At 37.4% G+C, this 60,948-nt stretch overlaps 1 protein-coding gene across 1 annotated transcript; it reads right to left on the reverse strand.

The window, feature by feature from the left end:
* Nucleotides 1-20,685: 20,685 nt before the first annotated feature.
* Nucleotides 20,686-37,982, reverse strand: LOC128019642 (alsin). Its single transcript, XM_052605734.1, has 33 exons — nucleotides 37,657-37,982; nucleotides 37,343-37,470; nucleotides 34,923-36,284; nucleotides 33,722-33,896; nucleotides 33,518-33,614; nucleotides 32,945-33,022; nucleotides 32,645-32,833; nucleotides 31,653-31,824; nucleotides 31,354-31,543; nucleotides 31,202-31,267; nucleotides 30,947-31,109; nucleotides 30,727-30,858; nucleotides 29,527-29,655; nucleotides 29,384-29,407; nucleotides 27,465-27,535; nucleotides 26,938-27,004; nucleotides 26,656-26,855; nucleotides 26,372-26,437; nucleotides 25,740-25,838; nucleotides 25,438-25,605; nucleotides 25,247-25,358; nucleotides 25,036-25,113; nucleotides 24,788-24,915; nucleotides 24,528-24,692; nucleotides 24,192-24,309; nucleotides 23,137-23,294; nucleotides 22,850-22,966; nucleotides 22,377-22,553; nucleotides 21,846-21,891; nucleotides 21,691-21,752; nucleotides 21,455-21,604; nucleotides 21,238-21,334; nucleotides 20,686-20,913 (listed from the first exon to the last, which is right to left on the reverse strand). Exons 1-33 carry the CDS (start codon nucleotides 37,677-37,679, stop codon nucleotides 20,875-20,877), a joined length of 5,046 nt encoding a protein of 1,681 aa, XP_052461694.1. The 5' UTR covers nucleotides 37,680-37,982; the 3' UTR covers nucleotides 20,686-20,874.
* Nucleotides 37,983-60,948: the final 22,966 nt, after the last annotated feature.

Raw genomic sequence — 60,948 nt, forward strand, 5'->3', positions numbered from 1 at the left:
CTTTCTCTCTGGAGTGTTACAAGCTATTGGTGCAAAAAGAAGATCTGTAAAGTTGCAAAGACTACATTCTGAAATCCAAAGAGATATTCTTTATCAAAGTTAAGACTCTGCCACGCCTCCCTAAAACGGCTTGTTTAAACACGCCCCCACATGTCTACAACACTGTGTAAAATTTGCGTAATGCTGCCCAAAATTTCACTCAAAGAAAGAAGGCGTGGTTTAGTGTTAGTGTTGAAGCAGCCGTGTCAGGGAGATGCTGCGTGTATCTAGGTGAGAGAGAAAGCACTTTATTTGGCCTTCTGAATGTAGATGCATTTAGGAATCTTTAAGATTACTTACAACAGAACAGCAACTAATTTTAAGGATGACCATTTCGTGAACCCAAAAGAGGTCATTCTGACTTTGCTACGACAATCTGGAAATAGTCTGTACATTTATTTTGAAAGAAGAAGCTCACGATTATGGAAAGAGGAATTATATTTCCAATGAGTGCTTGCGGTGTTCAGCCAATCACAATGCACTGGGTCAGTTGGCCAATCAGAGCAGACTGCGCTTGTTGGAAGGAGGGACTTTGTAGAAAACAACTCATTTGAGAGAGGCGGAGCATAGGGAAAATTCAATCATATACAGTATTTGAAAAATAATGTTTTTTTTTGCACATTAAAGCATGTCAACATATTTTATTACACCAAATACACAATATAATGATATTTTAAAAAATCATGACCCAAATGACCCTTTAAATAAGACTCAAACATCTGATTTCAGTAGGTTTTAAAACCTGTTATTACGTAACCTCTTACCATAGATCAGAAAAATATTTAATGCCATATACCCTTTAGATGATATTGTACTGTAGTCCTACAAGGGACAATTTAGTGGGATTACAGATAAGCTGTTCACTAACATATCTGAAATTGCAGTGCTATTTATAATGTGATTCTCACCAGAGGCTGTTTATTCTTCACAAGGCAAACTATCCTCATGGCCTCCTCATTTTCAGGGAGTTTATCAGGAAGCTACGGCAGCACTGGACCGTAGTCCCTCTGGGCCACAGAATCATGAGCAGAGAGCAAAGCCTAGGGAGAAATACATAATTAATGGTAATAAAACAAATAAAACAAGACTGATTTAACTTTTATTTACATACATGTACCACAATTAAACTAGCAAATTAGACTCTTACCTGCACATGAAGGCATTTCAGTAAAATATAAAGCTCTTGTGCCTCAGAGGAAGGAGCATCCAGTCCTCGCACACTGGCCATAATCTGTAGGAGAGTAGAAGACAGACAATAAAAAAAAAGAATAGAAACTGATAGGATTACTTCAACCTTTACTCAACCTCAAGTATGACTTTAGAAGACTTGGACTATACTTAAAATAAATTATACACTGTAAAACCAAATGAGTTAATGTAACATTGAAACATGAAACATTGCATTAAATGAAATAAATTAACGGAACTTATAACTATTGTTTTTTAAATGCTTTAAATGGTTTTGTGTATCCACAAAAATAGAGCTCTCTTAATATTATATAAAAATAAAAATACTTTCTACTTAGCGCAAGCACACATCAATGTGACCATCACTCTTATGTAATGAGTAGTCAATGCTTTTTAAATAAAGCAACATACTTTAGCTAAACCTGTAACTATGTCCATTTGGAAGAACTGGATTTTCAAGTCATAGCTGTTGTTGTTATTACTACTACTATTACTACAAATATGTGTACTTATTGGATTTTTATGTTTTTATATATTATTCTAAGTCCTTAGGTGTGTTGGGTCGGGTGAGGGAAAGGGAGAGTTAGTAGTTGTCAAAAATGTTTTCTTTCCTTTATTACAATGTTTTTTGTATACTTTACCAAAATAATAAAAACAAAGAATTATAATATATATATTTATAATGTATACACAGATTGTTAAAGGAGACTAAATGTTAAAATTAACTGTTATATTAAGCAAGGTATGCTGGGAAAATGAAATTTGTTGAGTCAGTTCCAGCTTAATATAATCAGTGAGTTCATGTAACTTTATTCTATTAAATACAGTTTTATAGTATAGTATTTAAGTAACATGAACATGTTTCAATGATTATATTATATTATATTATATGGCATGAGAGTTTCATTAGATTGATGACTGATCTCTGTGGAAAAGCCCTTCAAAGCAAAGTCAGTAATAAAGTCCACTGACTGACGTCCTGAGACAGTCTTGAGGAATAAGGCAGGTATGGGCTTGGGGCATCTCGACTGTGCTGCACCAGACACTCATATACCTGCAGGAAATAACAAATCCTTTACGTGCAAGACAAAACCAAACTTTTTTCACACTCAGTGTCCAGTGACCTGCCCCTGGGATAATGTCAAAACTAGATAGTCAATGGTGTAAGTATTGAATGAACATGTCTTAGCCTGAGAAGAGAGTAAAGCCAAGGAGCACTGAGGAGACTGTCCAGAAGATCAGCACCATTAGTCTCTCTGTCTATGGAGAGTCTCACTTCCTCAATTACTTCTGCCAAGATCTGAGCCAAACCTACACATGTGAAAGAGAACATGACTCAAATTACTGTATTTGATTTGCTGCTATACCATTGTGCATGTCAAGGCACAACATCACTGTTCTATGTACAGTATTTGTAAATACACACCATTGTCATCTTGTCCAGGTTGTGTCACTGGCTCCTCCTCCATTGATTGTTGCATGATAAACTTCTCTATTCAGATCACTGCAGTCCTATATATATATTTTTTGAACACACCCCTTTCAACTAATTGCCCAATTGCACAGCCTTAAGAGCGTGCATATCATGAATGCTGGGTCTCATTTGTTTTCTGAGAATCTACTGAACCTACTGGTAACTTGTTTGCCACGTAGCAATAAAAAAATATACGAAAAACCTTGATTATTCTGGTTAGTCACATTGTACTGCTATTATTTTGAACAATACTGTATATATACTGTATAATAGCTTTAACTGGTCATTTTGACTCTGTATTCATAACATCTTCAAGTGCCTGGAAACTGGAAAATTACCCATGTATAAAAATATTAGAAAAGGAATAATAACCTTAAGAGAAGGAAGCAGAATTATAAAATAATGTTGGAATAAATAATTCACCTGCTATAAAACAAATCAATGTAAAAAAAAAAAAAAAAAAAAAATAAGACCATAATTTGCATTTCTGCTGCATAATTATAAATCATGAATTATGAGTGCAAAACTACCGGGAATGTTACACATTTAGCTGATTACTTGTTTTAAAGAACAAATTGTAATAGTTTGAACTTGTCATTCATTATTCCTAACACTTTAAAAATTACAAATCTTTCACATATTTAAAAATATATATTTATTTATTTGTATTTAAGACAAAAAATGTTAGAATGAAAAATAAAAAAGCTCAAAAACAAACCTAGTTACTTTATAACCTTGAACCTTGAGATATAAACAATATGATGGTCAGCCAGTGTCATTTATCACAAAGATCATCTACATCTACAAAATTAATACATGTCAGATTGAAGTAATCTGAAAATTGTGCAATTCATTTTAAGAATGAAATTGCACATCGATTGTGATCTCTGAACTCCGTTATGAAAGCAGGTCATGTGAAGATTAGATCACGATGCCGCACTTACCTCCTTCCGCGTCCTCCTCCAAACCACACGGATGCTTCTTCATCCTACGTTTAGACCAGGTAGCTGTAGAGCATCTTGTTAGCTGAGCTTTATATTAAGGTGATATGCTTCTAGGCTGCCAACATGCATGTGATTTTACTATAAAATGTCTCCGATTGTAATCCTTTTCTATCAATACAAGTCTAACTTTAATATTGCTCTCTTCTGAAAAAGTCGTCTTGTCTGAATTAGGAGAGAAATACGCACAAATCAAGAACTGTTTAGAAGCAAAAACAATCAAAAACAATTCTAACCAAATATGTTGGTGTATTGTGAAGACAACAGGGGATGGACTTTTTCCACTGAATGAAGAGTTATTATGGACTTACAGTATATTTTGGTGAGAAGTGATGACGTCATAGTAATAAATTTGTTTCTTATGAGCAAACAGAATTTCAATTCAAAAAATGTTAGTTGATGGACTGAAGTAATGTGGATTACATTCTGGACTATTGTGATGTTTTTATAATTTGTTTCTACACTCATTCTGAGGGCACCCATTCACTGCAGTGGATCCAGTTGTAAGCATGTACTGCTAATTTTCTTCAAATCTCCTAAAAGTCAGATTCTAGAAATTCTCATCTAGATTTCGGATGGCCCGAGGATGAGTAAATATTCAGCTAATTTTCATTTTTGGGTAAACTATCGGTTTAAATGTAATAATATCAGGACACATTGCTGATGGTCACAGGTAACTTGACCAATGAATGTATCCACATTACTTGACCAATGCTAATGGTCTTAAATTGAACCTCATTATTTCTATTATCTATATTATTATCAATTCATAACTATATAAGAAAGGTGACAGAGAAGAAAAACACAACATAAATATTATCTGACAGGTATGTAATGTTTATTGAAGTAGTGAAAGCAGTATGCTAGAAAATGGTTTACAAAAACAGTTCAATCACTCCTTTTTTCATGACTTCATCTCTACAAATCGTTGTCAAACTGTGTTTGACTAATTCATTTTCCAGGTGATGGTAACATTTACAGAAGATCAACAATGAGAGTACAGGTAGTTTATCAAAACCAGTAACCTTCTGAAAATTAAAAAGTCAAATAAAATTTGCTATTGTATTTACCAGAAAAAGTGCTGTTGTCTTTATGATCTTCATAAGCAATACTTTAGTAATCAGTCTAGCCAATGACAATGATCTGCGGATAATGGCACCAGCTAATAATTGGCTGGTTTTCAACACTTGGCAATTTTATGATTTTCAAAGGTTTTAGTATTTTGCACAAACTACAGTGTAAAGTTATTGTTTGTTTCATTTCTTATCAGTAAGTCACATACTCTATATAGCATTAGATCTATATAGCATTAGATTTTGGCCATCAGTAATTAAAAACCCACATCTGCCATTCAGATCTCATAACAAGCCTGTGTGACATCAGCAAAACTCTTTCAGTGCACGTTCAAATGTATAAAAGATGCATTCAGAGAAACACACACACACAGATACAGTACTTTTTCACAAGTTCTTGATCGGTTTGATATAAATGAAATAAGTTCATTCATTAATAAAGGCATTCGTGGAACAAGCAAAATGTAAAGGTTATCACTAGTTTTGCATTGCAATTATTATTCCTTTATTGCACAGTGTTGAATGCCACATTTTCAGTCAACGGCAAAAATACATAAAAAAATAGTCTTTAGTCTTCAGTCTATTATTTAAAAAAAAATCTTAAATTCACTCTGGTACAGTCTAGTAAGACTAGATGATATAATTACAACTAAATCAAATTTCAAATAGTAAAAAGCTTCATGTCAGCGTTCTGTCATGCTGAAATGGAAACCTCATATTCTCTCAGAATTTCCATGGAGTTATAATCAGATGGATTATACAGTTACTTTATAAAACACATCATGATATATTATCTGACTTCAATTAGGAACTAAATTATTTGTTCGCCATTGCAAGTCACATTTACACGAAGGGGGTTCAAAAACACCATTAAGTCACAAATCCCTACTTGCAGTTTATAATACCTACATTGAAAGTCTTCAATGTATTTAAAAACACTGCAACTCCGCGTAATGTGCAAAACGACAACAAATCCAGTAACCCAATAAAAAGCTACTTATTACTAGGGATGCAGCTATAGGATTTTTTAAGCACTGATTACAAGTTAATAGTAGCGATACTATAAACTTTCAGTAGGGTGACAGTAACTCTTTTCAAAGCTTTTGCAGTAACAAGCTACATTATCTAAAAACTCGCCGCTGCTTTATAACAGTGCAAATTAACTAAATAATAATACATGCTCTTCTTGAATGCCATCTCTCTCTCTTAAGTTCCTTAAGAAGGATCATTTATATACTTTACAACCGTCCAAGAGTTTGGGATCAGTAAGATGTTTTGAAAGAAATTAAACAATTTTATTCAGCAAGGATGCATTGAAGGGACAGTTCACCTTCAGTTTCTGGTCCATAGATATATACAAATGAAAGTCAATGGGGACCAGCAACTGAAGGTGAACTATCCCTTTAAATTGATTAAGTGACAGTAAAAATGTCAACAATATGTGCAAAAGATTTATATTTTTAAATAAATGCTGATCTTTTGAACTTTCTATTCACTAAATCTCCAGAAAAAAATTATGATTTCCACAAAAATATTAAGAAGCACATTTGCTTTCAGCAATGATCATAAGAAATGCAAATCAATATATTAGAGTGATTTCTGATGGATCATGTGACACTGAAGAGTAGAGTAATGCTGCTGAAAATTCAGCATTGCATAACAGAAATAAATAACAGAAAAATATTTTAAACTGAAATAAAATTGCATTTAATTAATACTTGATTAAAATGTAAATTAATTAAAAATGTTTTATGTATTTTGATCAAACACATGCTGCCTTGGTACACATACAGTCTTGTTCAAAATAATAGCAGTACAATGTGACTAACCAGAATAATCAAGGTTTTTAGTATATTTGTTATTGCTACGTGGCAAACAAGTTACCAGTAGGTTCAGTAGATTCTCAGAAAACAAACAAGACCCAGCATTCATGATATGCACGCTCTTAAGGCTGTGCAATTGGGCAATTAGTTGAAAGGGATGTGTTCAAAAAAATAGCAGTGTCGACCTTTGACTGTACAAACTCAAAACTATTTTGTACAAACATTTTTTTTCTGGGATTTAGCAATCATGTGAATCACTAAACTAATATTTAGTTGTATGACCACAGTTTTTTAAAACTGCTTGACATCTGTGTGGCATGGAGTCAACCAACTTGTGGCACCTCTCAGCTGTTATTCCACTCCATGATTCTTTAACAACATTCCACAATTCATTCACATTTCTTGGTTTTGCTTCAGAAACAGCATTTTTGATATCACCCCACAAGTTCTCAATTGGATTAAGGTCTGGAGATTGGGCTGGCCACTCCATAACATTAATTTTGTTGGTTTGGAACCAAGACTTTGCCGTTTACTAGTGTGTTTTGGGTCATTGTCTTGTTGAAACAACCATTTCAAGGGCATGTCCTCTTCAGCATAGGGCAACATGACCTCTTCAAGTATTTTAACATATGCAAACTGATCCATGATCCCTGGTATGCGATAAATAGGCCCAACACCATAGTAGGAGAAACATGCCCATATCATGATGCTTGCACCTCCATGCTTCACTGTCTTCACCTTGTACTGTGGCTTGAATTCAGAGTTTGGGGGTCGTCTCACAAACTGCCTGTGGCCCTTGGACCCAAAAAGAACAATTTTACTCTCATCAGTCCACAAAATGTTCCTCCATTTCTCTTTAGGCCAGTTGATGTGTTCTTTGGCAAATTGTAACCTCTTCTGCACATGCCTTTTTTTTAACAGAGGGACTTTGCGGGGGATTCTTGAAAATAGATTAGCTTCACACAGACGTCTTCTAACTGTCACAGTACTTACAGGTAACTCCAGACTGTCTTTGATCATCCTGGAGGTGATCATTGGCTGAGCCTTTGCCATTCTGGTTATTCTTCTATCCATTTTGATGGTTGTCTTCCGCTTTCTTCCACGTCTCTCTGGTTTTGCTCTCCATTTTAAGGCATTGGAGATCATTTTAGCTGAACAGCCTATCATTTTTTGCACCTCTTTATAGGTTTTCCCCTCTCTAATCAACTTTTTAATCAAAGTACGCTGTTCTTCTGAACAATGTCTTGAACAACCCATTTTCCTCAGCTTTCAAATGCATGTTCAAGTGTTGGCTTCATCCTTAAATAGGGGCCACCTGATTCACACCTGTTTCTTCACAAAATTGATGACCTCAGTGATTGAATGCCACACTGCTATTTTTTTGAACACACCCCTTTCAACTAATTCAACTAATTGCCCAATTGCACAGCCTTAAGAGCGTGCATATCATGAATGCTGGGTCTCATTTGTTTTCTGAGAATCTACTGAACCTACTGGTAACTTGTTTGCCACGTAGCAATAAAAAAATATACGAAAAACCTTGATTATTCTGGTTAGTCACATTGTACTGCTATTATTTTGAACAAGACTGTAAGATACTTCTTTCAAATCTTACTGACCTCAAATGTTTCAACAGAAGTTTATGTATGATAGCAAAATATTTTAAATACTTCTGTTTATCGCTGTTGCTTATAAAATAAGCATTGTTTAAGTTTATTAGTTCTATATAGAGTAAATATATTTGTTCAAGTTACTGTAAATCTGAGATCTGATTATTTTTAAATCAGAATATGATAATTACTTTAAGTATAAATATATAAGCCTGAGACAGAATTATACAGAATATAATATATAGCAATATGTCAGTTATTACTGAAACTGAAAGTAATAACCTTGTGTCACCCATTGAGTGCTTATTCTTACATAAAACAGAAAACGTTTATTTTCTGTCCAGCTAATATGGGTTGTAACAGATATGCAGGTCAGCGATTCATGGGTTAAATTCTGTTTTATAAATTCAGACTGTTGGTACTAAATGCCAGCCTGGCTGGACTTAAACTATTTACGATGCCCATGCGAGCTTCAAAGAAGAAACGAAAACCCCCAACCCAAATTCTTCCAACACTGGAGACAAAGGAACTTTTCGTATAAGTTCCTTACTTTCATTTTATTATTAATATGTATTTTAATTATGTTTATGGATTGCATAAAATGGTTAATCCTTGTTATGTGAAGAGTATAAGTTGCAAGCTTATACTTTAGGAAATGTCTCTCCTCACTTTAACCTTCTCAAAGAAAGCCATGTTTCTGCAACCCCCACTTTTGCAGGTCGTAAAGTTTACGACCACACTGGAGAGGAGAGAAGCCAAATCTTCTCCCCAATGCATTCTATGGAATGAATTTGTTACCTGTTAGTTTTTATGCTGTATAAATGTATTACGTATTCCCTTTTGGTACATTTAGATGTTTCCCAACATCTGCAGTGTTATCATGTGTTAAACAAATCTTTAAATGTGTAATTCGATCTAAAAATTAGATCTTTGGTCATATATATATTATGTCTAGTCTTGTTCTAATCGTCATGCTTTGACAGACCCATTTATCTAGAGCAAAGTAATGAAAAATGTATTTAATCTGGAATAATGAACTTGCTTTAATATTCCTGATGAAATCGGACAGGCCCTAAATCATCAGGGGTTTGTCTCAACCGAGACAAAGGAACTTTCCCTCCGCTTCAGATCGCGGACATTCATTGGATGCTCCCTCGAAAATGGGCGTGAACTATTTCAAGCTATAAGAATTGACCAAACAAGGTCCACCCTCTCTTCGCGCTCTTCTTGCTCTTCTTTCTCTTCTCCGTTCTCGGACACGCTGCTCTCCAACGTTGCTTCCGCGCGGCCGTAGGCCGCGCTCATAGCGCGAACCCCCTCAGCACAGGGGCTGAGAGAAAAAGCCATTTTAATGGCTCCTTTGGAAGCTTTCGTTTCGTTCGTTTTCTTTTCTTTTCTTTACTAAGTTTATTAAACTATTCGCCTCTCCACGCAAGGAAGACGAATTCTGGAACAATGTTTGTTGAACCTTTCAAATACCGCGCGAGGACAGAACAAAGGACCACGTGCTCCACGCTCACGCCAAGCGCAGCGTGCACGCGCGTCACATGGCCTCCGTTTCATGGCACATGGCTGTTTCAACGCGCAAAGCTCACAAGCTCGACGCCGATCTCACGCCACACTCACATGGGACACTTCTGCAAGTATCACTTTCTCTATGGAGATTTAAATGCTGGTTTAAAGTGTTGTTATGATCTGATTTGTTGTTGGCTTCTAAAAGTTACTGACTATGATTTTCATACCTGAGCTCCTTATGTGATCCCATTCTATTTTCTCTCTCTCTCTCTCTCTCTCTCTCTCTCTCTCTCTCTCTCTCTCTCTCTCTCTCTTTTATTTGGATTCGTTATGTATTGTATAAAGCTTACTGTTTGTATTGTCGTACGCATATTTACTCTGTGTGATTTGTAGTTTGATGTATTACTAGTTTAATTATTAAAAAAACATATACTGACGATTGGCCTGGACTCCACCCCACTCACATTACGAGTCACTGAAATGTTTTGGTCTTTAGCTACAAGCTCTAAATTTAGAAACTAAATTTATCATAAGGATAGGATAATATTTTCAGGGCCAGAGAATACTTTTCCTTGAATTATAAGGCGTGATAACTTTATTGAAAATTGATAGGTCTATAGTGGTGTGCTGGACATACCACGGTTTTGATCTGCAATAATTTACAGTAAGAGATATCACAATAATTGATATGAAGAATGTAATATTGACATATTAATGAGTAAATTACAGTGCCCTGTGATTAGTATTGGTATTGGCAATTGAGCTATTTTTCATAATCAATAAAATTAAATGTAACTGTCATCTGAGATATATATTAATCAAATTCTTGATTAATTATTCAAATTCCCTATATATCATTTGAGTTAATTACTATGTAAAACTCATTGTTGTTACATATTTTGGTGGAGGAACGCGGCTATTTCAAACTTCGTTTTGTGAGCAATCAATCTGTGTATATGGTTTTTAATAATTTCTGCACGTGCGCTATGAAATTATGTAACGTTACTTGTGAGATAAGTCGCAAGACGCGAACTCACTCCTAACTGACTGAGGCAAAAAGCTGGTCAGTAAGCACCTAGGTATTTATAGAAACTTAACAGTATAGTCACTGTTAATTTTAATGAACGTAATCTGCAGTATAATGTTAAAAGTATCCTGTTAAGAAAGACCAAAATCTTTTTACAGTGAGAACATTTTAATATGAATAATTAAAAGATGAAGAAATCTTTTATTAGTTGCAACATGTAAATCTGAACATGAGCGATGTTCCTCTGATTCAGTAAAAAGGCCTTGTTATTAAATATCGTTATTGAATTCATGGTAAACCACATGATATTCAAAAAAATAAACGATAAAAACTCCTGGTCTAGAATTGGCTTAGCTACCCGATTTTAAACCTAAAACATTTAAATCATAAGTGCTATTTTGATAAATGTCTATTGGAGTCAACAGTTGGAAAATTCCTGTTTTTGTTACATTTGTGTTTCGGAAGTGAACGGATCCTTCCTTCAACCTATGTTAATATAGCACCTCAGAGATTAAAACTTTCTGTTTGTTACTTGTGATTTTTGATGCAGAAAATCAGCCTGACAAATGATCAGATAAATTCTAAGTCCTATTGAAATTGTAATTCCTCTATCTAAACACTAGAGGGAACGTGTGGGTTAGAAATGTCAGGGTACACCCTGCTTTCTGATTCCAGCTTGCATGAGTGCAAAGCTGCCAACCTGTGGCCATTTCAGATAATGCACTCTGATTGCTAATTTATAATCCCCTGTGATGTATATTTGAATTGGATGTCTGAATTCTCGATAATTATTTGCATTTACAGCTTTGCTCGTGCGAATATTATTACAGTGAGACAAAAGAATGTTCCCTGCCTTGGACTGTTTACATTTACTTTGAGTTTGGTTCAAACATGATTTGAATTAAAATGTAATTGTTAATAGTGGAAATCTAGATGTGTCAGGTCAACCACTGATTGACCCACTTAGAAGGTAAGCCATCTAGTGGCAGTCTCCTGTTAAATCCACTAACATACCTCTGTCTTTTCCATTCTGTTTGAATTGCATGTCCAATTTTACCCTCTTTGATTAATCTCACACTGTTTGATTAATTTCATGATCATTAATGATAACTTACAAGCTATCAATGGTTATTATAGGATATTATTCAGATTTTCCTTTTTAATTCATACATGCTTATTTTAAATTTTGATTTAAACCAGTTTTGAATTTTTAATTTGAATTAAGTTTTCTGCTCAGCAGGTTAAAGACAGAGAAGCAGTACTTCCCCCCCTTGTGGTGAAAACCAGCTACTCCTTCCCCCTTGTTTCATTACTGTCTTTTAATTTGATGTTTATTATTTTTCTTCTCTCTTTTGACTTAGGTTATTTTGATAATTACCATTATTATAATAATTCCTTTGTTTGTTTTATTTGGTAAAGCTGTTACCTCTCCTCTCTACATATATAGTTACTCAATTGATGTTAAACAAACCAAACCTTAATTAACTTTAAGTTTCCTTTGTTCATCCTTTGTGTATTTGATTGTAGAACTCCCTTGGTGATTGGACAGTCATCTCAGGTTTCCAGTGAGCAAGGCTGCCCGACCGGTGTTACCGATACTGGCTGCGAGTGATACTCGGTTCCTCTTGTCTCAAGAGACATCAGCAATTTTGGCACTCCAAAGGTTGTGCTAAAAGTCACAAGCCGTTCGAGACGGCGCCACGCCAGAGTAACGGAGGACCAGGGACACTGCGGTTCAGTGTTTGGGGAGCACCGGGGAGGTTGACCAAGCCACTGGTTCCCACCTGAATGACTTCAATTCAACCAGGTGAACCAAAAGTGATAAAACCTATCCACTTATTATAAGCCACAGAATATTAGATATTCCCCCGGATATATTTTAAGTGTTTTGACCCTTTTGCTTCTTTAAGCCACACCATATTTCTAGGTTTCCTACCCAGATAGCCCACTCACCTGCTGGCCCTATCTTAAAAACCTAGCAGTAGGCTTAGGCCTCCTCATTCTCACTAACACACTGTGTTTCTATTGTTTGTATCTCATTTCAAGTGTTGTGCTTCACTTTGATCTTTTTCTACCCTCTGTTCTGTTGTGATTTGTTTCTTTCATTTCACATAGAGACAGTAACCTGGGAGCCACCAACGAAGTTAAATAGTAGAGCGACAACCAGCAGCCGGTGTCATCACACGACCCGCTAGGCTACTGCCTGTCAAATCTCCATTTCAGGTCCTTCGTTGACCCAAGTTAATTGGCTACTTAACTGTCTGACTGTTTGCATCAGTCAGCCCCAAAATTCTCATAAACGGCACAGCCCGTATGAATATAGCTCGTTAAACGTAGAACGAACTTGCATTGGTCTTTTTGTGTGTGTGTGCTGTGCTTCTCTCGCCGACAGAGAATCAGGATGTTCCAGGCATCCAGTCCAGCAGTCCACGGGGGCAACCTCTCGACATGGTTGAAAGCAGTGACGACCCCCTTCCTGCCCAAGGATGCCATTAACCTGCAGCACCCAGAGCAACTAGACACCGAGCTAGATGAACTGATGGCACGCGATCCAAACCAAAGCGACTACTACAGAGAACTCGCCAGGATCTTCGGAAGCCTAGTTCCCATTCTCGTCGCCCAGGCACCGCTCGGTGAACGGAGCAACATCGCGGAGGAGGCCTGGAAGGACCAGGCCCCAACCCAGAGTCATCGTGATCAGCTTCTCCTCGAGACCCAGAACCAGCACAAGAAAGAGGACGACACAGATCCAGAGCTACAGAAAGGAGTTGAAAGACTTCACAATGCCCTGCAAGATCTTCGCCTCGACACGGATCAAAGAGAACAGCTGGAGAGAGAAGCCAGAAAAGACCTCACAAAAAAAAAAAACTCCAGCAAGGTGACGCTCTCCTAAAAAGAGCAGAGACTGAATTGAAAGAAAGAGACTATAAAACCTGGGCCTGCAAAACACACTTGCAAGCGGCCCGAGCTAAATTCAACAAGCTCCAAGATGAACTTGACACTGTTCACACAGAACTGAGACAATCTCACAGATTACAGAGTGGCTGGATCGGAGAAACGCACACCACAAAATTTCTCCCGGGCCGCCACTCCAACCCTTTCAGCCAAGAACCCAGAGCTGGAAAAGGGGGTGTAGTCTCCCTTCTGAGGAAATCACCAGCCAGCTTACAAGAACATCTGTCAACAACGGAGGGAAGAGAACCCTTCCAGAGAACGCATGTCACCAAACCCTGCACTGATCACAGAGAACTTCACAAGCTAGCCAGAAGCATCTCTACATTCATTCCAGATCCTGCAGGAGGACATGATGTTCATGCTTCTTTACAAGCCATTGACTTTCATTTGCAAACTGTCGCCAACGTGACAGATGTGAACACATTGTACCTGTTAAAAATCACGTCCAGCCGTGATGTGCATTGCTTTCTGGATCGTCAACCAGAGACTGTCAAAGCGTACTACCAGCAACTGCTACAGACTTTGATTCTCAAATTCTCTGATCCAAACTCAGACCATGGGCTCCTTATTGCTATGGACCTCAAACAGGGCCGATTTGAAAACCCACAGACTTTCTGTAGTCAGCTACGAAACACCTACTTCGGAGCATGCAACGAACCAGGTATGGAACAGGATTTCAACTTAAAAACTCTGTTCCTCCCAAACCTACATGCCAGTTGGAGTTTTCATCTCAGAGTCCCAGCGTGTCCCCGTAACAGGACTACACAAGAGTTACGGAACTTAGCCCACAAAGCTTGCACCAAGCAAAAGACTATTTGTGAAAAGACTGTGAAAAACCCCAACGTCTCTGTCTCTGAGCACTGCTTGGAGTTAACCCTAGATGGCGCTCTACAACACCACAGTCACAGACATCTTTACAGAGAGTCAATACCATTCCAAGCCAGCAGAGGGCAACACAGTGCAGCCACGTCTGAGACAGCAGAGATCCTGAGGGTGCTGAAAGATCTTCTTCACATGAATACTCGCAAGGAAGATGAGCCAAGCACCCAGAACACTGCCCGAGCTCCACAGTCAACAGCTACAGCTAACTGAACGAGACAGCACAGGTCCTCACACCAGGTACCACAAACACAAGGTACCAGAAAATGCTGTTTTGACTACCTGCCTTCGCAGCGAGCTACACAAGACCGGTCCTCATCACCCACCGATCGTCCCACCTGCCCTAATGCCAACATTCCTGGGCAGCCCTGTCAAAAAGGGGGTGGGTCAAAAAGGAGTCAACAGGGAAGACCTGATCGACACAGGATTAAACCTGACGGTGATCTCATCTTACCTTTTCAAAAGACTCCAATTTGAAGCTAAGAGACAAGATCGAACTCTTACACCTCAAACTTATGAACTGAATGTACAGGTGTACAGACAGGATGACATCCAGTTTGAACAGGTTGTTTCCATTCACCTGACATTCGTTCCGATGAGTCTAATACATCCCATGTATGTCCCACCAATGAACACTCATACATTGCTCATCGACAAAGACCTGCTAGAACACTTTGACCCTTTTCTGAACTTCAAACAGCTAAAAGACTTTGCTCAAGTGCGAGAACCTCTTTCTCTCCAGCCACACAGGTTGCTAGAGCCAGACTGTCAGGTCGCAGAGGTCACGGGAACTCCCACAGAGCCAGACGGTCAGGTCACAGAGGTCACGGGAACCCCAGCAGCCAGCCATGAGTACAACGCCCTAACAACAGGCCCAAGTTCAAGCCTCTGTACCTTAGTCAACAAACAGGGTACGGTGGTACCAGCTTACACCAAAGGGGTCGCTGTTCGGCTCAACCTGCAAGGTGGTCAAACCTTACACCACACGCTGGGTTTCTTCCAATCCTCACCTGAATGTGTGGAACTCGGACTCACACTTGCAAACAAGCATGTCAAACACCAACACCTGTTCCAGCAATGTGATAACATCACAAAAACACACAATGTGATCGTGTACTGGAAGAAGGTAAAAGGACACTCAAAGTTACCAAGTCTAGACGAGGACTTTAAAGATCACACTGACACCCTTGCCAAAACTGGCACACTAAACAACATTCTGTGGTCACTCCCAACCCACCCACCCACATTCAAGGTTGAAGTGATTACACACAGCACAAGAACTTTACTAGCTAAACTGCCTACCTCAGAATCGCTTACGCAGGCTCCGTTGTCTACACAGACCAACATAGCGGACATGCGGGCTTCTGAAACCTTGATAATGACTTTGTTTTACCACCTCTCAGACCCCTCCATCCACCCTGGCAACCAGTCTACAGTCACTGACAACCAAAGCCCCAGACCACTGCATGATACACAAACCATGCTGCGTGCACAGAACAATATTGTGGGTTGTGCACCGTCTGACATCACAATGCCAGGGCGTGTAATGCCACGGAGCAAAAGGGGGATAAGGCCAATATATTTCCATGACGCAGCATGTGCTGCACCACGCAGCACCAGAGCCACTGACAAAACACTGAAGCAAGCGTCATGCCAGCAGCAAGATGTGGCAAAACATGGGCGAGGGCGAGCTAAACCCAGTCGCCGCCCACGAAGCAAAGAGACTGTCCTGTCCAACCAAAGACAGGCCTTGTTTGTTTCTTTCTCCCCTTTCTCTCTCTCTCTCCCTATTATCTGTACCAGGATGCTGCTGTGGTTTGCCGTGCCGTGCTGTCAGCCAAAGAGAGGACAGCTGCCACCGAGAAAACCGCTGAGACTCCTGACTACCGATGACAGGGCACACTACCCCAGCACGGTAACCGAATACAGCTGTACAAGGTTCCGATGGAGAGAGGACTCCCTCACTCACACTGAGGCCGATGTCAAACACCTGTTCAGCCAATATGAGAAAGTGACGGTTACACAAATGGAGTTAGGTGGACACCACCACCGCTCCAAACAGTTCCCGGGAGCTTTGCTTAGAGCCGCTGCTGCCGCCAGAATGTTTAACATTGTTATGTCCAGTGTCAATGCGGCGAACCAGACTGTAAACTCCTTGAAACCACTGTTTACTGTCTTCCAGAAGAACTTTACCCAGACTCAGCTGTTTACAGCATTAACAACAGCCATGCTGTGGGAGGTTAGCTCCTCCAATGACAGCCTAACCACGAGTAAAACCCCACCGTACATGATATCTTTAAGCCTTGTGTTAACTGTGCTGTCTTACGCCATCACCATGCCAGCTGACCTGCTACAAATACACCTGGCCAACTCTCTGGATAGCGCCTTCCTACGGCACGTAAACCCCAAACAGAGAGAAGTGAACGTGCTCCTGAACCAACTCATCAGCGAGTCAAACCAAGTCTACAGACCTAAAGACATTGTCAGTGTCAGGATGTGGAAGAGCAACACCCACACCAAAACACACATCCCAAATGTGGTGGCCTACCACGACAGCAACACACAGCTGTACCTGGCCCCAAACATGCACATGTGTACTTTAACCAAAGACATTCATTATCTCTGCCTTAGCAAACCCTTCCTCAGACACAACTCTGAAGGAATCTGCGAGCTGCAACCCTGGGTCAGCGATACGCGCTGCCCTGCTGAAGCCAAGCCTCGTACACAAGTCACAGAAACGCAAGCAGAGATTGTGGGTAACAGATGGCTCGTCAACACTCCTGTGCGCTCAGCTATGCTGACCTACGACCAGCATGACACCGCCACCCGTGCCAACCTGCTGGACCAAGTACTGAAAGGTACCACCCAACACATTGACATTACTCCTGTCGATACAGCCCTCCAAGCACTGTCTCGACAGCCCATTCTGAACCAGTCATCTGCGGTCCTAGCCTGGACTGCTGCCGACACTGCACGGTGCATCTCCACCGTCATTGGTCCCGCCCTGACTCTTGGCGTAACCTTCATCCTATACAGGGTACTCAACGAGATGCAAACCTCTACAGCCAAACTCACGACAACTGTGGCTGGAGGTCCCCGATGGAATCCCCGGAAAGGGGGTGCCAAGTCAAAGACAACACCGAACCTCATCAAGGGGAGTCCTCAGCTTCAGGAACCACCTGCCATCATGACCCACCTGCTACATGACCATCACGATTCACCTTTCATCTGCCCATCCTGATGATTGCCGTCCGATGATGTCCACACAGGGACTTCATCTGACGAAAGGGGGAGATGTAACAGATATGCAGGTCAGCGATTCATGGGTTAAATTCTGTTTTATAAATTCAGACTGTTGGTACTAAATGCCAGCCTGGCTGGACTTAAACTATTTACGATGCCCATGCGAGCTTCAAAGAAGAAACGAAAACCCCCAACCCAAATTCTTCCAACACTGGAGACAAAGGAACTTACGAAGTTCCTTACTTTCATTTTATTATTAATATGTATTTTAATTATGTTTATGGATTGCATAAAATGGTTAATCCTTGTTATGTGAAGAGTATAAGTTGCAAGCTTATACTTTAGGAAATGTCTCTCCTCACTTTAACCTTCTCAAAGAAAGCCATGTTTCTGCAACCCCCACTTTTGCAGGTCGTAAAGTTTACGACCACACTGGAGAGGAGAGAAGCCAAATCTTCTCCCCAATGCATTCTATGGAATGAATTTGTTACCTGTTAGTTTTTATGCTGTATAAATGTATTACGTATTCCCTTTTGGTACATTTAGATGTTTCCCAACATCTGCAGTGTTATCATGTGTTAAACAAATCTTTAAATGTGTAATTCGATCTAAAAATTAGATCTTTGGTCATATATATATTATGTCTAGTCTTGTTCTAATCGTCATGCTTTGACAGACCCATTTATCTAGAGCAAAGTAATGAAAAATGTATTTAATCTGGAATAATGAACTTGCTTTAATATTCCTGATGAAATCGGACAGGCCCTAAATCATCAGGGGTTTGTCTCAACCGAGACAAAGGAACTTTCCCTCCGCTTCAGATCGCGGACATTCATTGGATGCTCCCTCGAAAATGGGCGTGAACTATTTCAAGCTATAAGAATTGACCAAACAAGGTCCACCCTCTCTTCGCGCTCTTCTTGCTCTTCTTTCTCTTCTCCGTTCTCGGACACGCTGCTCTCCAACGTTGCTTCCGCGCGGCCGTAGGCCGCGCTCATAGCGCGAACCCCCTCAGCACAGGGGCTGAGAGAAAAAGCCATTTTAATGGCTCCTTTGGAAGCTTTCGTTTCGTTCGTTTTCTTTTCTTTTCTTTACTAAGTTTATTAAACTATTCGCCTCTCCACGCAAGGAAGACGAATTCTGGAACAATGTTTGTTGAACCTTTCAAATACCGCGCGAGGACAGAACAAAGGACCACGTGCTCCACGCTCACGCCAAGCGCAGCGTGCACGCGCGTCACATGGCCTCCGTTTCATGGCACATGGCTGTTTCAACGCGCAAAGCTCACAAGCTCGACGCCGATCTCACGCCACACTCACATGGGACACTTCTGCAAGTATCACTTTCTCTATGGAGATTTAAATGCTGGTTTAAAGTGTTGTTATGATCTGATTTGTTGTTGGCTTCTAAAAGTTACTGACTATGATTTTCATACCTGAGCTCCTTATGTGATCCCATTCTATTTTCTCTCTCTCTCTCTCTCTCTCTCTCTCTCTCTCTCTCTCTCTCTCTCTCTCTCTCTCTCTCTTTTATTTGGATTCGTTATGTATTGTATAAAGCTTACTGTTTGTATTGTCGTACGCATATTTACTCTGTGTGATTTGTAGTTTGATGTATTACTAGTTTAATTATTAAAAAAACATATACTGACGATTGGCCTGGACTCCACCCCACTCACATTACGAGTCACTGAAATGTTTTGGTCTTTAGCTACAAGCTCTAAATTTAGAAACTAAATTTATCATAAGGATAGGATAATATTTTCAGGGCCAGAGAATACTTTTCCTTGAATTATAAGGCGTGATAACTTTATTGAAAATTGATAGGTCTATAGTGGTGTGCTGGACATACCACGGTTTTGATCTGCAATAATTTACAGTAAGAGATATCACAATAATTGATATGAAGAATGTAATATTGACATATTAATGAGTAAATTACAGTGCCCTGTGATTAGTATTGGTATTGGCAATTGAGCTATTTTTCATAATCAATAAAATTAAATGTAACTGTCATCTGAGATATATATTAATCAAATTCTTGATTAATTATTCAAATTCCCTATATATCATTTGAGTTAATTACTATGTAAAACTCATTGTTGTTACAGGGTGTTGAAATGTACATGTTTCTTCAAGGGGTAACTGTACTGGCAGTCAGATGGTGGTGATGTGAGAGTCTCAATAGTAGTAATCTCTGTAAAAGAGTGCTTAAAGGGTTAGTTCGCCCAAAAATGAAAATTATGTCATTAATAACTCACCCTTATGCTGTTCCAAACATGTAAGACCTCCTTTTATCTTCAGAACACAGTTTAAGATATTTTAGATTTAGTCCGAGAGCTCTCAGTCCCTCCATTGAAGCTGTGTGTACGGTATACTGTCCATGTCCAGAAAGGTAATTAAAACATCTTCAAAGTAGTCAATGTGAACTTAGAGGGAAGTGTCAGCCACATTTAAAAAGTGAACAGCTTAAGTCATTTGTGGATTAATGCGTATTAGAGATGCGAACCGTTTAAAACGATTCAGTTCGATTTGGTGAACTGAATGATTCGTTCGTGAACGGGATATCCAGACTGTTTTGATTTGAACTCTCTCTCACACAGACACGGAAGAGAAGACAATGCTGAATTAAAGTCGTCGTTTTTGCTATTTTTGGACCAAAATGTATTTTCGATGCTTCAAAAAATTCCAACAGACCCTCTGTTGTCACATGGACTATTTTGAAGATGTTTTTCTTACCTTTCTGGACATGGACAGTGTACCGTACACACAGCTTCAATGGAGGGACTGAGAGCTCTCGGACTAAATCTAATATATATCTTAAACTGTGTTCCGAAGATGAACAGAGGTCTAACATGTTTGGAACAGCATATGGGGGAGTTATTAATGACATAATTTTCATTTTTGAGCGAACTAAACCTTTAAGGGAGATGAGCGGAAAGTGAGCTTATTTTTGAGACCTGAAATATATGAGCACATCTTGACTTGACCTGTAATCCAAGTCTCTTTAAATGAGCTGTGGCTGCTCCACTCACAAACAAACCCCTCCTATGTTGTCTTCTCAAGCTGAATCTGGTTGTAGCAGGCCTAAGGGCAGAGAAAGAGATTCAAGTAAAACGTGGAAGAGAATGAAACGGGACCAGTGCCTGCATGTGATGATGAGATTACCCTTAAAATTCATTCAAATTCTTAAAGGCTTTAGCTTTACAAATAAAACTTTTGGTTCATAAAACAAGCCCACTATATTTAAAGGGGTCATGTCATAAGTATTAAGCTATATGAAGTGATCAAACTAAGAATTTGTCAAGACTTTTAAATGAACAAGGTAAAATTGATATTTTAATGCCAACTTTATGATTTTGAAAGTATAATAATGGTACTTGTCCCTGAAGCTGTGTGAAAACAACTCACTTTGAGAGTTGTTAACATGAATCCAAGGTGTCCCAGCTGTAGACTGCCGTCTGTAAGGTCCTCAATCAGACTCACTTCAGAGCCCAGGTTTCTGATCCTACACATTCACAAGCGACAGGTTCTTTACATGGCCAGACAAACTGCACATACATTTATGTTTCAACTGAGAACGTCATTGCAATGAGGTCTACATGCAGTGAAAGGTTTAGAAAAGTACCGTGCGCGGAGCACCACATAGAGGAAGATTGGAAAGAGGTCATCCATGCACCACAGAAACTCTTTCCCAAGCAGAGCCTGCACATCCTGAGTGACCTCCTCAAAGGTCAGCTGAATCACTTGCAACTTGTCTGAGGGAGTGAACGCTGTGCTGTAGAAGCAGAGAAAAATAAAAAGATTGCTACTGAAATCTTATTGTTGTTGTCTTCTGCCTTTGTTACACATGACTATCTTCACCTGATCTGTTGCAGGGTTTCAACAGCAGTGGCAAAGCAGGCGTCTTTAGTACTAGGCAAGACCTGTCCATTAAATTCAAATGAACCAATAAAGTTATATATTTTCACAGCAGTGTCATTACTGATTATTTTCTTAGAAATGACAGAAAGCTTCACCTGCTTTTTCTCTCCCAGTACAGAGATAGAAACTGGCCAGAACTTTCTGGAAAACAAAAAGGCATTCGACTGAAAACTGTAAAAGCCACCGTCCATATTATAATATGTTATAACCACACTTTTTTAATTTAGAAGGCATTACGCATGCATTATAATGAAGGATACTCTTTTAAATCCCCATTTAAAAACACCGCATTATAAATACAGTCTTGTGTAGACTGACTACTGCGAATCGTGAGAGTGAATTGAATACTACTAATGCATTTTTGCAATGCCTTCTAATTAATTAACAATATTTAGCTTTCCAGATATAATTTGCCTTCATTTTTCATAATACATCCATTGTTTATCAACCAAACTTCTTCTGATCATATTTTCATGACATGTTCCATTTGAAAATTGTGTTTGTGCTATACATTTAACATAAATGCCTGTTTATGTTACGCGTCTAAATACTTTTTAGTGTCAGTATAATTGTATCATCAACATCGTTATAGAATAATATTTCATACTGTTACTTGTGTCACTTACTCTTGTACTGCAAGGAAGGCTAGAAGAGCAAGATCAGGCTGTTTGTTGAGTCTTAAAACACAGTTCCAGTACACCTCCTCCTCTCTCTCTTTCTCTAGTGTGTAGAGGGTGAAGAGAGGAGGGTAAAGCCTCGGCATCAACACCGGCAGGAGAAGACTTGAGCTGCTCACTAAACAACTGCAGCACAAACAACACAAGACTTTCAGAATGTAACTATATCTCTTTGTATATATCCATCAAATGTAATACTTTTATTCTGCAAGGATCCATTAAAATGATCGAAAGTGAAGACATGCACAATGTTACTAAATATTTCTATTGCAAATCAATGCTGTTCTTTTGGACTTTTTCTCTTAGATCTGAAACATACAAATAGATGATAGGTAGATAGATCAATATAAGTAACTGCAACTTAAAAGAGCAAAAGTCAGAAATAACAAAACAGTGTTTCAGTCATAGTGATGCTGTCTCACCCCTGCTGTGGAGTTTCTGAGTGTGTACTGCTGTTAAGAGAGTCTGTGCCCTCGTCTGAAGAACTGGAGGAATCCAAAATAAAACCTCCGTCCTCAGGGAGACCAGGAAACAGAAACCTGCCGCAAATATTTGTAACCCAAATATTAGAAAAAAAAAAAAAAAAAAGCTTCACAATGAGTAAAATGCTTCCTATCAGCTTTGAAAAATGCTCTGCTGGCTTTTAAAGCACTATGGTTTCTAGTAACTCATACTGAGACAATCACAGAAAGAACTGAACTAGGACTACCTGACTATTTGAAATATGCGTGTTAGGTATGACTGGATCTCCTCCACTGCCTGCTGTAGGAGGCGTCTGTTGGAGCCCACACCAACATAGGTCATCCTGTACACAGTCACAAGGGTCTCCAGCAGCCAGCCCAGTGGGTGAAGAGAGGTATCACAAGCCTAAAGAGAGTCGATACACCCCCGCCCCCCCAAAAAAGTTGCAAGACATTTAAAAAAAAAGTATGAATCTACACTACTATTCAAAAGCTTTTTTTTCTTTTTTCTTTTTTTAGAAATTAATACTTATTTATTCAGCAAGGATTCATAAATAGATCAAAAGTGAAAATAAAGACATTTATAATGCTACAAAAGATTTAAAATATATTAATTTATTATTACAATAAGTAAATAACTACTACTACTACTACTAATAATAATATATTTTTTAATATACGGTTTTCACAAAAATATTAAGCAGCACAATTGTTTTGACATTGATAATAATAACAGATGCTTCTTGAGCAGCAAATCAACATATTAGAATGATTTTTGAAAGATCTGAAGACTGGAGTAATGGCTGCTGAAAATACATATTTCCCATTATAGGAATAAATTACATTAAACAATTTTATAATGATTAAGAATTACTTTAACTTGCAAAATATCCCAGAATTACGTACTATGGTTACATAATGTAAGAAATTACTAAACCAAATTTTACAACATCTAAATCAAGACAAAAAACTATTTTAAAGAGGCACTTTATGGATGTCGCATATTAGTGGATCATGTCCACCTGTGGTCACTGTGCTAAGACACCTGTGATATATATATATATATATATATATGTATGAAGTCAGATATCTTTAATAGTTTGTTCAAAGTCCTTGCAAAAATGGCTCAGAAGAGTAGATCAAGTCTGAAAAAACTCTATAAACGGGTGTTTGCAGATGACCCTTGTTTTGATTTTTTCTTTATTTTTTTTTATATGATTAAGTTACATTCTTTATTGTGACCCAAGTGTCCAAATGTTTTTTTTGAGGCATCTGTACAGCTGTGCGGACTTGGAAGTCTCACCTTCATGAGATACCGCCGGATGTTGTTGTAGGAGTCTGCAGTAACAGGGCTCACATGTTGAGGAATCACCTCAAGACTCTCCAGCATCTTAGTCTGAGATCGGCTCAGCTCCTCTGCACTATAGACAAACATACGCCACTTATGATTTCTTCACGCACTATTCACATACATTCACGTCTTTTGTGTACCAAAGTTCAAGTTTTGTAAACTATTGAATTAGTATTCGTTTATTTTTCACTTTAACTATATGTTGCAGAGTATAAAGCATTTTGTATGTTACAAGCCTAATGTGATCACACCTTTATTGTTCATTCTTGTGTGTGTGTGTGTACATACCGATCTCTCTGTTGTCTGCGTCTGGCAGTGAGGGCAATGGCGATGTTCTCCCAGGCTTTCTCATACACTCCTTCACCAGGAGTTTCACAGCCTAATCTGCTCCAGCACTCATCAAACACTGCCTTCCACTTGTCTTCTGCAGGCACTGCGTGTTGACCAGCCAAACTACACACAGACATATAGAGTAAAAACACAGATTAAAAAATACTTAGAAATATACAGCAGGCCAAACCATTATTCATGAATCATGACACACTTACGGAATCTTTCTTTCTCTCCTCAGAGCTTCAAAGGGTTTTGTAAATGTTCCAGCCACTCTCAGACCGTCTCCCCAGTGACCGTCAAAGACCCCCTCCAAAGAGTCACCATTAGGCATGAACAGAACACCCTTCACATCCATAAAACCACAGGACATTCAAATACACAGAAGCATTAAGGTGCACAAATCACAAATAAGGTTTCTACAAATTTACTGTGACTGGAAACGATCACAATATTTCAAAGACACCTTTCCGCACAGAGTCCAGTCTTCTGAAAACTCGCCCTCAAAGACAGTGTCATCATCACAGAGAAGAGTCCCATTGCCCTATATCAGACAAAAGTCATCGGAAGTTGCTCAAATAATAGTACACACTGTATCTACTGCCTAAACAGCTAAAGAAGTGTATATACTGTATAACATAAGCAAATTACAGGCACATAATAACATCTCAACTGACCATCATCTTGTTATTAATGAAGTTTCCTTCATAATACAATCCAAACTGAGTAATAACGACTCCGTCTCCATGACGCTGATCATCGAGCCACATTCCCATGTATTTCTCTCCTCTGGGAGATAAGAAATAAATGAGTTGTTTAAGCAGGAGGATGTTTAAAATCTCAAATTTGGTAACTGTGATGTACATACCTGCTGAAGTCATCGCACACCCCATAGCCCGTTCTCTTCCCTTGAACCCACTGGCCCACAAACACACTACTGGAGGAAGGAGAGGCCAACTTTCCACTGCGTAACATGCCGTGACCGTGACGCATGTTGTCCCTGAATGAGCCCTCGTATACCTCACCTGAAGCATACCTGCAAAGACACAACACACAGGCCATGGGTAAGGTACTAGAAGACAATTCTACCAATTAAAGGAGTTCAGGGTACCCCATTAACTGATAATGTTTCAAAGAGCTTTTTTATACACACATTTACATAACTATTACCAAAATGTGCCGACGCCATGTATTTTCCCCTCCTTCCAGTGACCTTGGTAACGCTCAAACTTGTTGAAGGTCGTGTTGAGCATCATAAAATCTCCAAACCTACAAAGAGAAGAGAAATGGCGAGAATAAAAACATAAATAGTATATTTGGGGTGGATAAGATCTGTAATGTTTATGAAAAAAGTCCCTTACAGTATGTTCATCAAGGCTGCATTTATTTGAACAAAATACAGTGAACAGAAATTTGGAGAAATATTATAAAAAAGTTTTTTGTTTAAACCGTTTAAAATTGTTAAAAAGTTATTTATTCCTGTGGTATCAGTATCAGTGGTGTCATTACTCTAATCTTCAGTGTCATTCTAATGTGTTAATTCGGTGCTCAGAGACATTTTTTTTTGTATTACCAATGTTGAAAACAGTTGTGCTGCTTAATATTTTTGTGAAAACTACCTTTTTTTCAGGATACTTCAATGAAGAGAAAGATCAAACTAACAGTATTTATTCAAGACAGAAATCTTTATAAATATTATAAATGCCTTTATCTGAGACAATTTAATACATTCTTGTTGAAATAAAAATTGGTAGTGTATATAACAAAGAGTCTGCAAGCAGAGGCATGTTCATCTTACTGACCCATCCTCCAACCCGTTCTTGAATGTGCCACAGTAAACTGTCCCATCTGGCCACTTCAGGCTCCCTCTGTTTAAAGAAAGGACAACCGAACAACATTAATTCAACAAGCACCAGTGGATTCAAAGAAAATGATTTTGGCATGTTAGGCAGTACTACTGCTGGTGTTCCCGGAAACATAAAGGCATGACAGCCCTGCTTGTGTGATTGAGAGAAATATTTGAAAGAATGTTTTGTATTGTATAAAGTGTGTGAAAACAAATGGGCCATTATGGGCATGTACTCACTTGCCATGAAGCTTGCCTGACAGCCAACGGCCCTCATACGTAGCATCTTTGAGTCGACCCTCTTTGCTGAAAGTGTAGGTGGAAGTACGTGACACAGAAGTTTGACCTTTCTGGCTGCTTCTAGACAAACACGTCCTCCCATTCAGGCCTACAGTAAGCACGTCCTCAATGGCCTGGTTAATGGCTTTTAACCACTTCCCCTACCAGAAAGCCAGTGGGCGGCAGAATTAATGCAGAGCAGAAAAACATCTCAATCAAACTCTGACTGCATCAGTGCATTACCTTTTCCAAAGGGGACACTGCCAGAACAACAAAGCTATCTTCAGGTGTGGTCACTTTAAGGCCATGTCTAGTAATGACAGTCATAGATTAAACTGGGGCAGAAGCTTAATTTGTTGGTTTATGGCAGGGTTGGGCCACTTCGGTCCTGGAGGGCCACTTCCCTGCAGAGTTCAGCTCCAACCCTAATCAAACACACCTAAAAATGCTAATCTATGTATTCAAAATCACTAGGAGGCTACAAGCAGGTGTGTTTGATTAGGGTTGGAGCTGAACTCTGCTAGACAGTAGCCCTTCATGACCGAAGTTGCCCAACCCTGGTTTATACGGATTTATTTTTTTATTTTTTTATTTTTTGGTATAGTCACAACAGTGTCCTTAAAGCTTCCATACAGCAAGTGCAAGACCATTTCAGACCATTTAACAATTAATGAAATGTCATGTGCTAAACTAAACATTACTAAAATGTACTAAAGCGGCAGGAAACTGAATGAACGATAACAAAATGTTGAGATACTGAGATAACTTACTGGCCCACATTTAGATCTGAGATGGGCTCCACCCACAGTGTAGCAAGTGGATAAATGTAATGAGATGAGAACTGCAGAAACAGAGAGAATTTAATAAGTTAACCACTCTCTCATCTACAGTACATTAAGAAGGGAAATGAATAAAACAGGTTTGCCTGAAAGAAAAAAAAAACACATTAGCCATATTAAACACTGTCAGTACCTCGAGGAGCTTCACGCACACCCATGTACAGTACCTACATAAGAAATATTATATGCTCTCTTGAAAAAGGGAATCCACATCCAACAGCCAAACATATTACTACAACTGAGGCATAAATCAGTTAAAAAGATCCATTTTATTTTATGGAAATAAAAAGTATGTAATGAAATAGTATGATATGATGTGATATGATATGGTATATGATGTGCTATGACATGATATGATAGTATAGGTGAAATAGTGCCCCTCTGAGGTGTGTGATCAGTCAGACATTGTGAAAACTGATATTAAAAGCTTGTGTAGACAAGGGAGGAATTTTAAACTTTTAAATGTTATCGTCATTTTCAAACTGGTAAAATAGACCAAGAAGAAACAGACCAACCAAGCATTCAGAGAAAACAGCAGAGCATACCCAGTTCAAGTTTCAAAAACCACAAAGCAATATGAGGCAATATGCCAGCAGTCTTTAAAAGAAGCACGCACACACACACACACACACACACACACACACACACACACACACACACACACACACACATTGGGGTTTTGTGTTTTAGGCTGACTCTCCAAAAACAAAATGATTTTCACACGGTACAAATGCTATATTTTCTATCCAATAACCCTACCCCTAAACCTAACACTTACAGAAAACGTGCACTTTTTTTGTTTTTCAAAAACAAAACATTCTTTAGTATGAATTTATTTTCGTAACCACAACATAAAAAATTGCAGGTTCTACTGTGGAGACATTTGGTATATACCTGGACCACACACTCACAGACTTTATATGGAGTTTATATGGAGCTTCAGTGTTAAAAATGAGAAGCCAGTTGTTTAAAACCGGTTGTCCTAACTATTTTGATTCCATTTCTGGTGTTTTAAAGGTGTAAAGATAGTATCATTAGTAAATGTACCATTATAGTATTTATTAACATTTAAACTAGCTTATATCTTTATGTTTTAATTTTTCATTCTAACTTTTAATATGATCTTTTGTCTTTTTAATATATATATATATATATATATATATATATATATATATATATATATATTTCTATATACAGGAGCTTTATATTTATATTAGTTTTAGAAAATATTTTCTAAATATATTTAATAGATTAGAATTATAATATATTATATATATTTAGATTATTTAGATTACATTATTTCAGTTACCTGCCAAAACATTTCAATTTTTTTTCCATCTAACATTTGCATTTTGTTTAAGCTTTACTTCAATTAAACGCATGATAACAATGCTAGCTAATAATGAGAGGGAGAATGTGCTGCAAATGACACAAGCTAGACTTGAACTCATGTTGGCACACTATCTGCCAGGCCCTATCTTCTACACACTAATCGGTTTTAAACAAGTTTAAAGTTGGGCACAAAATATGTAGTACATAAAGATTCCACACTAAAGCAAGGTTTTCATTCATCTTTGTTGCCCACTCTTTCCTTAAACCTGATTACAACATAGCATGAATCTACATACATCATTCCTCAGCTGAATAATGAACTTCAGTTAGCCCGAAAATAAAGAAACCCCCCAAAAAAAACACTGCAAAAGAAGCCAGCTGATAATTCAGAAGGGAGAAACAAAAGGCCTTAGCTTGGAAAACTTCCATCGGACAACCATTTTTGTTTTTTCAATGTCTCAAGTCTTAAATTACACAATGATTATGTGAAGGAAGGAACTGAAACACACAATACTCACAAGCTTCTTTGAGGGAATAGTGCCCTGAATGAATGAAAACAATAAAAAAAGAACATGAATGAAAAAAAAATAATAATAAATTAAAAAAAAATGGTGTAATGAAAGTAACAGGGTGGTAAAATTTTGTGCTAAAATGAATGAACCTGTGCATGAACCAGCACATCATTGAAGAGGATGAACCAGCTTGCAGAGAATCTCCCAGCGTTCTGTAACACCAGAGCTTTATTACTGCTCTCACAAACCAGACGACGAGACGGCTTACGCAGGGATTCCTGAGAAAGAGAAGATCACATATAGAGAACTCCACACATGAAGACACATATCATGTACACATGCATCTGTTCGGCCACAAACAGATTTCCACATTAACCATACAGAAATGTATCTGAAACTTGTGGTCATATCTGACACTGTTTGGTCTTGCAGCATGCTGACCAATTCAACTTCATTAAAGGAAGTAGTAACTAGGTCGACTTAACCACATTATATTATATAAAATATATTATATATATATATATATATATATATATATATATATATATATATATATATATATATATATATATATATATATATATATATATACACACACACACTGTACAGTAACAATTGCTGCTGTCAGGGTGGGAAATTAATACCAGCCAAACCAAATTATTTTGCAATTATTTTGTGTCAACCACTACAGCAGGCAAACATTTCTTATTAATATTATTTGTTAATTAAAACAATTCTCAGATTGACCCAGAAACTGTTGCTTAGTAAAGAGAACATATGTGGTATAAATGAAAAGTCAATCTGATTTACTTCTAGTTTGAATATTGATAGATTGTTAGTGCTCAAATGTACAGTACAATGCAAGTACTCTTCACACTCACTCGCTCACTCGTGAGAGTGTTTTCACACTTGCTATATTTCTCTGAGCGTTTAAACTGTGTTTAATTTATGTGAAACATCAGTGGTCAAAACTTCATATGCTTTGTGTGTTTGCTCAATTTCATTCACAGAAGAATTCTTTTAATGGTTCTTGAGCAGCAAATGATCATGTGACACTCAAGACTGGACTAATGGCTGCTGAAAATTTAGCTTTGGAAATACAGGAACAACTTTTACAATACATTCAAATTAAAAATAAAAACATAAAAAATATTGCCAACCCAAATCTTCTGAAGAGTAATGACCATATTCTTTGATTTATATGTTGCTATACAACAAAAGCAATGCAAGCTATGGGAAGCTGTACATTGACCTGTCAGACAGGTACCATCATCAGAAGCCAGGACTGCAACTATGTATCTGCTTTTGAATTAATTAACAGCAACAAAATGTTATATTCTGCACCATACCGAATTCTTTCCTTTGAAGTTCTTCCAGAAACTGAAAGTGGCCTCAGCATCTCTTCTCTGCTTGCTGACAAGGCGAGCTAAATCTTCATATTTGGAGCAGCCATTCTGAATCCATTCATATTCCTCAGTGCTCTGAGACACAATAAAAGAATGTGTCATGTATATTTAAGCCACTTGAACTCCTTTAAAGAGCGTAATGAGAATCACATCGTTTTCTTACCACTTCAAAGCAGTGGGCTAGTTTCAGAAGTAATCTGTTATACCCATGCAGGTGCTGCAAAGGCATATAAAACAAGTTGACTAACAGATCATAGTGTGATGTGCTCTTCTCCTTGGACTCTAGCAGAGTCTGTATCAGCTCCAGTTTCTTCCCAAAGCATTCTCTGAAGAAACAGATCATGCATGAGCAAATGTATTATTTGCATATATTATTATGATGCCAATAGATACTATATTAATGATTATGACAACGCACTGTGAGGGTTTCAGCAATGACTGGAATCCTCCCATAACAAGAAAGTTTCCTACTGGCTCGCAGTACCTGAGGATAAACATCATCTCTGGTGTCATCACAGAGAATGTAAAATATAAACGATGCTATTCTATTTGAGTTTGCATAGTACTTACTCTTTATATGTGTCCATGAATATGTCTGTGCTCTTGATCAAGACCAGTGTTTTGATCACTTTGCCTCGCTGCAGGAAGTTGGTGAGGGATACTGAGTGCTGTCCCGTCAGATGGCAAAGCTTGCTGAAACTACCAGCCATCTCTTGAAACAGCAACATGGAGGACGGACCCAGAGACAAGGCCAGACCCGCTACATTATGGCAGAGCAGATGCAGTCAATATTCAATTATATAACCCAATAACAATCTATTATCCAAACAATCCAAAATGTGCAACGAGTAAATCAATCTGTTACATACCACGCGCTAACAGGGGGCTCAGGATTTGGCTCTTCACCTTACTGAGGGTGCAGTAGAATTTCCTCTCCGCCGAAGCGAGTTCATGGATTGTAGCTATGAAACCCATTGCGTTCTGATCAGCCAAGGCCAAACAATTCAGTCCTCCTCCAAACACTTTGCTCACATAGCCAATCTAAACCAAGGACACAGCCAATTAATAGCAAATTTCTGCTTTACATAAAAAAAAAAACACATCACAATTATGTTTTATATTTTAAGTTTTCTTTTTAATTTGTACATTAATTTACAGTAATTTTATGCTTTTGTCATTTTTTATTTGATTTAGGGTTAAAAATTACTTTTTATAATATTTTTTATTTTGATTTAATTTAGCAATTTTTGGTTTTTCCACGTTTCTAATTTTCGTTTAGTTTAAGGTTTTCATCTATTATTTCTATTTTCTTTCAGATTTACTGACAAAAATAAATCTATAAGTTATATAAGTTTATACAGTTTATAATATTTACAGTTACAGTTTATAATACTCCGTTTATTTTTTAGATATCTTTTGGAATGTCTATTTTGCCATTATTTTGATTATTAAAGTTTCCCCCTTTTTCTTTGTTACTAATTTTGTGGTATGTACTGTAGTGATGTACTCGGTGTACAAAAATCTTCAGTAAGGTAGAATGGCATCAGCTAATTTATGAGTTTATTATGTAAAATTAATAAATGTGGATGTTATTTTACAAAACGGCTTACATGTTAAGAAGGAGTTACACCACACTCACGATCACCAAGGTGCCAGACAAACAAGCCTGAAAATCTCAAAAAATGAACTGTATATGCCCTGAGGATGGTCGTTTGACCGAAAGCTTGGTGATTAAGTTTGCTTAAAGGATTTCAAGTGTGCAGACAGTTTATTTTTTGTTCTTTTTTGAGACAAAACGGCTTACACACAGTAAAAAATAACTGTATCAACAGAATAAGCTTTCATAACCGTCTGTACGAACATTGATGCAGAAAGGCAGAAGGGTGGGCGTCTGGGTGCAGGTCCCGGAGAGGTGATGAGCACTGACAGTGTTCTCCAGCACCTGCTCTCCGCTGTAGTACAGTATGGGCTGATAACAGTCTCCATCAGCCAGCAGCAAAGTGTGCGTTTGTCCTGCTGCCACGTCCCACACACGGATACCCTCAGAAATCTAACGTCACACAAGAGCACATTCATTTTTATCTGAGGAACTGCATTTATTAAAAGGGAAGGTCTGCAGAAACGGTGATTGCATATCATAAAAATATTAAAGGAGGTATACCATGGTGAGATTGGGAACTGTGCTGGGAGCATTCATACGACCCAACTGTCCAAATGTGTCACTTCCCCAGGAATAAACCTGTGACAGACAAGAAATACACATTTATTGTTAATGAGAAAGAGGGGACAGAAGAGACAGACCATTTAGGGATCCAGATTTATAATAACAATGAATGTAATAATAAAAAAGTATATAAATAAAACTAATATAACACTGGTTTAAACAGTGACCTAACATGAGCTACAAGGTGTTCAATCAACCTCATTGTCCAACCGAAGGTTTTTATAAAGCAAAAAAAAAACATTTAAATGCAATAACACAGTTTCTGATGAGAAAACAATATATTAAAATTAAAGAAATGAGACCCAGGCTGCAGTGCCATCATTTGCAAGGCTTTACTAGATAATTAGTAATTTCCTCATAGATATACAGTCTTGTACTTTGAGTCTTTTTTATACTCATGTATATTTTTGCTATAAATCAGTTCGGGCCTATAAGTCTAAACTGAAGAATTGTACAGTCACTGTTGCAGCCTATAATCAAATGGAGAAATATTTTGAAGTCCCTCTCTACCTGACATTGAGCCGTCAGTGCCAAGGAGTGATTTGCTCCAGCAGTGATCTTGACAACTTCCTTTTTACTTAAGCTTTTGATGCAGAGAGGCTGTAACCTGTAAGGGTAAAACCAAAATATTTTTTTCCAGTCATGCACAGAGGTCAAGGACATGAACAGTTAAACAGACAACACACTTATTTGTTTATGAGGGCTCTACTGTACCTGGGCAAACAGTCTCCATGACCCAGCTGACCTTCCTGGCCACTCCCCCAACTCCACACCTCAGTGTAGAGAGAAGGAAGGAGATCTCTGGATTCTGAGGTAGAAGTACAGGTAGTAGTCAGGGCACCCACTGCTGCTCTTAAATGGTTGATTCGATGACAGCCAGAAGGTGACACTGAAATTCAACAGCATATTAAAAATGTTCCTCATGCATATGACCAAATAAGTCAAATTTCTACAACTGTGGTTTTTAAAGGGATAGTTCACTCCAAAAGGACAATTCTGTAATCATCTACTCACTCGATGTTGTTTTCAAAGTTCAAACCTAAAGATATTTTGAAGAAGTTATGATGACCTTTAAATTCCATCGTACAGACAAAAAACACTTCTCAAAATATCACGTTCCACAGAAAAAAAACAAGTAATTCAGGTTTTGAACAACAAGATATGAGTAAATGATGACAGAATTGTACATTTTGGGTTAACTATCAGTAAACGGGTCTTGCTGTCCAACAAGACATCAATTAAGATCAATAAGACCATTATGGATGCAATATCATACAAAAGAAAAGCTTTCAGTAACCAATGCCATTGTAGAAATACCCTGTGTGCAGACATCCATGTTTCATTTCTTCTGCGAGCAAAAGTATTTTGCATGAAATGGGGTTACTAAGATAAATTAGTAATACCAAGATAAAGTAAGTAGTATTTGGCAGGTCATGCTTTACTATGTTCTTACCATGACTCAACAACGTGGATGGCAACTAAAGCAAGCTGATGAAAAACAATTGCTGCATTGCTACTGAAACATTTACATTCATCTTTACAATTTTATTGCAAAATAATGTTGTTGTTTTTTTGGCATGTTGTGCATTTCTACAAAGTTATTTTGCAGGTTCTGCTAATGTCTCACCAATAAATTGATATCCAGCTGGATAACATAGATAAGGTTTTTCCAAAAACTGCAAAAAATGACTGTAATAATAATGACTTATAATTTACAGCTCGTTGCAAATATTATTTTTTTGTAAAAAAAAAATAAATAAATAATAATAAAATAATAATAAAATAAAAACTTCACTAAAGATACTTAATATTAGCTGGGCAACTAAAAATCTAAACTACAAAAAAAAAAAAAAAAAACTTCTTGTTGAGCCCTGAATGTTATAGAATGTTATTTATCATTTTAGGTTCACAATACCTGGAGAGAAGCCATGTGAAGACCCTCTGTGATTATGTGCTTCAGTGTCCTCTAAAATGATGTCTGTCAGACTGGTGCTCTTCTTGCCTTGAAGAGGATCTGCTGGACAGAGGTCCATTCCAGTGGGCTCCCCTCCTTCCTCACAGGCCTCAAATAAACATCCATTGCTAATCACAAGGTCACTGATGCAAATGCCTCCATCCACACTTGAGTGCTGTGAAGAATCGTCAGAGGTGGACTCCAGTGTTGATTTCAAATGGAGCGAGTGTTTCCGGTCTATGATAGTATCTGATGCACAGCGTTGTCTGCCAGAAGCTGTGATACTATCAGTTCTACTCAGTGCTGGTGAAGAGGGACGTAGTGTAAGCTCATCTCTTTGCTCTGATTGGAAAGGACATGTAAGTGATGTCTGACGGCTCAGAGGATGGGAACCTGCCGAAGTGGTGGCCTCGGGTTGCTCAGCGAGGGTCTGGTCTGAAATTCTTTTGAGGTAGTCTGTAAGAGCTTGCTCATCAGGGTAGGGAGTGTTTTTGGTTCGTCGTAGACGTGGATGTCCAGTCTCAGTTAAAGCAGGATCTGGCTGAGCCTCCTGACTTGTTGCATTTTTCTGAGATCCGACTGAAGAACATGGGTCTTCGCAGATGTTCTTCGAGGACAAAGGGGCTACTTCGAAGTGGGGCGAGGAGCTTTTGCTTTGTGGTGTCTGAGCTGGAGAACTCGGTCCTGACCGACGACCTTCTTTATAATCATTCAGTTCCACTCCAAGTGGGCAGTAATGCTCATCAGAGATAATAACATGGTCATCCTTGTCAATCATGGTGTAAAGGCTCTGCTTACACTGCCCACATCTATCCTGAGCTTGCTGACTGTCCTCTGGGGGAGAAAGAATCTGAACCAGAGCCAGGCTGTGGAACCCACCACAAGCGATCTGAACCACATATCTTCCCACAAGATGCTCCACCTTCTGGGGTTTCCATACCGGGAATACACTGGTGACTAGTCCCAGCTGGCAGCCGCTACCCCAGGCCCACACCTCATGCTTCCTTGACAGGGCCAGAGTGTGCTGTGCTCCACAGGCCACATTCAGGACTCGGACCAGTTGCGGAGGATGGGTCTCGCCATCCACCACACTAACGGGAGTGGGACTGGGTACCTGGTCCATTCCAGAGATGCCACACTGGCCATGAGAGTTCTCCCCCCACATGTGGATGAGGCCATCCTCTGTTACAGCAGAACAGTGATAGCTGCCCGCTGACACAGAGATCACACGCTGACCGTTCAGGACACTTTCTATAACAGGGCCAGCAGGCTGAGATTCGACTCGTTTCCACGGCTGCTCGCCAAAACTATACACATGCCCATCTGAGAGAAGAACGTATTAACATGTGACAATTACATCCAAGAGATCATTTTATGAAAGTTTATAGAAAAGCATTAATTGTAACCATACAACATACATTTTTTTAAGGTGGGTGCCAAAAAATGTTAATCACTGTCCACATGTACATGACTATTTGGTGTTCAGTAGACCAAGTTCTATATTTGCAAACAGTGATGACATTTTTATATTTATATTCCAGAATTCTGACTTTTTTTAATCGAAAATCGGAAATTATCTCTCACAACTCTCTCTTGCTTTTTTTTATTTTTATTTTTTATAAATCAACTTGTCATTCTCTCTTTTTTTCCCATCAGCTCAGAATCAACAGTTTCCCACACTTCTGGCATTTTTCCCCCCTCAGAACTGACTAACTCACAATTGTAGAGATATAAAGTCTGAACTAGGAGCTATAAACTTGCATTTGTGAGAGAGAAAAAACAAAGTCCGAACTGTTTGAAAATAGGTAAATGTTATAGGTTTAAATAGCTATTTCATATTGTAACTGTAAGCTAACAGAATATGCCCCCTATGAACTGCATATGTAAATATTATGTAGATCTACTGTTTAAATCTAATTTACGCTTTAAAAGTCGGGTAACCATAGCAGGTGTCATCCATGGTCTGTTGTTTAAATGTCTGCGTTTAGCTTCAAATTGAGTCTTTGACAACAGTATTCTATAAAAATTATTTGCATTCAGATTCTGACATCCAAAGGCACAACAATAACTGTGACATCTGCTCCAAATTGGTCTATAACTGGTGAGGAAGTAAGGTAGAAGTAGGATTTATACTATTTCTCAACAACAACAAAAAATAAATAAGTAATAAATAAATAAGTCCTGAAGAAGAAAAAAACAACCATTCAAAGAGTCAGATAGAGGGTCTAAATCAGCCATGGTTATGTAAAATATTCCCGATTTGTCACTGAAAAAAAAATAAGTATAGACAAATCTAAATGGATTTTAGAGGAATAAATGCAGCTGTAAGCGAGTCGTTTCCTCTTCATTTCCAGCTTACTTCACTTGTCAAGAGATCTTACCTGTCAGCAGAAGTCCATGTGAAGTCCCCAGTGCAGCATGAAGCACTGGCCTGGACAGCAGCAGTCTCTCCGGGGTCACCCTGCAGGAATAGCCCTGCCATCTGTAGAGCACACCTTTCTCTCCAGAGCTGGAACAAACAAATTCGTTTTGAACGTGCATGAACAACAGATGCAAAGAGCTGGGTAAACATACTTCAAAAGTAATTTAGCGTTCAACTGGACGGGAAAATAGCATTCCGGGTTGTAACGAGACGAGAGGGAATAAATAATAACACAGTACACAGTAACACGTTATAACAGAAATAAGCACACACCTGCTCTGTTCCTCCATCAGCATAATTTACTCCATTTTAGACGGTGTGACTCCAGCACCTCAATGGCATCCAGGAGTTATCTAAACGCACTTCACAAGCGAAAGTGACTGACATACGCACTCACACTCAAGCACTCACGAGATGTTCTTATCGAAATTCAGCTCGTCACACGCTGAAACCGCACAAGAGCGGATTTACTAAACTTGTCAAACGGTTTTTAGTTAAACGTGACATCCTGCAGTAGCTCACGGAAGAACGGTGCTCCTCTTTGATATATATGATACGCTCGCGACTCAACTTGTCATAAGGATCACTCTGAAGTTTGTTGTGGGAACTACGGGAAGCGCGGAGGGTCAAAATAGCCTCATTGTGCAGATCTACATAAAGCGGTTGTTTTGTAACGCTATTAATAACAGTTCTGTAACTTTGGTAATGTATATAATCAGGAAACTGTGAAAAATAATGTAATAATCAGCAACAAACTAGTAACTTGCTAATCATGCTAGAAACATGCTAGCAACATTCTAGTAACTTGCTAATCATACCAACAATGTTAATCATGTTACAAACATGCTAACAACATACTTACATGCTAATCATGCTAGAAACATGCACACAACATACTAGTAACTTGCTTATCATGCTAGAAACATGCTAGCAACTAGTAACTTGCTAAACATGCCAACAATGGCAATCATGCTATAAACATGTTATCAACATACTAGTAACTTGCTAATCATGCTAGAAAAATACTAACAACATAGTAACTTGCTAATCATGCCAACAACATTAATCATGCTAGAAACATGATAACAACATAATAGTAGCTTGTTAATCATGCTAGAAACATGCTAGCAACATACTCGTAACTTGTTAATCATGCCAACAAAGTTAATGATGCTAGAAATATGCTAACAACATACTAGTAACTTGCTAATCATGCTAGAAACATGCTAGCAACATACTTACTTGTTAATTATGCTAGAAACATACTAACAACATGTTTATCATGCTATAAACATGTTAGCAACATACTAGTAACTTGTTAATCATGCTAGAAACATGCTAGCAACATACTAGTAACTTGCTAATCATGCTAGAAACATACTAACAGCATACTAGTAACTTGCTAATCATGCCATTAATCATGCTAGAAACATGCTAACAACATAATAGCAACTTGCTAATCATGCTAGAAACATGCTATCAACATACTAGTAGCTTGCTAATCATGATAAAAAACATACTAACAACATACTAGTAACTTGTTAATCATGCTAGAAACATGTTAACAACATACTAGTAACTTGTTAATCATGCTAGAAACATGTTATCAACATACTAATAACTTGCTAATCATGCTAAAAACATACTATCAACATACTAGTAACTTGCTTATCATGTTAGAAACATGGTAGCAACATACTATTAACTTGTTAATCATGCTAGCAACATGTTAACTAAATGTTAATCATGGTAGCTATATACTATCAACATGTTCTTCATAAAAAATGATAGCAACAGGCTAATCATGCTATAAACATGCTAGCATCATACTAGTAACTTGTTAATCATGCTATAAAAAAGGATAGCAACATACTAAATTTTAATCATGCTAGCAGTATACTATAAACATTTTAATGAATAAAAATGCTAATCACATTAGAAACATGCTAGCAACATGCTAACTACAGGCTTATCATGGCAAAAACATATTAACAACACGCTAATCATGCTAAAATATGCCAGTCATGGTAGCAAAATGTTAAACATGCTAGAAACATAAAGTGTCAAAATAGTCTCATTGAACAGATGTCATAACGCGGATGTTTCTGCGAATCATCTAAAACGCTATTAGTTCCATTTCTGTAACTTTGGTGATGCATGTTCATGCCAGCAAACATGCTAATCATGCTATAAACATGCTAGCAGTTCACTAGTATCTGGCTAATGGCGCTAGCAACATGATAGACACATGCTAGCAACACACTTGCTAATCGTGTTAACTGACTAATCTTTTTAAATGTCCAAAGTTCAAGCTTCCGCAACTACTTTGGGCTAGGCTTTCTCATGCCAACCTAAATTTTATCTTGACAAATAGTTTTATCTAGTTTAATTATATTTTTGTTTTTATTTAAGTTTGTGTGTTACTGTGTACATGTGTTGGAATTTTGGCAATATTACTTACTTCAAACAATTAGACAATAAATTGCTTTCAGACTGATATTTGTATTAAATATATCATATGTCCTTTATGTAGGTTACATTATATAATGTATATGATTTTAATAAAACCTTTAAAAAAAATCATAAACCACCTATTAGTACGTCATCTTCATGTCACCATGAAGCTTGTTACAAAAAATAATTTGTGCTGGTTCGACACACGTTTTTTTTTTTTTTTTTTTTTCTGCAAGTACAAATAATATGTTTGTTTCTTAGAAGGTGTGGTTCCTTTAAAATCTATAGAGTTTTACAATAACATTTGAACAAAAAATACTTAAATTCATATTGTTTGCACACACAAGTTTATTTCACATTTTAATCGCATTATGTTGAAGGTTTATCCATTTAGCATTTCTCTAACTGTGGGTATCTTGTAAAAGCTACTTGACATATGAAATAATACACCTTATTGTTTGTTGAAGGTTTATTCATAAAACAATGTAATATCATATAATAAAGTAAGCTTATATGTGTTTTTGAGAAGCTAAATCAGCCTTTTATGGCTCATATTAATATAGTGAAAATATATAAAAATATGAATAATCAAGTAAACCTGTTACTTAAGTCCAGTGTTGTTCATCTTGAAATATTACAAAAAAAATAAGTTATTCTTATGTTACAATAAAAATATCACAGCAAAAACACATGTACAATGACCTGAAAGGAGGACTATATGAGACAACAAAAGGCACGTACCTGATTGTGTGCAACAGGTTTTTTCAGCAAAGTTTTGATCCTGTTGATAATTTGAGGCCAGAAAAATGTGCATATCATATATGATACAATATACTTTCTCTCCATCCTCCTGCGTCTACATGCATAACATTCTACCCATTCTAACTATTTCTGAGGTCCTCTGTCGTTAAACATCCATGTTATACATTTCACTGTCCATGAAAAAAACCCTGTGCTTTAAAGCCATTGATTACGTCTCAAACTGATATAATGTGTAACTCTGAATGATGAAAGACATGAAATGAGAAAATGAACCGAGAAAGTGTTTTTTTGGAAAATGTAATGTGCTCGACTAACCAGCAGGGGGCACAACACTACCAGTACATTCATATTAACTGGACTCGCTTTCTTTTTTTCTATGGAAGCATATGGGTAGCATTATTCAATTTGGGATGTAATATGCAAAATGACAATGCAATATGTAAAATGGCAATGCATTTCTGTATTTACATTTACATTTTCCAATACATTTGTGCAACGTTTGGTGCAAAATGAAAATGAAAATGAAATTACATAATTTTCATTTGCCATTTACTACACCAGTTTTAATATGTAAAATGAATATTAATTTTAACGCTTTATAAGTTGCGAAATTAAAATGAAAATGTATTACAGAAATGATTAGATATGTCTAACATGTTAAAGCAAAAACTGTGGCAAAATGATCATTTAAATGCTATTTTTCTTAATTGCATTAACACTCACAGTCAAGACACTTACGATTGCATTTTCATTCGGTGTCCCGCAATGAATGTAGCAAAATTCAAAGTGCACATTGAAAATGCATTCCGAGCCGATCGCGTGTCCCCGCCCTCGCGCCACGTCAATCACTGCGTGAACAAGGCGGGGCTTACAGAAGGTCAGAGACTCAAATCTCAAGAAGAGGATTCAATCAAGTGAGACAACATGGACAAGACAGTTGGTCCGTGTATGTTTTGATCATTTCGGTTTATGGCTTCAATATTTCATTCGCACTTGTGGGCGGAGCTGAAACGCTGCTTTCATCTGATTGGTCGAATAGGATCGGTTTTCATCTGACAGCCTTCAGCTCGGTCTTGTCATTCTTTCAGGCAAAATAAGAGTCAGTGCGAGTGAAGCTCTGAAATGTCTGAAACTACGCTCACTGTTAATTAGCATAATATTTGAATCAGATGTAGCTGGGCACATAATTCGTGCTGCTGAGACCTGCAAATTATTTCTAGGTTGTAGTATTGTATGAATATTGTCCCACTGATAAATACAGTGCAAATAGTTCTGTCCCTTTGGATAACAGTGAAGTGGAAATTAAAATCAATAATAGACTGAACAGTTCCATGTCTGTAACATTTACCACTCTCATCTTTTAAGTCATAAGGCACTAGGTATGTGTGTGTGTGTGTGTGTGACATTAATAAATAATTGTAAAAATGAATATAGTTACATTTCTAAATAAAAATAGTAAAATTAGCTCTATGCTGCCCAGTGCTCCTGTAGCCTACCCCAGAGCGCCCTCTCGCGGCTGTAGACGGTAATGTTTTCTCTTGGTCTTGAATAAATGTGACTTATAGTCCAGTGCGACTTATATATGTTTTTTTCCTCGTCATGACGTATTTTTGGACTGATGCAACTTATACCGAAAAATACAGTTAACATTATTATTATTATTTATTATGAGAGTAATTGATACAGGCTAGAACTTAAATGTTTCACCCAATTCAGCTCAGATCTTCAGACTTGTCCGACCCGTGTTGCTTGTATAACTGGCCAGACTTACCTTCCCAAAAAATCCTATTTAATTTTATTTCATAAATTTAACTATATTTATTTCCACTTCACTGTTATCCAAAGGGACAGAACTATTTGCACTGTATTTATCAGTGGGACAATATTCATACAATACTACAACCTAGAAATAATTTGCAGGTCTCAGCAGCACGAATTATGTGCCCAGCTACATCTGATTCAAATATTATGCTAATTAACAGTGAGCGTAGTTTCAGACATTTCAGTGCTTCACTCGCACTGACTCTTATTTTGCCTGAAAGAATGACAAGACCGAGCTGAAGGCTGTCAGATGAAAACCGATCCTATTCGACCAATCAGATGAAAGCAGCGTTTCAGCTCCGCCCACAAGTGCGAATGAAATATTGAAGCCATAAACCGAAATGATCAAAACATACACGGACCAACTGTCTTGTCCATGTTGTCTCACTTGATTGAATCCTCTTCTTGAGATTTGAGTCTCTGACCTTCTGTAAGCCCCGCCTTGTTCACACAATGATTGACGTGGCGCGAGGGCGGGGACACGCGATCGGCTCGGAATGCATTTTCAATGTGCACATTGAGTTTTGCTACATTCATTGCGGGACACCGAATGAAAATGCAATCGTAAGTGTCTTGACTGTGAGTGTTAATGCAATTAAGAAAAATAGCATTTAAATGATCATTTTGCCACAGTTTTTGCTTTAACATGTTAGACATATCTAATCATTTCTGTAATACATTTTCATTTTAATTTCGCAACTTATAAAGCGTTAAAATTAATATTCATTTTACATATTAAAACTGGTGTAGTAAATGGCAAATGAAAATTATGTAATTTCATTTTCATTTTCATTTTGCACCAAACGTTGCACAAATGTATTGGAAAATGTAAATGTAAATACAGAAATGCATTGCCATTTTACATATTGCATTGTCATTTTGCATATTACATCCCAAATTGAATAATGCTACCCATATGCTTCCATATTTTTCAAGGTGTAGAGCCACAACTGAAATGGTGAGATGAAGCTCCTCACATAATGCTAAAACCTACCCTATGTCATAACTGCCAAATGACCTCAGTTTTTGTTCAACAAACCAAAATAACAACGATCTGTCTCACAAAACAAGAAAACCACACTCTAAAAAACCATAATGTCAGATAAAAGTTGGCTTGCAGGAGGAAAAAAAGGTCAACAGCAAGTAACATAAAATAGAAAACAGTAAAACAACTTGGCTTTGGGGAGGAGAACCCAGGAGCAGTAAAAAAGCCAGCGAAGGATTGGCAGGTATAAGATATCTCTGCAGGACACCCACAGGAGTCCGGACTCTCACATGCACAACATTCACATCTCCTCCCTGAAGCTCTCGTTCGTGATCTCAGCTTGTTTTCACTTTTAGTGTTTTCTATATAAAGCACACAACTTTGCCCTGTGGAACTTGGCCCTGCATTTTAGTATGTGTGGTCATTAAACACTAACACTAAATAGTGGGAGAAGAAAGGGGTGTCTGCACTATAGACAGAGAGAGATAGAGAGAGAGAGAGAGCACATGATGTTGTACTTCTCAACACATCTGTTCTGGTTTTGTAAGTGGACCCATCAGGCTGTGCAGACTAAAGCATGTGTAATGGTCACCTTGTCTATCTGAACCAATGTCTGTCACTCTCAGCACGTGTCAGGCCTGTTTGACCTCTGCATCTGTTCTATTTCAGGCTGAGGAGATAATGGGGGAATTAGTTAACTCAGAATTGATTTAACTTGACAAGCGCATGGGAATTTTAGGAATCTTTCACACCCAGTGCAGAGCGTTATACTATAGAAGCATTTTATAAACTCCTTTACATATAATTAGAACCTTCCCAAGTAAGTTCACTGCTTTATATTTAATTTCAGTTAGTATTTGTATGTTTTCCAGTAAAAAGAAAGAAAATAATTAAATTAACAAACATTCTGAGAAATGCAAGGCTGCATTCATTTTTTTATTTATCAAAATTTGGTTCAAAAACAATATTATGAAATATTATAACATTTTAAAAGAACTGTTACTGTTAGATGATATTACAATGATTTCTAAACGATTATGTAACACTGAAGACTATCATAATTATATTCTAAAAATATATTTAAATTGTTTTTTTTAAAAAATATATATATATTTTAAGGTGTAATGATATTCTACAATATCACTGTTTTATAAATGATATCTTACAAAGCATATGACTTCCTAAAGTGTTTACTGAGACCATACAAACATTTAAATAAAATACTTTTCATAGGTACTCTTGAATAAACCTAAAATAAATAATCATAAAAAAATCATAAAAAAATATTGAAATTATTTAGACATTTGCTAGAAAAAAAGGGAAATCTAGAAAAAAAAAAGAAAAATGCTGATTACGAAAATAAATTTCTCATTTAAAAGTGACTTGCTTTGTCTTACAAATTGTAGGATAGTAGATCCTCTTGTGATTTCAAACATCTTCTGCTATGCACCATTCATCAGTCATGTCACTTAGTGTCTGTCGTCATGCTCTCCCACATCTCTTTGCTGTTCTTTATTCCATCAGCATGTGCTTCTAATACAGCCCCTGTATCAGGGCTTATCTGCAGCTGGTCTCCTGTGCTCATCTGTGTGGGAACAGAATTTGTGTTCAATATGTTTCAGCATTAATGACTGAGTGTGAACCACAAAATCATGCACTGACTGTGGTCCAGCCTAAAAATACCTGGGCCAAAGATCTCGTATGAGCGAAATTAAAGCACTTAACCAGCACTGCAGCCCACCTGGACTGTTTACTAGGACTCTTCTGAACTATCGAAAATTAGACTTCAGTTTAGCTGCATTCCCAGTTTCAGACAAATAGATGAAATGGTCCACTGAGGAGTAGAGTGAGAGCAACACTGGAGAAACTTCACATTGTCTCTAAGAGGAAGCAGCTGTGGTTTATCGAAAATTGGTCTTTAACCTGTCCTGCTGAAAAAGTCTCAAAGCATGATTCTCCATAATGGCTGTTGCTTGTGGTAAACCTGAAAAACCATGTTGTTCACCAGCCAAAAAAAAAAAAAAAAAGAAAAAAAAAAAAAAAAAAACACTAACCGCTGGTTCAATTTTTTGCATAAAATTTTTATCCAAATTTGGGTTGAACCAACCCTGCATTTTTTAGAATGCATGGTAAATAAAATGATTAACAGAACTGCTATCATCCAAAACTGCTAATTTTCTTGTTTAATTTGATCTTTAACACTTATCTGAAACATTTTGAACATATGAGGAGTTGCAATAATATTTTCCCCATTTTCTTCATTTATTAAAAAATGGCACAAAATGGGACAATGCTTAAATACACACTGTAAAATCAGTGTCTGCAAAATTAGTACTGTCCGATTTAACCCATATAAAGTAGTTTTGGTTGCATAATTTAATGTATTTAGGATTTCTCAGCGACATTTTGACTTGAATAAATGTTTACAATGTTTGGTAACCATTTTTTCTTCAGTGTATACACTCACACAGTGTTTTATTTAAATTATTTACCTATGTTCAGTAATTTCTCCAACTTGTTTGGTGTTAATGTTTTTTTTTTTTAATGTGTAAAACCTAACGTGGTAGTTTGTAACAACAGCACCCTATAATGATTTACCCAGTTAAGTTATAAGGAGTAGATTTGAAAACAACTTTGATATGTAGCGGATAACTGTGGGGAAATGTATTTTTTTAATACAACTGGGAAATAAATATCACAAAAAAAAAAGAAGAAAAAAACATCCCTTGTCTCTCCTATAAAAACAACCAAAAGGGACCAGGACAAAAGACAATAGTCTCATAAATTACACAGACTATCCCAATGCATTTATCCTTTAGATGACTAGCCCCCAGTGAAACAATGTCACATTACACAATGGACCAAAATCATTTGACAAATGACTAAAACAGCTTATTCACAACAATCAAAGCATATTTATCACTTCGCTTGATTCCAGTACACATTCTCTGGTGTGCAGAGCATTTAGCGGCTGCATGATGCAATAGCCACGGGAGGCATCATTTTAACAAACGCTGCTCTAAGCAAATCGGTGAGTGATGCGCTGAACGCTCTGATCCTGCTCGTTTCCATCATTCTGCAGGCAGAGGAAGCAGCTGGGCTCAGAAGAGCGCTGAGGTCTCTTTGGGGAACCAGGGAGAGAGAGTCTAGGCCTCTACACCCATCACAGTCCCACAGCGGCAGATCAGTGATCTAAGCCAGATCCATGTGGAGCGGGTGTAATGGGCAGAGGGAAATGAGGTGGATGTGCGGTACGGATGGGGGTGGATGATGTAACGCATCAAGCCCTGGATGGAGAGGTGTAGGACAACCGATTGAGGAATGAGCGCATAGAGGTGGAGGGTGAAACAGAGGCCTCAGTGCAACATTGAGGGAACAAATGTGAGGAGACGGCTGTAGAATTAATTGCTTTAATGTGTGTTAGACAAAGAGCAGAGGTGTGTGTGTAGGTGTGTGTGTGTGTGTGTGTGTGTATGGGAGAGACATATAAGTAACTGAGGTTAAGATTATTAATGTGTTGAGCTTCAGTTGGGACACTTTTTCATCTTAAAAGAAATACTGTTAAGAATAAATACTGGTAACACTTAACAGCAATGTTCAATTTTGTTAACATTAGGTTTCAAGACCTAAAAAAACTCTTTCTGAATTACTGTTAAATATATGTATAAATATACTTTCTCTTATTGTTCATGTTCATGTTCATTCATAATACATTGATTTATGTAAAATTATTACATTGGTAAAATAGTAACTGATTACAGTGAGGTTCAGCTTAACATTAACAAACACTAACAATGAAAAACATTTCTAAAGCATTAATTAATATTAACGTTAATTTCAATCTTAACTAACTTAATGTATTATTAATGTATTTATTATTAATGGGCCTGAGATATAATAACTATCAATGAACCCTTATCAAAGATGAATAAAAATTACTGTACTAAATGTATTGCTAATTATTAGTTAATGCATTTAATTTAAACGTTAACTATTGTGATTTTAACTAGCACTATTTTATAAGTGCTACTGTTAAAACTTTACATTTAAAAACATTGACTAAGGTATTTACAGTAAATGCTCTAAAAGTTTAGTTTATTATTAATTATTCATTTTTGAATTATTATTATTAGTATCATTGTTGTTCATTAATAAAAGCATAAACTAATGTAAAAAAAACTGTTATTGTAAAGTACCAGAATATGCATATACAGTATGATAACATGACAGATGGAGCATGTCTGGATTGTATTTGTAATACATGAGTACTGGAATGTACTTTATTAACGGTCAAGAAGTAAGTTCTTCATGAAATGCTACTCTGGACAAGTACTCCGATACTTACTCTGACACTGAACAAAAAATATGCATGTGTATCATATCATTATATCATATGCATTTTACAGTGCTAACATATTTTGGGGTTACTAACGGTAGGCAGTAGTTGTCTCTGCACATTGAACTGGGATAGGATCAAATATTTCCAAAATTAAGCATTTCATACACATTTCACCTTTCCGCAACTACTGGAAGTGAATATAATTACCTCTGTTTGTTTGAGCAACCAAAGTAACATTGACTCAACTAATGGGGTGTGTGTGTCCACATAATGGAAGACTGATTGTTTCTGAAATGTGTCGATAAATTGAGAACATTAATTGTTGCTGTACTGTTTGGTTTTGTTAACAGCGTGGAAATTCCTAACGCTACCTTTAAGAGGCACGCTCTTGGAGGAAGGTAAAGGAATCATCAGACGTGCTGGACGAGTCTCACATGCCTGACCAGGAAATGAGAAACAGGTGCACAGATGAAAGAAGAGAATCTAGAGAGGGGCCCTGAAAAGTGAAGTCAGTTCTTCTGAATGTGCTGTAAAACAAATTTGTCAAAAAGATGTAAAGGATTTTACAGGATTTCGAGCAATGCAAGGTCGGCATGGTATAATTGCAAACCATCCCAATGTTCCATCAGAGAGGTTAAAAAAAGTTTTTCTGTACTGTCCACCTCATTATTTTCACATTTGGAATGCACATCTGTGGTTGATGTGACATTTAGACCTGATTAAAGCTGAGGTGGTATGAGCAGTACTTCCCTCATGCTCCAGTGACCCGCAATGCTTGAGAATTCCATCCAAACTTATAATCCTCCAGTCCAAACCCTATTTTTCCTGAGTGCTGGGGCTTTACGAGGTTGTCAGGTGGTGTGAGAGCAGTAATGTGCCAGCAGGGATTGAACCCAGCCCAGCGAGGAACAGTCTTCCTGAGGCCGGGCACATGGCAGGAGCGCTGAGTCATGCAGAAGGAACCAAACTCAGCAAGGCTGACAATGTCTTGTGAATGAAGAAATTTTGGCCCATTAGAGAAATGAATATCTCAATTCCTATCACAGATCCTTAAATGTCAAGCATTCAGTAAATGGAGCCATTTTTGTATTTGTTCTATTTTGTGTTATTGTAAAAAAATATCGTAGAATATTGATCTTTCACAGCAAAATACAAATTATAATAATTTCGGAGAACTAAAAACCATGACACGTGTATCTTATTTCCAAACCATTAGTTACTCAAACACAATGATTCAAAGAATACCGTCCACAGGAGCAGAAACCAAATCAATCAGTTTATCAGTTTAACAAAGGCTTTTCCATTTCTAAGGATAGATGAACTAAAGGTAAAAGTAGCTCTTTTGTGACAGAGAGTCTTGCTGCTCAAATAAAAAGGCGGCTTTTGGCAAGAGTACACTTGTACTCTCTGCTTTCAAGTACATTGAAAACACATGTCTGGAAGCTGATAAAAGGCTCACTTTTCCTTTACATTCCTGTACATTCACACACATCTAGAAATGAATGGACTAAGCATTGCAGTATTGTCATCAAGCACATTACTCTTATTTGGATAGCTGTATCGTGACCTCTCTAGGAACTGTGTATTTATGAGCCCTGGCTGTTGCAAGAACAAATGATGAAGATAAGCAATGCATGGCCTGTGTTCAATTCATTCCTCCGGCGCTCCTGTGTTTACGAGTGTCCAGCCTAATGACAGCCACACTGTTAACCAAGTGTATCTCAGCTACAGTACACACCATAAATCATCAAGATTTTTGGTACTCAGGAAAAATGCCTACAGTCATATTCCAAATAGGAAAGTATATTGCTTTCATAACCTACATTAAGGACTGTATACTTAAACTGTTGGATTCAGAGCAGAGTTGAATTATGTTCCTATCATTCATTTCCATATTAGTCCAACAACTCCAGTATATAAAAGCAGTATCTTTATATCAGTTTTTTTGTTGGGTATAGTGCCTTAAATGGCAACACTGCAAATGCAGCACAGAAGTTGCAACTAAAGCAGTATATATACTACGTATCAAAAATGTGGACCTTTCTGATTAAAAGGTTTGGCAATTCCAGTAACTCCAGTGTGAAAACGTGCAATACAGACTGTTTAATACTGCAGAGAGACAGCATAAATGCATTTATGCCATGTCCAAACCAGACACATATTATCCGTTCAGAGCTTTTATTATATGGTACTCATCCAAAACATGCAACTTTTTCTGCAGTACAACTGAAGGTTGGTTTATGACATAAATTAGGCAGCTTTTTAATCTACTAATACAATTATAATAAACAAAATAGAAATAAGAAATTTAATTTTCACTATTAGATTTGTGGCATGTAATAATGTCTAGGCTGCATACTAATTTAATTACTAATTCATATTAAATTAACTATTAATAAAGCATGTACAGCCTGATTGTAACAAATATCACAGTTAAATAGTACGCTTTCATCTGGGCATGTGGAAAGTAGTATAAAGTAGATCTTTAAAATCTGGATTTTCAGAAATTATTGACCAAGCTATCCATTTTCCCCATGCGTAAAATGTATTCTCTTCTAATGATGATTAATATTAGTAAAAACCTGGCCTCCGGATATTCCAAGAGATTCTGTAAATCATTAAGAGTCTAGGAATTTAGCATTTTAGTAGAAGAAAATGTTAAGTGAAGTTAAACTTCTCATGGCAATTTGAAGTGGAAGATTCTGAAAGGTTCCAGATGCTTAGGTAATATAAGATTACCTACCTCATATCTCCTATGCAAACAACTTGCAATAGGTGCTAGTCTAGTTATTCTAGTCCATGGCTGGGCAATGCTGGTCTATTACCCCAATTTTTGGACAACTGTCAAGTCAGCAGTTTTCCCCATGATTGTATAGCCTACAGAACCAGACTGAGAGACCATTTAAAGGCCTTTGCAGGTGTTTTGAGTGAATTAGCTGATTAGAGTGTGGCACCAGGTGTCTTCAATATTGAACCTTTTCACAATATTCTAATTTTCTGAGATACTGAAATTTGGGATTTTCCTTAGTTGTCAGTTATAATCATCAATATAAACATATGAAATATATCAGTCTGTTTGTAATGAATGAATATAATATACAAGTTTCACTTTTTGAATGGAATTAGTGAAATAAATCAACTTTTTGATGATATTCTAATTATATGACCAGCACCTATATCTTATCAAATGCGCATTATTATTCTTTAGCTTGGGTTAAACTAATTAATTTTACTTGATTGGAACAGCAGCTACGCTAACCCAGATGATGCTTACCCTGAAACAACAGAACTAAAAAATATTGTGATTGCATCATATAATAATTGCTGTTAATAGTGTTCATCATCTGGTTGACTACATCTTGTATTCATTTTTCCTACAATTTCTGCCATGTGCAAATAAACTTACTGTCACCACTGATAAGCTACTAATAAATATTGTAGAAACTTCATTTTATGTAAAGTTGCTTTGCAATGATTTGTATCATAAAAAGCACTATAAAAGTAACCTTGAATTGAATTGAATTTGAGAGTCACTTTTTCTGCAGAGTTTAGCTCTGATCCGAACAAACTCACCTGTCTGTAGCTTTCTAGTAATCTTGAAAACCAGGTTCTGGTTCATCCCGGGACTTGTGATCTTTTCTTTCCCAAATATTGTAATACAGAGTCCTTGAAAAATAACATACAACAACATGTTATGAAACTTAACTCGAGTAGCAGCTGTTTGCGACTAAACTGATGCAGATCAGAGGAGGAACCGATAAAAGTAGAAAAGGACAAATTACCGTAAAAGAGAAACAAAAAGAGACTAATAGAAATGAATTAATTTACAAACAAAGAAGACAGAATTAATGTCTGAATAAATACATTTTTAAAAATGGCCTAGAGCTGCTTTATGTTGGTGACATTAGTTCATGGGATAAATTTAGCAGTTTTGCATTAATGCCCAAATTCTTGAAAGATTTTATATTTATTTCTATTACATTCTAACAGTGTCATTGTTCTCAACAGCACATGTGGGAGAATACAGTTGTTCAGAAGGCTTACTAATTGCCAGCATAAGGTAATACAACATCAGTTGAGCATCCTCTAACACTCTAACACAAAAGGACAGATAACGAATTACAAAGGAAGTGAGTGAAATGTGCATTTCAAACATTTGAAGGTTTGACAAATATTAAGTATGTTCACATTTAGCATAAATCCATGAATTGTACAGGCTACCACTAAAAACTGTAGTACTGTGCAGATTACAGTAGAATTTAAGAACATAATTCACAGTCTATGCTGCTTGAAATTGTTCTAAATGCAAACACGTGACTTAAATTCCTTTCATTTTAATGAGGTTAATACTGGTAATTCTCAGATAATATGTTCTTATAAATTTAATACAATGATACGTGAATGTATATATATATATATATATATATATATATATATATATATATATATATATATATATATATATATATATACAATGAATATATTCAAATTGCATTTTCCAAAGCATTATGAGGGTTAAAGATGGGAAATTATGTTTCCTGTGCAACCATACAATTCAAACTGCAGATCATACTTCCAGGTTTTTAGTATCCAGCCCACAGACAGTCAGATCAAGCCCAGTGCATTATGAGAATATCTATCTATATAAAGAAATAAATCACTTTTCTACTGCAATCCAACTTTATTTAAGGTCCATCTTGTCAGCATAGAAATACCCCTTTAACACAAACTGCAAACTGCTAACAAAACGGAATAATTTGAAGGGAATACTGTCTATATTTCATTATAAAATCTGCCACTTTGCACTCTATAAGAAAGCTTTGAATTGTGACACAGCATGTGTAATTGAGCAGTTGAACAGCAGAGGGCAGAGAGCACGTTCCTGGTTGAATGAGCAGCTGAAGATGTCTGTTTCAGGAGGGAGCTGTGATTGAGCCCCCTGCTGTGCACTGGTGGAAACAGAGCCTTCAATGCACCAGATAAAGTGTAATGTAACAGACAATTCAACATTGTGGTCCAGCTGCTTCTGAAGGTGATGCTTCTGATGTTTTTTAATTAATGAGCACTTAGCATCAGCATGAGCAGCTGTATTTCCATGATGACAGAATACATACACATCCCTATGCTCTCTCCAGTCCTGCAGTTATTTTGCTGTGATCATGCCCTCAGACACTGTTAACACCAGAACCACAGCCAAGTGCATTTACTTACATGTGCCTGGATTCTTAGTCATTCAATGGCCAGTTTTTTTTTTTTTTTTTGCACGACGTGCAAAACCAAAGTGAGATTACATTACAGTTCAAATCAAACTCAGCAGTCAGTTCAGTATGCTAATACAAATGTCAATTTAACCATTGTTTTCTTTATGGTTTCAAGTTCAGAGAACTTGTGTTAGTTTTTTCACTCTTTCTCTGTGCCTTTCTGTTATTCTTCCTCCCTCTAACTGAGAATCTGTCATTTACATTGTTGTGTGTGAGCACAACACATAAATCATACAGTATGCACTTCTGCTGTTTATAATTCCAGGTGATGACAAGGAGAAACCCCAACAATACAGAGACAGCTTAAAGGAGGATGTTTCTGTCTTATGCCTTTTACCATTTTTACTGTGTACTTTGTTTTTCTTAATAGTAGAGGAAAAACAAAGATGGATTTCACTGTATTATTCCCTCACCAGATCTCCATCACCTGTTCTGCTGTTTGCTGCAACCACAGTGGATTGGTGTAAGGTGACTGTACATCATATATAATGAAACACCTACAGAAGAACAAAAAGAAAAAAACACTGTCAGAGCACTGAGAGAAAACCCAGCTTTCTCAATAATTGATGACAAGAATCAAATGTTAAGTCATGAATATGACACAGATCTTGCATCGTTCAAAATATACACCATGGAAATGATGAAAACAAGCATATGTTTTATGAATGTGCACTCTTTTTTTGTAAGTAAGTAGACTGCAAGTGTGTCTTTGCAGGAGATGGGACAGACGTGATCCATTTGTCCAGTTCAGACAAACAGCATGGATACAAGGGTCATTCTGTTTCTATATAACTGTTCAATAAACACACAGTTAAAATTAAGATATAATATTACACAATATCTATATCTAAAAGCATTCTTCCATTTAATCCTGGATGGATCTCAAAGACACTTACACCATAATCTTATGGTCAATCATCATTATATCATGCATTAGCATTTTCATTTAAAAGTGTGCACAGTGTAGGTGATTTCAGCTTTTACGGTACATGTGAAAACATTTGGTCCTCACACACACACACACACACACACACATATACACTAGCCTCTCTGTGCCCCCTCTCTTTCAGGGCGCCTAGCAGGGTTGCAGAGGAGCTTGGCATGGCCACAAGCTTGTGTGTAATTTTATACAGGCGTTCCGTTCTCATTGCATGCCAGTTCACACATCCGCCATTTCAAACTGCTTGCCCTGTAAAAATACATATGGACTCTGCATACCACAAAACATGGAGCGTTCACTTGGCATGCAATGCTCTGACACAGAGCACACACACACACACACACACACACGCCCCTGCGTTGTCTCACTTACTGTAGGTTTGATCTGGGCCACACATGCTTTCCATTTTATTCGCCATGACATCACAATTGACAAATGAGCAGATGATGTTTGGGGAGGAGAGGTGAATGAAGAACAACTGGGTTTGACATATAATGATATCCTGTTGAAATGAAATCCATCAAATGGTAATTACACTCCTTCAAAAACAAACCTAACATTGAACAGTTCAAAGTTCGTCACTGGAAATTGGAGGACTGAAATTAAAACTGATTGAAAATACAGAAGCTTAGGAAAGAAAAACACTACACTTTCATTTAGTCATGCAGATGTGGCCACAAACTACTGTATATAGCTAGCTGCTCTATTTAGTTAGATATCAAATCTTCATTCCCTCAAGAATCTCTTCAGTCTTTAGGGAGAAGATATCAGAGGGTCTTTAGGGAGAAGATATCAGAGGAGTCTATTTTTATAGCTCAGGTACGAGTGAACGAATAGTGGAGCACAATGCTCCTCTCATCCGTGCAGACGCTCACTAAAGAGTTTTGACTTTCTCTAAAGGTTTCTGAAACACAAACTAACAGCATTTGTGTTTGAGGGAGTTTGTCTGTAATCATACAGCAGGTCACAGAGATGTCGGAGCAAAAGAAGACAGGAACTGCTCAGCACTCAACACAGTATGTGGTTTTACTCACAGCTGGTCCTGGAAATGTAAAGAGCGTGAGATGGCAGGAAGAAAATATACATTGCATGCTGTACAGAAATAAATGGGAACCAACATACAATGTACAAACACATATTGTAATGTACAAAAAGTCATATTAGTTAACGTTGGTTTTTGTTGTTTGGTCAGATCTATTAAATAATAACAAACACAACTTTTGATTTTAATGATATATAAGTGGAAAGTAACATTTCCTGATTAATAAATGCTTTAGATTTGTTTTTCGTTGTTAGTTTATGTTGACTAATGCACTTAACTAATGTTAACAAATGGAACTGTATTGTAAAGCGTTCCCGGTAATACGTTACACACCTAGGCATAATACATTTGACATCAACTTCAAATGATTGATTCTGCTTCAATAAAGATTCAGGACCCTGTATATATTCTAAAACAGGTTTTGCAGTGATGAAATGGAGTGTGTGTGTTTGATGCGAGGGCGTCTGGGCCAAACAGCTGGAGTCCTGCTGTAGACGCCTCAGAGTTCCTGTCCAGCTGAGCAGAGGGTGGAGAAAACTTTACATCTCTCTGACACACACAAACAAACCAGCTCTCTACACTAACACTCTCAGACAAACAAACAGAGGGCGCAGGATATCATCCAAGAAAGTGCAAGTGAAGACTGATCTGATACTTTTCAAGGGTTAGACTTGAGCCCCTTTTTTCCTCACTGTCTTTTATGTCTTTCACTGGCGGTCTCTGCACATATCACTCACTCCATCTGCCCACATGATTTAAATGAAGTTCAGACTGACTACCTTTCATCAAATAAGACCGGCTGGCCATTCGGTGGACAAGTAGACACACTAAGTGACTGTGTAAATAAAAAAAAACTGTTTAAGTATTTAGATGCGTGCGTTTGTGAGTGTGGCTGGACAGAATGTGTGAACTAGTCTGTGAATATTAATAAGAGAATTTTGGGGTTTTTGAAATGGTGGGAAATGTACAGAAAAAAATACTACTCATAGGACACAATCGATGCATAGGGTCATGCCCAAATCATTCTGGTATGTAGTTTTAATAAAGCAAACCAGTCCTGATGGTAAAAATTAGTCCTATCCTACAATTTTTCCCAGGTCACGTTGAAATACATTCCATGACTCAAGTTCAACCATGAATGATACACAAGTTCCTCCTCTGTGTCGAACAGTGGTTTCATGTCTTGACTCACAGAAATAGAAGGACTGTGTGAACACTTCTCTGGTCTATATAGTGGTATATAAGTGAGTCAACAACACTGGCCTGTGTACAAATATCAGAGCACTTGGTAGACAGTCAGCTTTAGAGTGAGTGAATAGAAGTTTAAATGGAGGATAACCACATAGACATTACAGAAAACTAACTCTTGCGTCTCCCGCAGTCTCACTGATAGGGCAGCATAGCAAAAACATTAACCATCAAACAGAGGGTTTTTTTCTCTCTTGATTGGTGTCTAGTGGTTCACAACAGTTTGGTGGGATTTACTTGATTAACGGCACAAATATTCTCAGCAGAGGTTGTCATGGTTCTTCTTCAAAAGTCGAAATTCTTCCACAACCAAATTATCTGAATTGTCCAAAATTCACTTTATATATCAAATATTCATAGTGAATGTCAATAAGTATCATTTGTGTCAATTTTTTAAAGCCATAGTTTACCTCAAAATGAAAATTCTGTCATCATTTACTTACCCATGTTGTTCCAAGTCTTTAAAAGTGTTGGTAACTAAACAGTTTTGCTGCCCATTAATATCCATTAATGCATGGAGAAAAAACAAAAACAACACACACACACATACACACACACACACTGAAATATTTCTCAAAATAACTTCATTCATGTTACACATAGCAAAGAAAGTAATGCAGGTTTGGAACAACATGTAAACACGTAAAAAATACAATATAAGTCATTATAATCAGTAATTATGTCCCCACTGGATGCAACAACTGCCTCGTTTGTAATGGGTTTTACTGTTTTTTTCCTGTCGTGACGGTGTTCTGAATGGGACATGCCATAAGAGTTAAGAGGCGTAACATTTCCTTCAGACACTTGAAACATTCAGACAATCCCAATGCACTGGATAGCTGGCAAATCAGAGCACACCTCGCTTTTCAGAACTATGAGCTTGGTAAAAAAAACTATGTGTTTCAGAAAGGCGGGGCATAGACGAGAAACAATAATATACATTATGTGGAAAATACTGTGTGTTTTTTTAACCTTAAAAGGCATAAACACATTTCATTACACCAAATAAGGTTTTTTTTTTTTTTTTTTTACAGCATCGTATGACCCCTTCAAGTCTCCACTAAGTTATGAAAGAGCAAAATCTGAGTGAACAAAAATGTCCTTTGGGCATGCAGATGGTCTCAATGTATGCGTGGATGTATAAGAACTTCCTCTTTCCCAAGTTCTCTTTGTCTTTGGGAATGTGCTGTACAGCTGGAATCAGAGGGGATGGAGTGTGCTGTGGATCATGTAACAGAGCACATCTATCACTTAGCCTGTATTTGAGCAGGCCTCGCCTCTGAGCACATGGACAAGGAAGGGGAGAGCGAGGGAAGGTGGGAAAGAGGAAAAGAGGGGGGTCGGAATGAATAGGAGCGTCTTTGTAAAAGCACCCGGGCTTTCCGTGCTCCGAGTGCTGTGACATCCAACCCCTCACAATGGGGCTCTTTTAAGACTCCAGGAGCGGAGCTTGGGGAACATGGCGGGGAAATGAGTTAGTACAACTCTACAATCCCACATCAAATTCACTGTCATGGCCTCAGCAGGGAGCCGCACAGCCTGGGCCTGGGCCCGAACGTCACCCTCAAATTCACCTTAAATCCTCTATTTTCACATACCAATAAAGGCAGTGGCCTGTGACTCTATAAACTCATCTGATGTAAACCCACGTCCAGATCTCAGATGGTGGTAATGGAAACTTTATTAGAAAGTTCAAGACAAGAAATTTTCTGACCATTTAATTCATCTTGACCCCCCCTGTAACTATGTTGAATTACCGCATGTTTTTTTTGGCAGATGGCGATTTAAGAAATGTCTGATTTTAACCCTGAATGACCCACTGAATGATCCAAGACTAATAAATAAAGAAACATTAGGCAAACTTTTTCCCAACAACCAGATTGTGGAAGTTACATGCTGATCAAGTTGGTCTCTGTGTCCTAACCTGAACCAAATCTTGTTATCCCTAGCTCATCTTTCTATGAAAATGACCTAAAGGAACAGATCACCCCAAATTTATTATTTGTATATGAATATTCTGTCATCATTTACACACTCATGTAATTTCAAACCTCAGTGTTTTCTGTTCAGTGAGGGTTGTTGTTTTGGACCCCAGTGAAGTTCTGTATGAATAAAAATAGTTTAAACATTTTCTAAAATATCAATAATGTCAATAATGGGTTAATTTTTAACAACAACAACACCAGCAAACCTCTATAGTGCACCTTCTGGAGTTGAATGTCCAGAGGGCAGAGAGAGTCACAAACATGCCACTGGTGTTTGAAATGCTGGGTTAACATTGAGAAAGAGAAATTCAAATCACTTTCATTTTAGTTTCTTCAGTGGCAGCTGGAGCCCAAGGTCAAGCCCCAACACAACAAGATGGCATGGGGTTTAATAGCACATGAATGTGTGTTCATTTTTGTATATATGTGCAATAAAATGTGTGGCCTTCAAAGCTCTTCTGACTGCTCAGAGTCAGCGAGAGATGGAGGGCAAAAAGAAAAACACAGAATAAGAAAATGAAGGAATAAATAGGACGGAGTGCGAGAGAAGGGAGAATGAGTGTTTTGTTTGAGTTTTCTTAATAGGACGCTTTCTCCCTGTTTTTGTATCCACAGTTTTAATTAAAGGGACCCCCTGCAGAGAGGGAACACTGCATACCCCGACAGATATGACTGCTGAGGAAAGAAAGATAGATGGTTACAGAAATGTAAATATAACAGAGCTCACAAAGCAGTATGCAAATACACATAGGCTGGCCAATTAATGGGCACTAACTATGATTTCAAGCTTCTTTGTTTGTTTCCATTTCTCTATCCTTGGGTCACTCCTGTGTAAACAACAACAGCAACTAACATAACTACAAAGGTTAATATATATATATATATATATATATATATATATATATATATATATATATATATATATATATATATATATACATACACACACACACACACACACACACACACACACACGCACACATTGGGTATAGAAAAGATCGAGGCTGCAAAGCAACAAAATGTGGTTTAAAGTGGGTGATTATTTTCTAAACCACTGTATGTGTGTAAGTGTGTGTGTGTGTGTGTGTGTGTGTGTGTGTGTGTGTGTGTGTGTGTGTGTGTGTGTATATATATGTATATATACATACTGAAGTTATATCAAAAGAGGTGTGTGGTGATTGATATTTTTTAAATGTCATGTCAATGCTTTAAATTACACACTCAGTCCAGGTTTTACAAAACCGGATTAACAGCTCTGAATAATGTGATTATAGTTCAGTTTCATCTAGGAAGTATTTCTGTCCTCTTTGTTGTGCACATGCTCTGGTAGTGATGAGCAATTGTATTTAATCCTTCAAATAGTCAACACTACTTTGTCACATGTATACTTGGACTGACAGACGAAGACTGTAGCTTGATGTAAATAGTGATTATGAACAACAACTAGGAAACATAAGGATCAGTATATTAAAAAAAAAAAAAAAAAAACAGAGCATCTAACAAAAGTTTACTTCTTGCCTCACACTTGTGACCAGGTATGAACTTCTTTGTGTTATAACATTACTGGCAAGACCATTAGTGCTGTGGGGAAGGATCAGGATCTGAAGTTATGGTCATGTGACCATGTTAACATCAGAAGCAGCTTGAACAGACCTGCAAAACCCCTCCTCACACCAATTAAAGCACATTTTGATGCAGCTTTGCCCTCTTTCTTCCTGGTTTTCTTGGATGCCTTATTTTTCTATTTAGCACCTTATTATTATCCTTCTCCTGCTCTAACGAGACGAGAAAATACTTGCTTAGTACATGCTCCTTTGGGAGAGCACAGCAGAAAAGAAAGAGCAGAATGGAAGAAGGAGTGATGGATAAGCGTAGGTGAAATGAGATAAAAACAGCAGAGGCGAAAGCTCTGATTTAAGGTGAATATGGGAGCCGTGAACTGTGAACATATTTTTTATTCTGGAGACGAGATGTAAGAAAGCAAGGAACAGGCTGCTCTGCTCAAACATTAGTCATATCTCGCAAGCCTGATTATTTGGTTAGGACACTGTTTATGCCTTTACTCGTTGTAGAATATTTCTCAAGAATCTGAACCATATTTCAAAAAATTGCAAAGATGTAAATTCCATCATAAGCGATTCATGTTTCAGAGGATCTTTCCCTTTCTGACCACAACATTAATCACTGGTGGTCTGGCTGAGGGTCAGGACCACAAAACTGTAAGAACAAACAAGCAGACAAGGAAATTCTGATTCAGATTTCGTTAATCCAGAGATCTTATATAGAAACCTTTCCACCTTAGAGGAAAATAAAGACATTTGAAAATAAAGAGTCACATTATGAGACATCAAGTCACAATCACAGGAAATAAAGTCACAGTCACATTGTGAAAAATAAAGTCACAGCTGCAATTGTGCAAAAAGTCATTAAGAATGCCTGTTATGAAATGTGAAATTGCACAATGCTAACACTAATTAGCTTCTAGCCTCACTTTTTCAAATGATTATGTGTGAACTGATCAAGAAAGTTATGCACTGCTCTGTTTTATTACTTATAGAGGTCTGGAAACCAGGTTATCTTTATTATTCGCAAAACCTTTTGTGCTGTGGAGAAGGATCAGTATCTGGGCTTATGATGACCATGTTAAAAGCAGAAGCTCTTATACAGTTCTCTGATACCAAACTGCTGTACAACCCCTCCTCATGCACATTTTGATGCAGCAATGTCC

Source organism: Carassius gibelio, chromosome A9, assembly GCF_023724105.1.
Source record: "Carassius gibelio isolate Cgi1373 ecotype wild population from Czech Republic chromosome A9, carGib1.2-hapl.c, whole genome shotgun sequence".
Lineage (NCBI taxonomy): Eukaryota > Metazoa > Chordata > Actinopteri > Cypriniformes > Cyprinidae > Carassius > Carassius gibelio.

Excerpts from the sequence above, each read along its gene's own strand:
- LOC128019642 (XM_052605734.1), bottom strand. The coding sequence starts at position 37,679 with ATGCTGATGGAGGAACAGAGCAG. Across the intron at positions 21,892-22,376 it reads GCCTTCCTTGCAGTACAAGA|AAAGTTCTGGCCAGTTTCTA; the intron begins GTAAGTGACACA and ends TTTGTTTTCCAG. Across the intron at positions 21,605-21,690 it reads GAAACCCTGCAACAGATCAG|CACAGCGTTCACTCCCTCAG; the intron begins GTGAAGATAGTC and ends CTGCTTCTACAG.